Raw genomic sequence first — 55,273 nt, 5'->3', positions numbered from 1 at the left:
AAAAAAAAGAAGAGAAAAATAGAAGAAAAGAGAAAAAATAAGAATAATGATTTCCATGGCCCCAAAGTGCGTTTCACAATAGAAAATTTTCCTTGTTTTTTTGTTAGTGTTTAAGTCTAAAGTTTCAGCCACCTGCAGTCCAAGAAAGCGCTTTCAACGATGGATTTACCAAGGCTGGGGTGAGTGTGAACTGAACTTACGTAATACCAGATTTAGTTCCAACAAGAAAGTAAATGAGACCGAAAGAACAAAAATATAATAAAACAAGGAATATTTCCCAAACATGGACGACTTAAATTTTTAAATAAAAAAAGGTAATTTTGAAGTAAATAGTAAATCCGCTAGTCCAAATCGTTCGAACCATTTCGCTGGCGAGTTTTCACTCAAGTTCGAGCGCATGTTCGTTTATATGTTCGAAGGGATCGCCATGAAGTTTTATTTTTATATGAAAGTCTTGCTCATGTCTAATTTGTTTTTATTGTTTTGAAAAGCCAATTTCTTTAATCTTTTATTTTTAATTCTTTTAATTTTGTTTAGCCACATTTGAATATTTCTGTTATTATTAGGTTTACTTTAGTATTTACTCCATATAATTCGATATAGTGGGCATGTACGTTTTAGGTCTAAAGCTAATTTTTATTATATTTCTTTTAGTGCTTAAATAAATTTTTATAATGTTCTAAGAACCACTTTTTGGACCCGACATAACAGGCCCCCTTGAGACCGTCGAAGCTGGGGCTATTATTGACATAAAGGGTTTCGCCCCCAGGAGTTTTGATAGCCACAGGTTGGGTGGGCAAACTAAGCCTGGCAAGATCAGAGGTCTTAGGTGCTCGACGGTAGAGCCCGATGCAAAGGAACCCTTTTTTTCTTTTCTATGTATATTCCCTGAATCAATTCAACAGATGGCCGAGAGGAGCAGTTGATCGCTTACCAAGAGAAGCTTTCAAGCAGTTAGGACCTAATTTTTTCTTTTATTAATTTTTTTCATACTTGTATAATTTAAATTATTGATTTTCATTTATTCACAACTGATACGGTTTGGCTAAACTTCGCCACGGGCGTACAATCGGAAAATCACTTTTTAAGTTCGGATGAAAAATTATAAAAAACAAGAAAGGAAAGCTAGCTTCGGGCGGAGCCGAAGTTGATATACCCTTGCAGTTAAAACCGGATATATATCGCAAATATCGGATATAGTTGTTCCAAAAAGAAGTCCCTAACTTCTATCTTCAAAAATACCAAAGTTCTACCAAAAACCATTTCCGATCGTTCAGTTATATGGCAGCTATAGGATATAGTCGACCGATCGATCGATGAAATTTGGTAGGTCGGATTAATTGACAAAAAATATAATCTGTACCAAGTTCCAGCTTTATATCTTCAACTCAGGAGGTGATCCTGATCAAGAGTATATATACTTTATAGGGTCGGAGATGTCTCCTTCACTGCGTTGCACACTTTTGGACAAAATTATAATACCCTCTGCAAGGGTATAAAAAATAAATAAATAAATAAGTTTTTCTCTTTGATCTTTTTTCTGTAAAACATACAGAAAGACATGGCCTAATCGGCACTGGAGATGATTCTGATCAAGATTAGAGATACTTTATGGAGTCTTATAAACCACTAGAAGATACTAACAATTAATTTCACAGAGACTTGCACAGAGGCTGTTGGCCAAGCCAAGAGCAGAGTGAGACAAATTTTAAAGCAATTTAAAAAAAAATGCTGAAAAATTCAACAAATGCGAAAAAAGCAGATGCATTTGTTCCAAATCCTTGGAACGGTCTTCCTCCCGCAATAGGCCAGTATTGGGAACGAATCTCCGGACCTAGCGCCCAAGGCCGAGAGTATAGGTTCTTCTCATGAAAGTCAGGCACTATAGCCGAAGTGACGGGATGGCCTCTTGGAAGAATATTCGGCCTCTTTCCAAGACGAAGCTACCAGCATCTCATCTTCAAAGGGAGAAAGCGGGCTGGAGGGTAGAACCAATCTGCCTGGTCTCAACAAGCTTATCTCTTCCTTAGACTCAGAACGCTGGGCTAGAGTCTTCCACATTCTTCACTGCGTTGCACACTTTTCACCAAAATTGTAATACCCTCTGCAAGGGTATAAAAAGCTAATACTTGTAGATAAAGGGTAAAAGTTGTTGGTATCAAAAAAGTAACTTGTTTGACCTTTATTCACAGTATTGTTTATTAATTGCTTATATAATTAACAATTGTATATTGCTTATATAATTAATTAACAATTGTTTATAATTAACAATTGCTATTTAAGCTGGCGATGATTCGCTTTCGTAGAATGTGGAGGCTGAACGACGAGTTCTGGAACTGATCTTCTGATAAAAGGGAGCATCATGTCCAAGCCATTTTACGTACTCGGCGCAGCTATCCTTTAGATTCTGGATGTTCGGAATAAATTGGACTCGCCGAAGAGCCATGTCAGACAACAATATCTCTTTTTTCTAAAATAAAGAAAATTATAAGAATTACAGATTTGAAAAGAATGAGTATGCGTTTTTGGGGGGAAAACGTACATTATTGGGGCCTGCGATTACTCTTCGGAGCTTCTGAAGATTGGTTTTGTCCTCCTCCAGGTCACTCTCCATTTCTTTCTCTTTTTCGGTGGCATTCTCAATCTTTTGCGTCAGGTCCGTGAAGAAATAATGAATAAGCTCAACTTTCTTCTGGTAGGGTTTCCTTTGTTTCCAATTAACCAAATCGGTGATACCAAACGAGGCAAAGGCGGCGGGGAAACCCAGTGAAAGACCAATCGGTCCAAAAACCAGGACACCGATCGCATCAAACAAGGCGCCAACGAATAAGACAACTCTTGTCTTCCCTAATAACGCTATGTATTTGATCCCCTCCTCCAGTTCCGAAATATCATGAAACGCATTATCGAGCTGTGCCATTCTGATTTGGAAATGGTTGAGACATTCCAAAGATTTTCCGTTTTCTGTGAGTCCCAATTCCACAGCAGACACAATCAGGTTCCAGGTTATATTCCTCTCCACATCCGACAAGTTGCTTTCGCCAACTTTATCGATGAAGATATCAAAGGCGTCGGTGGAGGAAATGCACCACTCGAAGACTGGGCCCACACAGTTTTCGTAGCTGAGACGGGCTTGGGAGTTCAAAGGGGGAATCTGAGGCAGCTTCATGCCTTTTTCAATCTCATCGATGGCATCCTGCAGCTCCACAAACATCACCTTGCTGTCGAACGAGGCTTGATATTTCATCAGGACTTTCGACAAACTTTCTATGCCTTTTGTGATATCAAGCTCGGTCTCATCGCACCTGGCAAAGAAAGGACAAAAGGCACAAAATGCAAGTGCCATTACCAAAACGACGGCAGAAGGATCCTTTCCCATGATTGATCAAGAAGGATTAATGGCGAGGAGCTGACTGGTGCTTCCCTGACGAGAGAAGATCCGCTATTCTTTTCGAAATGTACGATTTTCGGTCTTATATATACCCAAAAAGTGAATACACCAAAGAACACTTAACACTAATTCGGTTCTTGGGAACTGTTAATAATTCCTAAATCAAGAGATGTATCGTAGTTGCAAATAAAAGACTCGGATTTCGCGGAAGCTAATCGGCATTAATGAAGAAGTTCTTTAATATTCAATTTAGACATTCTCCTTATCTTTTGAGGGAGGCGGAATCGGGGCTCAGTATGATTATGGCATTGAAACTTTTTTGCAAATTTTGACATAAAAAATGAATGCTTTTACTGATAGTAATATTTTGTGGACACATATTTTCCTTTATGTGTCCATAACGAAGTTCGAATAAATGCCCGAAAAGGGTGGGGTTAATTGAAATTTAAGATTTATTAACATTTACAAATTGTATCACAAAAGCCATGATTCCCAGAATCATACATATATGTACATATACATTTTCAGATCTATAAGTATATGGGTAGTTCTCAAGAAAGGTCAACCACAAGTCGCAAGTTCATGAAAAGGTGTTTTTCAAATATTTTTACAGAGACTCTATTCATTTCCCTCCAGCGTGTGAGTTTGATGAACATCAATTGCACGGTAATTTGGAACTTATGAAGAGACTTAATAGGATCTGCCTACTCGGTGCGCGTCGATCTGCCGGACCGCTTGTGTGGATTAGCCTCCGGAGGCTATACAACTACTTATTAACATTCCGAACTTAATGCGGCAATTGATGAGCTGAATCATAATTTTCTGGATCTAGAATCCCTTTTCGAAAGCCTATGCCAAAGTGGATCATGCCCTGGTAAACGGACCCCTTTGGTTGGGGTCCATGCTGTTGCTCCCCTTCTATGCCTACCAGGGAGCACCTACCAAAGCACTATGGGGTTTTTGACCACTTTATGTGACATTTAATCATTTTTTAAAAGTTCTCTGATTTAAAAAAAATTAATGGGAATGTATTAAGAAAACATCAAACTATTAAGCCTCTTACTCAAAATATTAATTATTAGCACCATATGCTAGCATAACATCTGCAAAGTCAGCTGTTGCATCCGAAAGCAAGTGCGCTAAGCTTGCAATTTTCACATAGTGATTTGTGAAATTAGATTATTTGTTTAAAACTCCATTTAAAAAGAAAAATAGTAATGGACACTGATTTCACAGGTTTGTTCTACATGTTAAATGTATTAACTGTTTAAATTGTGCGTGTCTATACTAACATTTTGTCATTTTATCGATGCACCTTAAGCTGAATTTTGGGAAACAAATTTCAACTTTGGGAAGAGTTTCGAAATAGAAGGAATAAAAAGTTTTCAATGCGTCCAAGTGTATGTTGTAGCGTTGTCAATACTGAGCAAAGGCTGTTAGTCTTTTTGTGCACTTTTCTCCACTATTGGTGCAATTTGAATTTTTCTTAGATAACCTCACTTTCTCCAAAAGCCGACTTGGTCGCTGCTTGGAACAGCGAAAGGGGCCGGGCTGAGCATCAAATGGCTGTACAATGTTTTTTTTTAACGCCATGCAAATAACAATGTGGATAATGCCGTTTTGAAAAAAAAAAGCCACCAGTTTTTAATGGAAGTAATGGAAAATACGGTGCTTTCAGTCGGCTATTTTGGAGAAGAAGCGTCTGAGTCCTGAAACAAGCTGTATAAATCAGACAGGCGTCACCATTCAAGAAAAGACTACCGATTACATTCCATCTGATGGATACATCAGATCCAATTATTTCGTCCTTAATTTATCGAGATGCATAAAAAACTAAAGAGTCTTTTACTTCCAATTGAGGTAATTGAGATGCTTTCTTACGAATACGAAATAATGTTTGTCTCGAAGATGACGAATTTAACGATTCCAGCTTTTTATTTTTAGATAATATTGATATATTATAGAAAATGAAAAAAAAGAATAATAAGATTAATACTACTGTATGAAGGAATTTTTCTTTTTCAACTTATATATGCATTTGTATGGAAGAACACTGAAATCCGGTATTTTAAACTGACAGTTCCCAGGGAAAGCGTTGTCCGATTTGGTTCAAAATTGCTATATCCTATTAAAATAGCAACAAATATCAGCTCCTTAAATTTCATTAATTTATCTTTACTTTTACCAAAACGTTCCTATGGGAGCTATAGGATATAGTTTCCTGATCCGAACGATTTTCATACTATATGTGCCTAGGACCAAATAATAACGATTGGTAAAGTTTCATGTCGATATCTCCAAAACTGACCGAGTTATTAATTAATGCCACAAAAATAGGTCAAAAACCCCATAGTGCACTGGGCCAGGCCCCAACGGCATCTAAGGGATCTGTCCCGAGGAAGAAGCGGCTGTCAGCTTCAAGTGCTTCCCACCTTAAAATACCTTCATATTGGTAAATTCGCGAAATCTACCCTGATCGAGGCTGATCAACTAAGATGCTGACATCAACGCCCTCAAGTTCGTCAACTTTAAATTGGGAGTTCCGGAGCAACATTTCGTGAGAGTGGATCTTTGCTGCGTTTGGATGTGCCTGACTATGAACGCTCTATGTTTTTATACCTGGCACTGGATTTGCCTTGCCACTGGACACTCGCAGGTCTACTATTGAGTCCAATGGAAAGATCTATGTATCTGTCCTCGTCGGCCATATTGCAAGCTATGAGTATTGGATATGCCCCCACATGCACCAGCACCAGTTTAGACTGTTTAGACTCGTCCTCGGACCCCAACAAAAGCTTAAAAGTTCTATTTCAAAATATATCGGGAATGAGGACCAAGTCCCAGATGGTATTCCTGAATTCTCCTGCCTGCGATTTTGATGTAATCATCCTTGTGGAAACGTGGCTCAATGACAACTTTGGCTCCTCTGAGTTCTTTGAGCCCAGCTTGTTTTATGAATTTCGAAAAGACCGAGATGCACTCAGTACCCAGTGTGTGCGAGGAGGTGGTGTGATCATCGCTATCCGTCGATCTTTTCAGGCTGCACCGCTACGACTTCCGGTGGCAGACCCTCAACTGGATCAGCTTGCCGTTTCAATCCAGGGCGTCCATGGCCCGTTCGTCATTATTGCATCATACATCCCTCCGAACAGCGCATTTAGTATATATCAGGCGCATATGGAAAACCTCACTACTGTCTCTGCTTTGATGGTAGCTGGCGATTTCAATTTAGGCTCCATTGTCTGGTCGCGGGACCTGGAGTCTTCCTGCATCCTACCTACGTTCGACGTTCATTAAAGTCTTGAAATGATAGTTTTTTGTACGATTTTTTAGTCTGGGCCTCTCCCAACTGAATAGTATATTTTTTTTGATTTCCCGAAACATAGTACCTGCATTCAAATATTTGAGATACAAGGTAAACAAAAAATCCACACCTGTTACATCAAAGTGTTCATTTGTTCAAAATCCTTGGAACGGTCTTCATCCCCAATAGGGCAGTATTGGGAACGGATCTTGGCAGTTAGCGTCCAAGGGCGAGAGTGTAGGTTCTTCTCATGAAAGTCAGGCACTATAGCCGAAGTGACGGGATGGCCTCTTGGAAGAATATTCGGCCTCTTTCCAAGACGAAGCTACCAGCATCTCATCTTCAAAGGGAGAAAGCGGGCTGGAGGGTAGAACCAATCTGCCTGGTCTCAACAAGCTTATCTCTTCCTTAGACTCAGAACGCTGGGCAGACTCTACCACAATCTTCACTGCGTGGGTATATACCACATTCTCCTCTGCAAGGGTATAAACAGCTTATGGATAAAAGGTAATAGTTGTTGGTACTAAGAAAGTAACTTGTTGGACCTTTATTCACAGTATTGTTTATTAATTGCTTATATAATTAACAATTGTATATTGCTTATATAATTAATTAACAATTGTTTATAATTAACAATTGCAATTTAAGCGGGCGATGGTTCGCTTTCGTAGAATGTAGAGGCTGAACGGCGAGTTCTGGAACTGATCTTCTGATAAAAGGGAGCATCATGTCCAAGCCATTTTACGTACTCGGCGCAAATATCCTTTAGATGGTTGATAGCCGGAATAAATGTGACTCGCAGAAGAGCCATGTCAGACAACAATAACAATTTTTCCTAAAATAAAGAAAAATATAAAAATAACAGCATTGAAAAGTATGAGTTTTTGGGGGAAAAACGTACATTGTTGGCATTTTCAATATGTCCTCGGAGTCTGTGAAGATAGAATTTTTCCTCATCCAGGTACCTCTCCATATCTTTCACTATTTCGGTGGCTTTCCCAATCTTTTGCGTCAGGTCCGTGAATAAATGCTCAATAAACTCCATTTGCTCCTTGTAGGTTTGCACCGTTTGGTTCGATTTTAATAATTCGGTAGTACCAAGCGTGGAAATGGTTTTTGATAAGTCCAGAGAAGAACCGTTGATCCTCTTCTGCAGTTCCGCCTTTACTTCGCCATAGAAGCCCCCTGGACCGAAATCGTTGTCGACATAGTTCCAAATATCATGAAACGCAATTTCGAGCTCTGCCATTCTCATTTGGAAATGGTTGTGACATTTCCAAGATTTTACGTTTTCTGTGAATCCCGATTCCAGAGTAGACACGGTCAGGTTCCCGATTATATTCCTCTCCACATCCGACAAGTTGCTGTCGCCAATTTTATCGATGAAGATATCAAAGGTGTCGGTGGAGGAAATGCACCACTCGAAGACTGGGCCCACACAGTTTTGGTAGCTGAGACGGGCTTGGGAGTTCAAAGGGCGAATCTGAAGCAGCTTGTCCTTGGCTTTGCCCAAGTATCCCAGCATGGCTTTATCAATCTCATCGATGGCATCCTGCAGCTCCGCAAACTTCACCTTCTTGTCGAACTCGGCTTGATATTTCACCAGGACGTTCGACAAACTTTCTATGCCTTTTTTGATATCAAGCTCGATCTCATTGCACCTGGCAAAGAAAGGACAAAAGGCACAAAATGCAAGTGCCATTACCAAAACGACGGCAGAAGGATCCTTTCCCATGATTGATCAAGAAGGATTAATGGCGAGGAGCTGACTGGTGCTTCCCTGACGAGAGAAGATCCGCTATTCTTTTCGAAATGTACGATTTTCGGTCTTATATATACCCAAAAAGTGAATACACCAAAGAACACTTAACACTAATTCGGTTCTAGGGAACTGTTTATAATTCCTAAATCAAGAGATGTATCGTAGTTGCAAATAAAAGACTCAGATTTCGCGGAAGCTAATAGGCATTAATGAAGAAGTTCTTTAATATTCAATTTAGACATTCTCCTTATCTTTTGAGGGAGGCGGAATCGGGGCTCAGTATGATTATGGCATTGAAACTTTTTTGCAAATTTTGACATAAAAAATGAATGCTTTTACTGATAGTGATATTTTGTGGACACAGATACATATTTATTAAACATTAATTAATATTACAATCCATGATTCCAGTATCCAGATTCCAGATCTATATACGGGTAGATCTAGAGATAGAGATCTATTCCAAGAACTAACCACAGAGACCACAACCACAACCACAACCAACAATATATATAACAAATATGTTTTTCAAATCCATTTTCCAATTCATTTCAAGACATTTCGAAAAAGCGTGTGTTTTCAGTCTTGAAATTTTCCATAACATGGTAGCTGCCCGATGAACGTCAATTATTGTGTCCAATTTTATACTTTTATACCAAAAAAATTAAAAAAAAAAAACAGGAGTGGACGGCTATATGTAATCGAGTTTCCCGACTATATTATACCCGGTACTCATCTCCTCCAGCCACAATTTAAATCATCTTAAAAGCTTAAACTCCAAAGGAATGGATTCTCAGCAACAAATTTTTGTTGCATACTTTTGCGCTTGGGCAAAACAACAACAAGAAACCTACGGTCATACTACCGATTCAGTAGGGATGTCTATAACTCCTCATTATCCGATTTGGCTGCTTTTGTAGGTGTAGGCTAGCCATTGGAACAGTTTGGCATCAAAACATTCTCCACAAACATTAACGAACTGCCGCTGAAAAAAGATTTATATTTTTGGGGCGGGATCGGATAGTTCTATCTCTTATAGTCTTTGAGATCTGTAGAATAGAATATATATGAATATATATACTTAATGGGGTCGATGGCCTAGGCCTATGGTCTAGCTTGGTCTAGGGTGGAGGCGAATTTGATTTACATATCCTTGCAGTACAGGTCTGATATATGTACATATATCGCAAATATCGGATATAGTTGGTATAAGATGTCTTCTTCACTGCGTTGCGTATTTCAGACTAATATTAACATATAATACCCCCCGATATTTATCTACACACATAAATAGGAAACATTCCTTAAAGCAAAACAAGAATACCCTTTGACAGAGTATTTTGGAATATTCCTTTGTTCATTATTGATACCAGATACTACCTCCTCTTTAACATCCGAACTATAATTATCGATGGAATAAGCAGTGCAGATATCAAAGGTACTGACACTAATATAGCTTTAATGGAAGAAGATTGTGGGAGCACCAAGAAGCACCTCTGGATATATCCTCCTGTAACAGGGCCTGTAAAATGGCCTTATGGCAGACATGTTTGAGTTTCCCTTTTTTTTATTAATTATCCTCGGAAAAGTATTTGTATCAAAAGTCCTCAGGCTTGGCCTAATCCTCATCCTCATCCTCGTCGTCGTCGTCGTCCTCCTCTTCGCTGGACTGGTCCAGCCACTCGACCAGCTTGGCCAGGCTCTGGCGCAGCTGGCCGTGCTCCTCCTCGTCCAGCTGACCGTACCAGGCCTGGATGGCGTCCTCCGAGACAAAGTCCTTGTCGTAGAGGTAGTGAACAACCTGAGAGATCTTCTCTCGCACTAGAGGATTCTCCTCGCATACATCCTGGAAGGGAAAGATACATTACAAAGGGACTATTAAGAATGGTGAGGTTATCACCTCCAGGGCCTTGAGGCAGTCCAGCATGGCGTCCTCGCTCTTGATGTAGTTGGACACCACGGGGCCCAGCTGCTTGAAGGCGGCGTTGATGGCCACCAGGACATTATCGTTGGCCGGCTCCACTATAGTCTGCATGCCGAAGATGGCCTTCACCACGTTGAAGTTGACCTCCTTGAGGGACATGTTGTAGGCATAGCGCGAGGAGTTGATTTCGAGAATCAGGAAGTCCGGATTCGACTTCTCCCGGAAGCCGCGGGTCAACGAATCGATCACTTCGCCCAGGAAAACTGTAAATGGAGTGGGTTTTAACGGGAACCAGAGGGTAATCCTCAGTCACTTACTATTGGTGTCATCGGCCAGGGGCGTCACGGCACGCGAGGCATCATCATCGTCATCGCTCAGGTCGCTGCAGTAGCTGATCTCGTCCAGACCCGCCAGTCGGTCGCCCATTTTGGGAATAGTCAGCATTGTCTGCGGCAGGAAGTCATCACCGTCGGACTCCTCGGGATCTCCAGTCGACAGATCGTTGACGATAAAGGCCTTCGGTCCCAGGGACTCCAGTTCCACTGGAAAGAGGCAAAGCTATAGGATGGGAGTCCATGGACTTAGACCGTGGAATACTCACCCTCGTCACCCTCAAGCTCGTCGACTTTCTGAGTGCTGGGAGTGCTGGTTATCAGGGATGCGGTTATCTTCGTCTTGGCGGGCAGCTCGCTCTTGTCGCCCAGGACACAGCCTCCACTCACCTCGCAGTCTTCGTTCACGATGGCGCCCGCACCCACAACGCAGTGCTCCAGGCGACAGTTCTCCTTGACCGTGACATCGGCCATCAGGAAGACGTTGTTCAGGCGGCAGTTCTTTCCAATCCGGCAGTTGCCTCCGATCACACTGTCGCTGATCACGGTTCCCGCCTCCACGTGGCTTCCGGCCTGGATGACCACGTTCTCCTGTAGCGACACCTTCGAAACGAAGGCCTCGTGGCTTTTGTAGATGTTGTCCTTGTGGAAGACGTACTGCTGCTGCAGCTTGTAGACTCCCATGTCGGGCACCAGGGGATACGCCCAGCGATTGATGATGTCCCGCGACACGAGCTGATAGGCCGGCCAGCTGTTGACCCGGTGGGCGTATTGGGCGTCCGGCAGCAGCGCTACGTATATCCTGCTGTCCAGCAGCTCCTCGTTAATCAGCAGCCCGCGCACAAAGTCGTCGCGCGTCTGGAAGTCAAAGTTGTCGCTAAACAGGGACAGCATGGACGGGGAACCGATGGCGATTTGGGGATCCAGAAGGTTATGGTGCAGGGCCACGCACGAGTTGCCCAGAAAGACGTCCAGGGGGATCTGGTAGCGCGACTCCTTCTGGTGAGTCTTTAGGCGCTGGTGGTAGTGCAGGCGGTCGTTGCGCTTGTCCACGGCGATCAGGACCTCGTTGCCGATGCGGACGTTGTTGGAGCACTCCTTGAAGACCAGAGTGGCGGCCGTGCCCTTGTCGAACTTGGCCTGTCGCTTGTGCTGCTCCAGGACTGGGCGCAGATCGGCATTGGTAACCGTGTCAGCGCCCAGCAGTATGAAGTTGCCCCGAATGAGTGCCTTGGCGTCCAAATCGCGCATGGCATCGCCGAAGCAGCGACACCCCTCCCCGCCGATCACATGGACGGTCATCTTGAAGGACCAGGAGGCGTACGTGGCAATGCCGGCCCTGTAAAATGAAATCATAACATAAGCTTTGAATTGCATCATCCTCTCCAGAGTTCCCAGAGATCCTACTTGATGTGGTCCCGAATGTCTTGCAGGTAGAGGCTGGCATACACGAAGACCTCCTCCACCCCACTACGATTCAGGGCGATCAGAGCATAGTCCAGCATCTTTACGTTGACCAGCGGGAGCAGTGCCTGTCGAGAAACCGGGAAAGTTGAAGCTAACAGAAGAGAGCTACTCTTGAGGTCTACCCACCGTGGAGCCCTCGTCCGAGAGCGGCTTGAAGTTCCACACGTTGTTGTCGGCTATCAGAATTGCCTGCACTATTTCTTTCTCAAATTGGGCCATGTTCTCGGGCTTATATTTGCTGAACAAAATAAAACCCTCGGCTAGTGTCTTTGCCACACGTTAATGTTTTTATCGAAAGTGCCATCACTAATCAAAGTGCCAGCTGATGCAAAGCGCTGCCAACTTTCTTTGTTTCTGTTAAGTGTTGAAAAAAAAAACGAATATCATATATTATTATTATAAACAAAAATTCGTCATAATTTAATATAATCAAAGTTTAAATTATTTATTGATAAATATTAGCACATAAAATTATGGTAGCTTAAATCATGTACATTAATTGATTGTTCTTAAGGCTTGAATAACTATAAATTTATTAAGGAATTCTGAGTGGCAGTTTATCACACTCCAGGCGTCAATTCAGAGATTAAATCCCATTAATGTCCTTGCTAATTTCGATATTCTGCATTACCACTCCGTTCCAACCGTTGCAGTTAAATCAGTGTTGCGAAGCCCTGAAAACCAGTGCTGCTAAACTTTAAAAAATCTCAGTAAGACAAACTGAAAGGTTGTTAAAGCGCCCGGCCACACTGGTCGGGTTTTGGACGGGAATCGGAATCGGGAATTATGCTGAAATGCTAAAACTGAATTTTATGTCGAAAATGCAGTCGAACTGCAATATGTGCTGGTCAAAAAAAAGCAAGGAGTAAACAATCTCAAGTATCTCGGAAACGGAAGGAAAAGATAAAGAGGTAGCAGGCAAGTGCAGTTCGCAAAAAAAAAAAAAATAATAATTGTAATGCACTCGTGTTTGGTGTGTGCGTTCCATTGCGAGTGTATGTGTATGTGAGTGTAGTGTAGTGTGTGTGTCCGCGAGAGTCAGGAGAGCATAATTAAATTAAGCAAAGGTGTTACGTGCCCACGAGTGTGTGAGTGGGTGCGTAGGTGTCGTGGCTCTCTTTCTGCCTGCATCCTCTCCCTAGCTGTGGTGTGTGTGTGTGCTCGAGTTGTGTATATACAGAGGGACAGAATTCTAATAAGAATCCCTGCCACGGACGAGTCACAGAATTCGAATCAGACTTTTCGGCCATGGCTGGGGGACAAGAATCCGAAAAGGAATCTCTGTGTTATCGCTGCTGCACTATAGCGCCATCGCCCCTCTCGCTTGCTCATTCTTTCTTCTGCCGACGTGCCGCCCTACCCCGCCCCCCCCGGTTGTCTGCCCTCTAGTCCCTCTCTCTTCGGCTCAGCCTCTCTCGTTCTGGCACTCTCTTCTTGGCCATGTAAAGTGCGCTATCAGTAAAAAAAAAAAATACTAGCAAACGTCGTACTACGAAAACGACGACGCATGACGTTTGTGGAGGCGGGCGGTGGAGGGTCAGTGGGCGGTGGGTGGTACAGCGTTGCTTTTCCGGCTACTCCTTTCGGTTTGATTCTCCGCCTAGTGGGCGTGTATGTGTGTACTAGCGGTACTATCCAGGCTTTCCAACCAAAAAAAAAAATTAAAACTTAAATATGAATTAGTTTTCTCTTAAAAAAAATATATATTTTTTATGTTTTAAATACTATAATTAGCTTTATAAATAAAAGAAGAAGAAAATCAAAAAGCAAAAGAAAATCTCGTCTGCCTTTTGGCTTCAATTTCTGCGCACAAGCACAAGCGTAGGTGCCACCGGGGGGGCGGGCCAGTGATGGGCGGTGGGTGAGGTGTCGGTACGTGCTGGGGTGTTGCAGGTGGCAGGAGTAGGTGGGCGGCTGTGGGCGGACAGGACGAAAAACGGCGCACGCAACTGTCATTGACCTTCAATTGCATTCGTTGCAAGCTGCAGCCGCCGCACCCAAAGGTCATAGGTTGGGATGTGTGTCATCCAATTAATCAAAATTCAATTCCAATCCAAAATTTTAATTCAAATCTAAAAATGAAGGGATTCTAAATCAGAAAGACGATGAAACTCGAAGGATTAAAGTAAAGTGGAATTAAGTGAAGAGCTTGAAGTTTTCATAAAATGTGTGTACTTTTTTTTTAAAACCTTTTATTATCCTTTTTAGGCGTTGCCTCTCACCTGACACTCTCGCCCCGAAAATGGAATCGTCCATTAAGCTTAAGGACAGCAACTCCAACTGCAATTCGAATTCCAACGGCAATGTCGGTGCCGGATCGGTCGGTGGCGGCGGCGGGAACGGTGGCGGTGGCGGTGGCGGATCTGTATCCGGTGGCGGCGTCTGTGTCTCGAGCATCTGCAGCAGCGACAGCTTCAGCATCATGCCACCGCCGCACCACGAACTGGTCAGCGCCAACAGCATCGAGCTGAATGCCGCCGCCTCGCTGAGCGACGACAGTGGCGTACCGCTGACCACCAACAGCTCCATATCCAGCGGCGACTCCTATCGCCTCGGCATGTGCAAGTTCGAAATCGAGGTAGGACCCCAACTCTGACCCAAATAATCGCCCCTACTATATAACCCCTTTCCTCGCTGCAGATGGTGGAGAGCGACGGCGAGGTGTCGCAGTTCGATTCGCTGGACAACTGCTCGGAGGGCGGGATGAGCGCCGAGAACTTCAACACGCTGAAGAAGGGTCCCCTGGCGCCGATTGATCCGCCGCCCGAGTTCCAGGACTCGCCGCAGACCACCCTGGTGCGCTCCATCTCGAAAAACATTGTGAACAGCCTGCGCCGCTGGACCTCCTCGCAGTCCTCGTTCGAGCACCTCAAGGACGATGCTGCCACGATGGTGAATGGCCTGGCGACCGTGACCGCCCTGCCGGAGGAGCCCCATTCCCATTCCCATACCCATTCGCATCCGCATCCGCCCAACTCCGAGTTGGTTCTGCTGCTGGCCAAAACGGCCGAATCCCAGCTGGACGCCCTGGATGGCCAGGCCCTGGGGCAGCTGAGTCTCAAGGATTCGTATGCGATCAACAAGCATCTCTACTCCAGCGACTCCATACTGAACAGCCACACGGATAACATATACGACGAGCCGAACAACATCGTCAGCAGCTCCCTGGGCAACAGCGTGGACATCCTCGAGGAGGAGCAGTCGGAGGCCAGCAGTTGTTCGCCGCTGCCATCGCCGCCGCCCCCAGTATCCATTGTGAAGATCAAGCAGACCTTGTGTCCCTATTACCAGGATCATACGCGGTATTTCAAGGTGAGTTCCTCGAGGATTACTGTCCTTAAAGTAGCTACGATGTCCGAATCCCTCTTGCAGGCCATCCCCACGGAACAGGACAGCATAGCCAGTGCCAAGGCAGCGGCCGCCCAGCAGAGATTCAACAGCGCCGGCCTGTCGGAGATCCACGACTACGACCTGTACTATGGAGCGCGTCGCCAGCCGGTGGACAACAGCAGCCTGCAACGTCGCCAGGCCTCGCTGTACAGCCCCCTGGGCCACACCAGCCACTGTCACTATCACAACCACAGCCACGGCAGTCACCACCACCACCACCATCACCATCACCACCACCAGCCGGGCTACGGCTACAGTCACGGCCACGGGCAGAGGCCCAACTCGAGGAACTCGCTCAACAGCCGGCTGAGCAGCTCGCACAACTCGCTGAACGTCTCCTCGGCCAACAAGCCGGACGACTCCATATTCATCACCCAGGCCATGTCGCACGACGCGCTCTTCACGCGCGAGATCTCGGACTTCTACAATGTGCCCATCGACTCGGACATCTACGCCTTCCCCGTGGACATGATCGAGCAGCAGCATCAGCAGCAACAGCAGCTGGAGCAGGAGCAGCAGAAGCAGAAGCAACAGCAGAAGAGCTCGGGCTCCACGTACCACAAGGCGAGCCGGAGGAACAAGCGGAACAAACGCAAGCAGCGCTACGGTGGCTCCGGCACTAGCGCCGGCACGGAGACGAGTGACGGGGAGCCGGAGAAGGGTGGTGGCAAGTCGCATGGTGGCGGCGGCAAGTACCGCACTCCAGTGGGCCATGTGGGTGAGCCGTCGGAACCGCTGCACATGACCCTGGACGAGGTGAAGCAGTTCTATCACACCCTGTACTCGGATGCGGGCGGCAAGACCGGCCACAAGCCGATGGTGAAGTCGAGCAACGAGACCATTTGGAGTGTGTCCACCAACACCACCACCACAACGGCCCGGACGCGCAGCAGTGTGGCCATAACCCGGGCATCGAGTGGAGCTGGCGGCGGCGGCGGTGGCGGCGGTGGGCCTGGTGTCGGGGGTGGCGGAGCTGGAGGGGCCAGCAGTGATGGCGGTTCCAGTGGCAACAAGTATCTCAGCAAGCAGAACAAGCACAACCTGGACAACGACAAGCTAAACAACAACAATAACAACAACAACAATCTTCAGCAGTCGCAGCAGCAATCGCAGCAGCAACAGCAGCAGCCACTGCAGGAGAAGCCACCCACGGAGCAGCACCACCATCACCACCACCACCTGACCAACAACAAGCACGTCCTGCACACGGAGAAAAAGTCCCAGTTCACGCTGAACCTCAAGCAGCGTTTCTGCAGCATCTTCCGTTTCCGTCGGAGCAACCACAGTCGCTGCCGCAACTCGGTGGCCAACCGGGCCGGGACGCTGGGCAGTGCCAATGGCGGGGCCAACAGTGGATCGGCCAATGTCCCGCTGATACCCACAGTGGCCTCCACAGCGGTCATTACCACGGCACCCGGTATTGCCGGCGGACAACCTGGACAACTGATCGCGGAACTGAAGGATGCTGGAGGAGCGGGATGTGCAGCCGGGGCTGGCGGAATCGGGGGAGCTGGAGGAGGAGTTCTGATCACGGCGGAGGCCGACGAAACGAATGCCGATCTGCGCAAAAAGTTTCAGTCCCGTGCCCTGCCACCACTACCAAAGAAGGGTAAGGCTTCTGGGAATTAGAGTTGAGAGAAATCCAAAGTTAACTTTAAACCCCTTTTGTAGCTGCAGCCTATGCCATTGAATCTGTTGATCCGGAGCCGGAGGAGCTGAAGAAGAACGTGGCCCAGGAGCCGCGGGCACTGCAATTTACATCCAGTATTGAGAAGGTCAAGGACGTAAGTATCGCAAGCCCGATGGTGATTATTCCTCTTATTAAATCCTATCCTATATCCTTCCATGATGTAGTACGGCTGGTACTGGGGTCCTTTGTCCAGCGAGGCCGCCGAAAAGGTCCTCTCCAGCGAGCCGGATGGATCCTTTATTGTGCGCGACAGCTCCGACGATCACTACATCTTCTCGCTGAGCTTTAAACTCAACAACTGTGTGCGCCACGTTCGCATCGAGCAGGATCAGGGTGAGTTGGACCTTAGCATCCAATGATACTATCCCCCACAGCCCACTGCCCATTGGAAATAAATGCCCATAGTATTATTTGTATAGAAAGCCATTATAATGAGAGATTTCTTGTTTTTCAGGCACATTCTCCTTCGGTTCGTATGCCAAGTTCAAGTCGCAGACCATCACCGAGTTCATCGAAAAGGCAGTGGAGCATTCGCGCAGCGGCAGGTGAGACAGAAAGAAACCCATGCCCTGGAACCTAACCTAACATCGTTATCCGTCCGATTCTATTCCAGGTATCTTTTCTTCCTGCATCGCCGGCCGGAGCACGGACCAATGCGGGTCCAGCTAACCAATCCAGTATCTAGATTTAAGCATGTACAAAGCTTGCAGCACATGTGCAGGTAAGTGCTCGGTCTACTCTTGGGTCTTTTTCTGGGCCTGCTCCTCCTCCAATTGCGTGGCGAGACCCCGTTGCTTCCGGCGCTGTAGTTTCGCCTTCCGTTTCCGGCTGTAGGGCACCCGATCCCGTTTGGGTTCCGGCCGGGGTAGTCGAACGGCAGGGCAGCGCATCCGGACCCAGGCTCGAAGCAGAGCCATTATTAGTTTTGCACTCATTTTTGTTGGTTCAACATTTTAAATATTTTTGTGGCCTACTACTTTCAGATTTGTTATACTAAAGGCGGTTATACGAAAGGATCTAATACAGACATTGCCATTACCGAGAAGACTTCTAGACTATCTTAACTATAAGCACTGCTATTCCGAGCAGGTGGAGAGCGACAGTTCCCATTCGCAGGTATGTTTCTTAATCGGACGAGTGGCGCTGCTGTGTAGTGTACGGCTTACTCGCTGGGAGGAAGTGACGAGTAAAAAGATTGATTGATGGCCGAGAAGAGTTCTAGAGTCTAGACTATCTTAACTATAGGCACTGCTATTCTGAGCAGGTCCTTTATTTAGCTTTATTTCGCTAAAAGAAAGAGCGGATTAAGAATGAATTATGAATATAGCGAGTGGCGCTGCTGGGTAGAGTACGGCGTGACTCGCTGGAAAACAGAGACGAGTAAGACTAATAACTAGTAAGAACTCGCCACTCGTCACTCTCTGAAGCTACTTGCCCCACTTAAACAATTATATTTTCATCATAAATATAATATTTTCATTATTTTCATTATAAAGTGAATAATTTTGAATCCCCAATTTCAGATCTCTGGCGATGGAACGATGTAAGGAAGGAAAGCAAAGGGATAACGAACGAATCGCTTGTGACAACAAAAACGTAAACGAAAGCAACAGAAATTATTACCTTAAATAAGTAGTAGAATTTAACGAAACAAGAACATTAAGAGATAAAACGTAGGGCAAGGCAAGAAAATTCAAAACTCTGTTCATTGATCATTTTTTTGTACTCGGTGCTATACTATAAATAATAACTATTTAACGAAACGAATGCGAAAAACAACAAAACACACACACACACAAAAAAATACACGACGAAGAAAATGAAATACAATTATTATTAAAAAAAAAAGAAAATAATTAATTATGCGTAGTCAAGTAACAAAAACAAAAAAACAAGAAATGAAATAATAGAAATTGTACATAAATATGTTTGAGAGCCAATTATCCCAAACCACCCAATTGAAACCTTGAAACCCTTAACCCCTTTGGGCACGAACCAGAAGGAGAAGGATATATACACAACGAGAGAGATAGAAAGAGATAGACGAAATGTGTGTTTTTGTAAACCAATTAATTAATTTTATGCTTGCCTTTTAGCTGTGATTTATGTAAGGTGTCGACTGTTGATTGATGCTGCAATTTGATATTTGATAGATTAATGTGCACGCACTATATAGTTGGGGTTATTTTATGTACAACCACACCGCCACACGACCATCAGGAACCGCGATCCGATCTCCTTGATCTGGTTTCCGCCAATTTTCTGCTCAAAACGTCGTGCCCCAAAGGGTCCTTAATTTGTTTTGTGATTTAAATCAATTAATTAACTCCAATTCCAATCGCCAAGGACACACAACCAAGCATAATAAAATTTAAAACACACAAATACACAATAAGTAAAATACACTGAGAGAAAAGGAAGCAATAACAGAATAAGAAGAGAACGATGAACGATGAACACAGAAACCAACAATCAATAATTGTAATTTATAGATTTATTTCCAATTGTTAACTAATTTTTGTTTGGCTTTGTTATTATTGTTTTAAGCTCAACATTGAATGATTTATGATTTTTATGATTTATGATTTACGCTTGATTTGACTTTGTTTTTTTATTTGATGTATTTATTTAATTATGTAAAATAACGTATACGATGTAAGCGAAGAACCCCTCCAATCCAAGCCAAATTGGATTCCGCTCCGGATCCGAATCCTAATCCTCCTGAACCTCCTTTAGCCTCCTGGACCTCCTCCTTTCAGGCTGGAGGGCGAGACGAAACGAAACATTAAACAAACAATATTTGTCTATGAAAAATATAATAAACAATTGACGATAGAAAAGAAAAACAATAAAAAGAAAATTAAGAAACAAAAAAGCTAAGTGGAAAGTGGGCAAAGGGACGAACGAGGAGAAGTCACAGCAAACGATAAAGAGGAGAAAAAACGAACAGAAAAAAAAACAAAGGCAATATAAAGAAAATTTTTAATAATAAAAATTAAACATGAAATTTTGGCATGGCTGGTATTTTTATTCAAGGATGGGGGCTTTATTTCAAGGAATACCCTTTACAAGTCTTTTTAGATCATTTGGGGGGATCCCTCAAGAGCAAAGAAATATGGAGCTTGTAACTCACAAAAGTATTGTACCTTCCCTATCTCAGATCCTCTAGTACTGTCATTCTCGATCAATAAGTGATTTTTGATCACTTATTTTATGTGTATACCATTTTATGTAATCTTTACAAGGGAGATAAAATTTTTAAAACTTTGGCATTTTGGAAGATAGAATCTTGGAACTTTTTTTTATTAATTCGTTATATATTGTTATTCTCATAATGATCGGCCATCTATATCCCATTTTTGTGATATATGTATATTCAGTGTTAACTGCAAGAGTATATCAATTTCGGCTCCGCCCGAAGGTAGCTTTCCTTTCTTGGTTTTTTATTATTTTATTTTAATTTATTTTTAAGGACTAAATTTCAAAAGAAGTACACTTTTACCTTATTTTACAAAGTTACATGTTGTAAGGTTACAGTATTTTACATGTCATTATCCTTGTTCTGCATTTATACTTGTCTCCTAGGTGTCGCTTTTGGTAGTCTGCTCTTTCGCTGAAAACTAAAACATAGATGGCGACAGCACACTCAAATGATCCTTAAAAATAATTTTATAAAATAATTATGATATAATTGAATATTTGGTATTATAGGTATTATATTATATTATTATTATTTTTTAAGCATTTTTAATTTTTTTTTATTAATTTAAATTATTTTTATACCTGGTACTCGTAGAGTACAAGGGTAGCGTAGAGAAGGCATCATCTCTGACTCCATAAAGTATATATATTCTTGATCAGCCTTAACAGCCGAGTCGATATATCCAAGACGCATGGCCATAGCCAAGGCAAGGATCTTAGAGACAATAAGAGATAGAGCTATAGGATTTGGCATGGAAACTCCCACAATAACCACGCAGTTAAAGTTTGTTTTAAAATTAACATAATAGCAACGGCGCGCTTGCCCACTGGGCCCCCCGGAATACCTTAAACGATTTGTGGATTGATTCTCCATAAATCTGCATCAAAATCTGGGAACAAAATATTTTTAAGGTTTTTTGTCAAATTTTCTGGGCTGTCCCCTTCAAAATGTGCAAAATGCTTGGGGGGCCCCATATAACCCACTGCGTAGGCCATATCTTAGGAAATATTCATCCGATTCTTGAACGGAATACCTTAAACGATTTGTGGATCGATTCTCCATAAATCTGCATCAAAATCTGGGAACAAAATATTTTTAAGATTATTTGTCAAATTTTTTGGGCTGTGCCCTTCAAAATGTGCAAAATGCATGGGGAGCCCCATATGACCCACTGCGAAGGCCATATCTTAGGAAATATTCATCCGATTCTTGAGCGGAATACTTTAAACGATTTGTGGATCGATTCTCCATAAATCTGCATCAAAATCTGGAAACAAAATACTTTTAAGATTTTTTGTCAAATTTTTTGGGCTGTGCCCTTCAAAATGTGCAAAATGCATGGGGAGCCCCATATGACCCACTGCGAAGGCCATATCTTAGGAAATATTCATCCGATTCTTGAGCGGAATACTTTAAACGATTTGTGGATCGATTCTCCATAAATCTGCATCAAAATCTGGAAACAAAATACTTTTAAGATTTTTTGTCAAATTTTTTGGGCTGTGCCCTTCAAAATGTGCAAAATGCATGGGGAGTCCCATATGACCCACTGCGAAGGCCATATCTTAGGAAATATTCATCCGATTCTTGAACGGAATACCTTAAACGATTTGTGGATCGATTCTTCATAAATCTGCATCAAAATCTGGAAACAAAATACTTTTAAGATTTTTTGTCAAATTTTCTGGGCTGTGCCCTTCAAAATGTGCAAAATGCATGGGGAGCCCCATATGACCCACTGCGAAGGCCATATCTTAGGAAATATTCATCCGATTCTTGAGCGGAATACTTTAAACGATTTGTGGATCAATTCTCCATAAATCTGCATCAAAATCTGGGAACAGAATATTTTTAAGATTTTTTGTCAAATTTTCTGGGCTGTGCCCTTCAAAATGTGCAACATGCATGGAAGCCCCATATGACCCACTGCGTAGGCCATATCTTAGGAAATATTCATCCGATTCTTGAGCGGAATACCTTAAACGATTTGTGGATCGATTCTCCATAAATCTGCATCAAAATCTGGGAACAAAATATTTTTAAGATTTTTTGTCAAATTTTCGGGGCTGTCCCCTGCAAAATGTGCAAAATGCATGGGGAGCCCCATATGACCCACTGCGTAGGCCATATCTTAGGAAATATTCATCCGATTCTTGAGCGGAATACTTTAAACGATTTGTGGATCGATTCTCCATAAATCTGCATAAAAATCTGGGAACAGAATATTTTTAAGATTTTTTGTCAAATTTTCTGGGCTGTGCCCTTCAAAATGTGCAACATGCATGGAAGCCCCATATGACCCACTGCGTAGGCCATTTCTTAGGAAATATTCATCCGATTCTTGAGCGGAATACCTTAAACGATTTGTGGATCGATTCTCCATAAATCTGCATCAAAATATGGGAACAAAATATTTTTAAGATTTTTTGTCAAATTTTCGGGGCTGTCCCCTGCAAAATGTGCAAAATGCATGGGGAGCCCCATATGACCCACTGCGTAGGCCATATCTTAGGAAATATTCATCCGATTCTTGAGCGGAATACTTTAAACGATTTGTGGATCGATTCTCCATAAATCTGCATCAAAATCTGGGAACAGAATATTTTTAAGATTTTTTGTCAAATTTTCTGGGCTGTACCCTTCAAAATACCCTTCAATGTACCCTGAAAAAATTTTGCCCAATGGGCCTTTTTCCTTAAATCCGCCACTGCCCATATCCTTAGCGATATAATAGAAAATTAAAAAAAAAGAACCAAGCCATTATTAGCAGAATCACGATAGTTGTGTCTATAGGTTATAGTCGGACAAGTCGGACCTGTTATCTTATGATATATGCCACGGTCCAGTTATATGGGCTACCTACTAAGGGATCTCAACCGATGTCGGCCGTGATGCTGATCAAGAATATATAAACTCTATGGTGTTTAAATTATAATAGCCACTGCAAGAGAATTAATATATACAACATTATCAAATCGCAGCTGATTAAGCCAATTTATTGAGTGACTCTCCGATGGCTCAATTCAGTTTGGTCGGGTTCCATTATAATGGAAACAATATCATTTTTCTTACCAGAAAGAGGTGCTATAAATTGTAGCGGGTTTCTGGTTAACACTGGAGGGGGGTCCTCCAGCGGTGGGGGCGTAGGGGGGCGCCTCCGTGGGGATAGTAGGAACCGAAGGCGAAAACAAAAAACCCGATGGTCGAGTTTTGACGCCTTCTTTGTTCTGCGGCGGTTGCCTGCTTTGTGGCTGGCTGGCTTTTCATTTTTCTCGACGTCTTTTTCCCAAACCGTCTAGTGATTAATTACATTTTCCTTTTGCCGGTTTTCACTTTGGCCGCTTTTCAATTTTTTTTTTTTGTATATTGGCTTCAGCTTGAACATCAGCGTCAGCGTCACTTTTTGAAATTAAATTTTGATTAATTGCAGTCGGCACCTTTTTTTTGTTTTTTGAGAGCGGCGCTACGGGAAAGTGCAATCGAAATTCGCTGCACTTGCCTTCTTTTTTTTGTAGTTTTATTTTTTACTCTTTCCCCTCCCCCCCGCTGACAAGTCAAGAATCGGGGAAACGAGAATAACTAACCTCCTCGAGACGAAATAATTTTCAGGTGTGAAAAATTTTGAAATGCGCTTTCAATTTGCGCTGCCGACAAGGTGAGCATGTGGAAACGGTTGTGTGGCAGGGTCAGGTGCGGACCAAGGGGGGGTTTGTCGGAGAACAAAGATACCAGGAGAGCCCAGGGCAGGGGCAGGGGAAGCGGCAACGGCAGCAGAAGAAGACCCAGCTACAGAGGCAGGAGCAGGAGCATCCTCCGGCAGACGAGTGCGCCCCATTAACGCAGCAACCAAATAAAGTCATTACCAATGTGCAGGTTTTGAAAATAAAAAGAGAGAGGGGTGTGGCGGAAGGTAATAAAATTGCACCAAAAAAAATTTTTTATTTTTTAATGAATGATATAATAATCAATAAATAAGATAGAAAAATATATATGTAAGTAAAAACAGAACCCATCAACTGAAAAAAAGTTGATGCGATCTTTTTATTTAAAAGTAAAATTCGGATTAAAAGTAAAACTAGTGAGAGGACTTTTCCAAGCAGGATTCGCCATTCTATAAGGTTTAAAAAAAAAAAAATATAGGGTTTTTTTCAAAAAAGATTTGAAAATAAAAGATTAAAATTAAACAGGGCACGGATGCTCTTATCGCTCCAATCAGCAAACGCCTGGCTGGTTAAAAAAATATATAAAATAATTGTCAAAAAATTAATAAAGGACTCGCTCCTGGTAGTGTTCTGGAAGTCGTATCCTGGTAGATGGTAGTCTATAAACCCATTGCTAGTCTATTAAAAAAAAAATAGATTCGAATAAAACAAGAACTAAGAACCCATATTTTTAGCAAGTTTAATACTATTTATATAAAATGTATTTTTAAATCCCATGGCCAGTTAAAAAAAAAAACAAATATTTTGTAAAAAGATAAAAGAAGGACCTGATCTATACCCTAAATTATATGTACACTTAATTCCCAGACTTTCCTTAGCGAACATTTCAAGATTTTTCAAGAGCCCATTACAGGGTAACGAATAATTTGTTGAAATAAAAAATTCAAATAGAAAAATTAAAATAAGATCTGGTGGGCTCCGCATTTAATTGCCAAACATTTAAATTCATAAATTCATAATTGTAAATTCAACCTTGATATTCTAAAAGGATTCTTCGGTAGAAAAAAGGTATCGAATCAAAGCTATCGATTATTTAGGATTTTTGGGAGTTTTTCAAAGTATTAGTTTAGTTTTGAGGGTTTGCTGCTTCATTTTAAGACTTGAAAAATTATTAATTATTATTATAAGACTTATAAAGCGTCAATGGGAATTTAAATATGAATTAAAATATTTCTTCCTTATCCAACACTTTTTTTTTGCAGTGCAGATGCTTTGCCACGTTGCCTTCTAATGTTGCCCCAAACAATTTGCTTCGTAGGCTGTTGCCACACCTACCTGCTGCCAGTACCTGAACCTCTGCCACCCTTGGCCCCCACTCCGCCCCACTGCACCGCCCCCTCCCCCCTGTCCATATGTTTTGGCCTAGGATGTAGCTCGTTTGGAGCATCCAAAGTCACTTTTCGTGTCTTGTGGCTGCACAGTCAGCCGGAGATCTCAGATAACTCAATTATTCGCGGCGTAAACAAATGCTGCCTTTCAGGGTTTTTAGCCAACATCCCGTCCATCTGGACCAGGCCACTGCCTCGCCCCCACCCCCTTCCCCTTGTTTTATGCGAAGGGAAGGATGGCATGGAATGGACTCCGGAGTCCGGACTCCGAATGGGATGGGTTATTATCCCAGGCATAAATGGATTGTAAACGTGATTTTTATAGTCATTTAGCATAATAATGCATTTTATGGTTTTGGCCAGTCCTCAGTACTGCCTCATGCTCTCTCTCTCTCTCTCTCTGTAGCTGTCTCTGTCTTTGGGGCTATTTCCTTCTCTTTCCTTAACTCCATCCTGCCACTTTACAGCCTCCTTTTGGCAGCGTTTGTGCTTTATTCTTCATGATTTTAAGTGTCTAGCGGAAAAGAGTTAAATTATGGCTAAAAGGGTGTCAATTGGCCAAAAGAAATGTATTTCAAAATTAAGAAAGATTAAAAAAAACTCATCTCTCATTCTTAAATGGCTTTTATATCTTTCGGGTTAAACCCAGTTTATGGTTAACTTTTTGTTATAATTTTTATTGTAAATATTAAATCAAGAGTACTATTTAAAAGGTTTCCCTTCCAGTCAAGATACTCAAGATGGCCCCGCATAAACGCAATTCTCTCAATACGGTTGAACAGTCTTTAACTTGGCCATCGAGTCTTTTAACCAATTTGCGCCCCGTTCACGTTTGTTATTCACGCTTTTCAATTGAGAACACGCCGCCAGATGTGCCTCGAAATCGCCGCCGTGCTCCTCCAGCCCCCCTCCTGCCTACGCCCCTGACAGACCCCATCCTTTCAAACAGGGGGGATCACGGCTGGGGCCTCGTTTTATTGTTTGTCTTCTTTATTACAAGTTAAAGCGTAATTACTCAACAAATATGCGGCAATTTGCAAGCGAACAGCCAAGAAACTTGAAACTCGAAATGCCCATGGGCGGAGCGGGGACTGTGGGGGCACCGGCCATGGAGGGGGGTGGGGGACAGAAGAATCCAGAAGATGGTGCCTCCAGAAGAAGAACTCCGCCCGACATTCGTGAGCTGCAGAAATCAATCGACCAAATGTCCGACTGCAAATTTGTTTTTATTTATTTCCCACTAGCCCTTTTCAAAAAGGATGCTTAAGGAAACACACAATACACTGCAATTTTCTAATTTATTTTTAAGATTTCATACTTTATTTTAATATGTATATAGTAGTAAAAAAAATTAAAGAAAATTATGAATTAGCACGAAGGAAACTCTTGACTTGACTGTACTATAGACCATTCTCCCAAGTAGTTCTTGTGGACTGTCCCTACAGATACCCAATACTTTATATCTTTACTATCTTATACCCGATACTTTTTGAAATGGTTTTATATCCTTCTTTTAAGAATTAGTTATATATTGCTGAACTAGTTATATAATAAGAATGTTATAGAAGACAAACTTATATAAGCTTATAGGTATAAAATACAAGAACATATAATACCTGGTACTCCTCATAACATTTCTGTTTAGTTATTAATTACTAAATGCAAAATAGACCCCAAAAACTATTATTTTTTTAACTATTGATACCCGGTACTACACTTTATGGTCTATTGCTTAAATCGTTTTATTTAAATAATGAATACACCTCATACGAAATATAATTAAAAATAGATCCTGTTCATAAAATATATTTAAAATATTATTGCATGACTTTGGGGTACTTGATAGTCCCCTTAAAGTTTATATATTTTCTTTGAGTTACTAAAAGGCCCCTAAACAAAATACTTATATACTTAACGTTTAAATCTTTATATTTTTGTATTCTATTCTATTTATTCTAATACTTTAATTCTTATAAAAAACACCTCATAAGATCCATCTAAAACAATCTTCATAATAAAAGTCTATAGATCGTATGATACCACTTCTTTCCTACTTCTTTCTATTTCTTTAAATTATTAATAATTCTCATGCCACTTATTTTTGTAAGCACCTGCTTCTAAAATAAATATTTCAAGCCTTATAGCCAAAGCTCCCCAATTTCCATTTCTACTCCATTCAGTTTTTTTGCAGTGTGACCAAAGCTGGTTCTGTCGGATGGCCTGGTGCTTGATGTTCGCCGCCACGAGATGTGAAATGAAGTAATCCAATTTGCTCACCGGTTGTCCACCGCCGCCAGTGGCCCCCAGGTGCTTATTAGTGGAGCTCCGGTCCAGGCTTTTGAGTGACTGCTGCTGCTGATTTGGATGCTCACGGACTCTCGGACTCGGACTCGTATTTCGTATTACTTGGGATTAGGGCTTAAAGACAGCCAAGACTGAAGAGTGAGTGGGAGGGGGGGACATAAATCACTCCCCTCCTGCGGGTGTTAAGCGTTCGTCCTTGTGCCAGAATTATTATCGGATGCGCATACTTATCAAACAATAAAGTAAACTTCAGCTCCGATGCAGATTTGCGGAATATGCGATTCATATTTCGGTTCGTCCTTATCGGCAAAGGACAATCGAATAACCGCACGCGACCGCTTCATAAAAATGTCGCAGAGGCGCAGAGTCTCATTTTCAAATTACTTCCCCGCACCAGGACGCACAGGACACACAAAAGGACACTCTCATGCCCAGCCTCTCGACTCCCGGGTGTCGGTTGGCTGTCAGAAATGTCGAATGTTTATCAAAACAAGTAAATCGCATAAAAATAGAGCCATTGTTACAACAGGGGTCGCGTGCCCAAATAAAACACATAGGGGAGGATTCCTCACCCTTCACCCTACGCACCAAGGACGAAGGTCCTTGATTTCTCGCCGCAAATATAAATCGTACATAAGCCATTATAAATTGTTATCCTATCAGCCCATTTGCAACAAACTAACAGTTTATCCTACTAGAGTAATCTAATAAAAATATAAATACGACTTGGATTTTGGGAGATTGTTTTAATTTGGGGGATATTTTCAAAAGGAGTGGGTAGAGTCTTTTGGAAGTCTCTCAGAAATTTTGACTTTCAAAAATGTAGAAATTTCTAATAAAACTAATTTTAAAGAGTTTAAAAGAATGCATTTATGAGGAGTATTAATATTATGTATCCTTTTAGCTTGCCCTCTTGTCCTCAGCTAGATCTTGAAAGTTACCAAAGATATAGCAACCAAAATGGGAATACAGACTCTTAAAATAATAAAACATAATAAAATAATAAGCTTTAATCCTTTGAAAAAAGTTATATTTAATACCATAAGTATCGGGTATACATACATATAACGTTTTCGTTTAAAAACACTTACCCTCACCTTATGTGTAATATTACTAAAATACCAAAAATTGTAACCTTTAGTACCGGGTATCTACCATATAGCTTAAAAAGATCATAGTATCATTTTAAAAACTAATAAATTATACTTAGCTTTAAGACCAAAAAAGACCAGACCTTCTCTTGTTCTCAAGCTTTACCAACACTTTTGGAAGATTTTTGGATAATATCTTTCCCCGTACCGTAATCCCCTTAGTTCGTTCTCACGCTCTAGACAACTATTAGCTGGCCACTTTACAGGCAATACCCGCTAAGCCCGACCGCAGCCGACACTAATCCCCGTCGATTGCTCACTTTAATGCCGCCCGCCACCCTCCGCCTCTGATTTCGATTCTTATTTTGATTCCGCTGCTGATTCCCATTCCCAATTCCGTATCCTGTACTCTGTATTCCGGATTTTGCAAATACCCACAACCCTCCCTCCTCCGGCCAGCTATACGGGTTTTTTGTTTACGTCATGTTGTACATGTTAAGCCGACAAATCGGTTGCGATTGATTAAAGTATTCTTCATCCCTGAAATATTTATTTATTTTTTTTTTTCTCTTTAGATGACTATCTTGACTTTGGAATCGGGTTTTTGGGATTCGGATTCGGATCCTTTGGTACTCCGGTTCGGGGTTCGGGGTTCGTGGTTCGAGGCTTTTGGTCTGCTGGTCTTTTTGGAAATCCGGAAAAGCCGCTCCGCGTTTCGAAAGGTAAGCCGCTGACGGCGTCCACCTTGTTTTGTCTGCCAGCCACCTTCCATATCCTTCAGATATTTCACCCTCAATACACTAAAAAAAATAATTTTTATATAATTTAAATAAATATTTTATATAGGATAAGAAATTTTGTTGGAGACCTTAGAAATATAATAAGGAGCGATGATGTAAACGCATTCCTGACTCTTTCAATCATTTTCTATGAAACCAAATATGGTCACTTTAATTAGTAACATAAAGGAAAAGTAAAATATATAGCCTGGTCTCATTAGTGAAAAAGTTTTCATAGTTAATACAACTGTGTTAAAATGTCATCTAGAAAAAAAAACCAAAAATCTTGTGGCCCACAAGGAAACAAGGACCATCTGAATTATAGAAGTGGAGGACTATCAGGACTGTTGGAAGGTAAGTAAGAATCGCGTCTATTTCTCGCTGTGTTTGCTTGTTGTCCTTTTGGCGTTAAGCGCGTGAAATTTGTCATATCCTTATCGACACTCTCGCCGCCGCGTTATCCTTGCCTTGTCTAACATTCTGGTGGTTAGTTTTCCGTGAAGCACGCAGCACCACGCAAGGAGGCGTGAAATATGCCCCGGAGTTACCACACTCACATACCATTCCCCCCAGGGGAATCCCGAACAAAGTATCCGGAGAACCCGGAGGCGTTGCCCATGGTTCTTTGTGGTTTCCTGTCCGTGAAATCGCTACGTGTGCCCAGGATTTGCGACTTACTTGCCTAGATGCACATCGAATCGTCCTCGTGTCCATTGCCTTTAGATATGTACACAGTTCCAATGGGGTCGAGTCTCTAAGGATGTCAAATGAACTGATATGTACATATGTATTATAGCTTTTATAGCTGTGTTATTTATTCTTATGCAGATTCATAGTCTAATGATCTTAAGACTTTTATAAAGCGATGGTTCTAAAGATCCATTCGTTCCTAAAACAGAATCTTGAGAAAAACATCATCCAATTTCTCAAATATTCTAATAGTCTCTTCAGACTGTTCTAAAGTCGCAAGTTTTTTTTTCTTGATAGCTCTAGCTGCGTATATTTAAGATTTTTATTTATTTATTATTTTCTTCAAACTCTTTTGTCCTTATTCTTAAGCGAGATGCTTTCCATTAAAAGTACTTTAGCTTCTAATTAAAATTATTCGGGGTCATCATCAAACGTTGAACTCCGCTTTCCCAAATAAATGATCAAAAATTTAAAATTGGCCAACCTATGGTTTGGGGAAATTAACCTTAATCATCATGTGAAAAGTCCAAAGAGTTTATTTTATTTTTAAGAAAACTGTGAATACCACTATTGATATTATATTTTTCATTGGACAATGACCCGAATGCAATGATAGACTTATGAGTTGTATTTCTTTCTTTATTTTTTAACCAAAAAACCTGAGAAAAGTCAGAGTTTTTTGCAACTAAAAAGTCAGTCTAATTCGAAGAAAAGTCTTTCTAATTAAGATGATTCGGATCGTAGACTGAACTAGGCTTTTCCCAAATTAATGAGCTAAAATGGCGGTCATCTCAATGAGTTCTCTCCAGTTTTCCTAATTAAACAAAGGGAACAAAAAAAGGTGATGCTCCACGGTGGGAACAGGGCATTGTTGTTCGTTTAATGTTTAATGTTTAATGTTGAATATACAGTTGCAGTTAAAGGTGGCGAGTATCGCAATCGAACACTTTGCACTAATTACTTTCGCAATTACGCGCATAAGCCTCCCCAGTTACCGGGTCTGGTTTTTTTTCTCCTTCTCGGTATGGTATGGCCTGTCTTGAGAGCCAAAATGCGTTCGTATTTCCCATCATTAGGCCCAGGCCCCCCTCTGGAGCCCCTCCTTCCAGTTCCTTAAGAGATTAATCAAATTAGCTCCAATTTTTGTTTGTGTGCCAACGCCTTTGGCTTACTGTTAGGCGTTTAATTTACTTTTTTCCACTGGGGCTTTTTGTTTCGGTTTTTTCTGCATTTCTGATCGCTGAAATCATTTTAATTGATGTCGCTGATGATGAGTGGTAGCTGTTGATTACACTTGAAGAAAAAATATGGGAGATATTGGAAAATAATTGTGAGTTAATGAAAGACATGGAATAAAATAAGGACCAATGGTTTCTAATCGAAAATATGACTTATAATTTATCTTGGTTTTCCAACAATTAACAGAGTATAGTGTGACCATCTAGTAATTCAATTGCGTATTTAATATTCACTGGTCACACTTTAAAATTTTCTTCAATAATTCCAATTTTTAAACAACTACTAGTATCTGGGTCTTTTGTTCGCTGTGTCCAAACAATTGAGTTGTCAACTCAATTTGTGCCCTCCTTGGGATGAGGAGGCGTGTCCCGGAGGGGCGGAACGGAACCGAACACACGGACTGAGGGACGGAGGGACGGACGGCGTCGGACCAAGTCTGGGGCGTTGATGACATTAATAAACGCAAAGGGCATATGCAAAAAAGGCTAAACTAAAGTGGCAAGAGCAAAAACATGGCCAGGAATGCGGCGAAGAGGCAACTTTAAGAAACCACAATGTTAATTACCAAACACAAAGAGGCATGCAACAGAAGAAAAAAAAAAACTGTAACAGTGGCTAAAAAGGGGCGTGGCCCAGCAGCTGGACCCAGAGGACAAGTGATGTAAAAAAATGCAAAAACCGCCAATGGGAGGGTTCAGGCCGAGGTGCCCAAGGCCGATCAGGTGGCGCATTTAATTGCCCCCAGAAGGGCAGGATATGGCCCAGAAAACTGTGGGAGTTCCCAGTGACTCCTCTTTACAGGGGGACGCCCCCCTTTGCCACACCTTCAGCTTTACATCCTTTTTCTGGGGGAGCTTTACAATTTATTATTTTCACACAACAAAGATTCTATAAAAAAGGGAATATTTTGCAGAATAAGCCCTGGAGTTATAATTTCAAAAAATATTATAAAGCTACTAGTTTGTACAAATCACACTTCTTATCAGGAAAGATTAAGACTTTGTTAGTAAAACTTTTGTTTTGTACAAGAATTAAAAATGTAGAATATCTCTTAAGTCTTTATCAAAATATCTTTTATTATAATAAAAGAATATATTTTTCCTGCATAGCTCACAATCTACCAATCTACAATCTACAATCTGGTATACGTATAGATCCTGTTTCAACAACATTCTAATAGTATCTAATAAATCTAATATCTAATCTAAAACTTTACTAATATCTAGATTGTTCTAAATACAATTTTTCTGAACAAATTTCCCGAAAAAAAGACTTGCTCGATACTTCCCAAAATATATTACAAAAATTCAAATAAATATATAATACTATATATTGGAAATATTATATATAAATTTAGTTAGTTTTTAGTTTAGTTAATTTAGTTAAGTTAAAAAAAAGTTGAGAAATAATTAAGAAGAAGCCAAGTCTGCTATTTTTTCCGAAAATTACAGCGATGATTTCACTAAAGATACTGCCTCCTGATCCTGCCAGCATGTGAGCGAGTGTCTGTGTGTGTAATCCAGCTGGGGCCACGCCCACGCCCACGCCCCTGCCCACTCAGCCAAGAGGAAACAGGAGAGGAGGAGGGAAGGTAGAGGGAAGGGGAGGGAAAAAAGGCCGCACCATTTGCGGCTAATTTTGTAAATCATGATATCGTAATTAATTTTTGCAGCCTTCGCACAGCCACAGAATATGGTAAAAAACAAAAAAAAAAAAAATGAAAAGATCTGTGAAAAGGGATCCGCGTCGGCGTTGTTGTGGGCCCCTGCCCCGCCCCACTCCCGGACCTTCTCCGTAGTTAGCCTTGTTACACGTTTTAGCCAGAAACCCCCGGATAGGAGGGCGGAGGGAAGTCGCTGCTGCCTCCACAGAGAGAAAAACCAATTAATATTTGAGCAATGCTCCTGCGGCAACAATTAAAGTCGGAATGGCAACAGCAAGAGGCTACACTGAGAGAAAGTTTTTTACTGAAAAGGGGTTTGCTGAAAGTGATTTTGGTTTTATTTATATTTAATAATATTAGTATATTAAATATTATTGTTCAATTATTCAATTAATATTGCTTAAATAATAACCGCTAACTTTTTCTCTCAGTGCTGCACCGCCAGCAAGGAGAAAAGATTTTTATTGAGATCTCAAAGATGCAAAGTGATTTGAATTTGATTGCGCCGCGCGTGCTCTGTGCTCCACCTTCTCCTCCTCTGCCCCATCTTCTTCTCCATGTCTTCTCCCCGTTTCCCCTCCTCCGCCCCCTCCTCCGCCCCCTCCTCCTCTTTAGGCATCCTTTGTTTTTTTTTTCCACCTTTTGAGGGAATTTCGTTTGTCGGCAGAGTTCGCAGTGGGGCGTCTGAGGTGTGAAAACCCTGCTGGGTCTTAAATGCAAGCTAATAAGAATCAGAGGCTCCTCTGAATCCTCTGAAAGAATATACATATATATACAGACATATATATATATATATATTTAAAATGCAGAAGGGAGAAATCGGAGTCATCGTTGGATTCTTGATCGGTTGCATGCAACTGGAAATGGTGGGGGGAGTGTGTTTGGAGTGAGGACTTGGGTACGGGATCGGGTCTGGGATTGGCATGACCAATGTGATGGACAGTAACCAATGATCGGCATGAAGATCACTTAATCAAAAAGCGACTTAAGCATCATGCGGTTAACTTTTGCCTTTTTTTTCTACGTTTTTGGATTGAATTTTTGTAATATTTTAAAGCACTTCTAGTTTAACCTTATAGGGGATAAAGGGATAATTTCAAATATTCTAATATACTATAATATTTTTCAAATCGTACTATTTATATATTTTTCCAAAAACTTCAAAAAATGTCATTCCATTCTCCAAGAAAAGTTATATCATTAAATATTCAAATATGAAATTTATAAAGATTGATAGCGATAATGGATAGTGGATAAATTTAAGCCATATTTTTTCAAATCATATAGGCAATATCTTAAAAATAAATAGTAAAAAGAGGGCCATATTTCCATACTCCCAAAAATGTTATACTTAAATGATTTTCCAATAACGTAAACTCCTTCCATACACCCAAAGGTTATTAAAATATTACCAATTCTGTAACTTCAAAATGAACCACAAACTAGGGATTTAATAAAGCCAATACGATGACCTAATTATGGATTTAATTTTAGTCCAGACTAAGGGATAAGGGCTAAGGGCCAAGTGTGATTAGCTTTCAACACGAACCCGATTATTGTGGCGACTATGCGACAGATTGCACTAATTACGCCACATAAAATCAATGATGCAGATCCCGATCCATAAAACGCCGTTCGGAAACAACTTAACCTTCTCGTCAACCACAAATCGGTCAATAGAGGCACACCCCGCACCACACCAGCCAGCCAGCCAGCCACTCCACCACCCATGATATGGCAAATAAACTGTCGAGGGAAATGGAAAATGGGAAAGTCAGGGGAGGAAAATGCGAAAAGGAGCCAGGGAAAAATAAGAATCAAATCAAGCGACAAATAAATGTAACAAAATGCGACAACAGTCAAGGGCGTGGGCTGTGGGCGGTGGGTAGTGGGCGGTGGATGGACTGGCAGGACATCCCAAGGAGAGGCGGCCACAAAAGGCGACCTCAAAACGGCTGCCTAAAAACTCAATTACATAACAATCTGTTCACATTTTTTCACACACCATCAACTTTAAATGAGCTAGAGCGGTACGGGAGTGGCTGGAGGGGGGAATGCTGGAGGCTGGTGGGCTGTGGGAGGTGGGCAGTAGTCAGTGGGCGTGGCCAGAGCCAGGGCAGTGCCAAAATGATGGGCGGAGGGCCAAAAAGGCACTCGAAATGAAATTACCAAAACCCACACACGACAAAACAACAAGAAACACTGAGAGAAAAAAATAAGTTTATTTAAAAATTAATCTTAAGTTATTCTTAATATACGTTAAATACGTTATTAATTTAAAGTTAAGAAAGAATTTAAAGTTAAGAAAGAAAAGAGAAAGAAGTAGAAATCTCCATAACTAGAAGCTTGTTGCTGAAAATGAACATTTTTTCATTACACTTAAAATTTAATATAAATATAATTTCATAATTTTGATACTAAACAATAAATTAAGACTTTGAGGAATTTTAACATTATATTATCTATTCAGATTTATTAAAAAATACATTTATTTTAAAATAAAACTCAAATAGACGCTGAAGTCCATGAACTTACTATTCATAGCATAGTCTTTGGTATTTCATTTAAGAAAATATCTAAAATCGCTTAAATTATTAAAAATTATAAAATCGCTTAAATTATAAAATCGTGTAGAAAGTTCTTCATTTTTTTAAAACAATTTATTTTATTTTTAATATTTGTAAAGTTGTAACTTCAATGAATCTGAAAGACAAGTTCCACAATTTGAAATGAATTTTTGGATTAAAGAGTTAAGATACTCGTATGTCACTGTTACATTATGTTTTGTGCTGTTAATTATGTTTCTTAAAACTTAAATAATAAAGAAAAGCTAAAAAATAAACTATTTTAATAAAATAAAAATATTTTAAGTAATTTTCTCAATGTGTCAGCAAAAACAGGAAACAGAAACCAAAAGCCACATGTCACGAGCGGGGGGTTAAGGAATTCCGTCTGTTCAAAGGACAAAAGGATCAGGATTGTGGAATCAGGATCAGGGCTGCTGAGGGGCGAGTGGGCGGAGCGGGAGGGGAGTGGGCAATAACAACGGAGGACACAAATTACAATGTAATTTATTTGCCACCAAGCCGAGCCAAGGACCTTCCTGGCTGGCTGGAGAGAAAATCAATCGCGACAGCCAAAAGAGCAAGGACCAAGGAGCAAGCATCAAGGAAACAGGAACAGACAGACGGCAAGGACATGCCATTGCCGGATGTGCTGGGGGGGTTGACAGGCAGGACCCTTGGTGGCGGAATCAGGACCCCAAACTTGGAATCGCCCATCAAACTGGCCAATGAATGTCAATTGTTGTTGTGGCCGATGGCGTTGATGTCCTGATGTCCTTATTCCTCTTCTTCCGTTGTCTGTGCCAAATAACAGTATTCCCCTTCTCCTTACACCGCCTATTCCTTCTCTCTTTCTTCGAATATCCTTTGTATTCTTGGAAAGTACAGGGTATTGATACTATTTGGTTTGGGTTTGACTATAATTGCTCTTTTTCTGCTTGGGTTTCTTTCATTTAAAACAAAGAATAAGATTTAGATTAAATTTTTATTGTTGCAATGTTGTAATAGTATTTTTGAAGTAAAATTTGTATTTATTAATTTAATATTTTTTTCATTTTAAAGGTGAAAAAGTTGCACTTTACTTGAGAACTTAAAATATTTCCATCTTTCAAAAATTTCAAACTAGTTTTTGATTTTAAAATAAAGCTGTCTTAAGAAATAACAGATTTGTTTTAGTTTTATGGAAGAAAAGCTTTAATATATTTTTCAATGTAGCTTATAAAATAAACTCCAAAATCTGGTTTAAATAATTTTAAAAACTCTTTTTCTCTTGTTTTAAAACCCATATTTTTGAAATAGTTTTCTTTAAAAAGCTTTCCTTTAGATCCTTTTTGAAAAATGAAAAACGTACTATATTGAGCGTATTATTAGCTTTATTTATTAACCTGATTTTTCTATAAATAATTTCTTGTTTTAAAATTTTTTTTTTTTTAAACAGGGCATCTCAAATTCCATTCAAAGTCTCAAAACCAAAACCTCAGCCGTCTCGTATTTTCGTTATTTGTCAAGCTCTGACTGGCTGTGTGTCTCTGGCTCAGTGTGTCTGTGTGTGTTGGCCAAGTTATTGCAATTTTATGAGCCTAATGACGAATCTACGCACCCACACAATGATTTTTTTTATTATTTCTTTTCGAGGCTGGGGTGGTGCGTGGGTGTTTTGTGGAAATTGACTTCGATCTGAAGGGGAAATTCATGGCATGCGAATGCGGTTTTTCATTATGTCAGCGTTGAATGTCAAAATGGATTTTCAAACATGGCCTGAGCCCCCACACCCCCCTCTCAAAGACGTCTACCTCCCAACCCCCACCATTCTGCCAAACTGCTATTTTTGGCCATACTCTCTCACGTTTAGTTTCTGTGGAATTGCAATTATTCATAATTCGTGGGCTCATAAAAATAAATGGCCTGCTTAGCGTAATTGCCATAATTTTGTGTGACTTGACTTTGCCGGCAAATAAAGATTTAGTTGCGGGGTGCCACGGGGAGAAGTTACGAGCTGCCAGGAGAATCAGGATAGGCAGGAGGGTTGTATTTTTTTTTCGGCCTCAATTCTTTCTAGAGGGTTGCCTTTTTTGTTTGATTTTTCATTCAAAGAGCGTCTCATTGTTTTTCCATCTTTTTATTGACATCAAGTGGGCGTGTCCTGGTGAGGTCCTGGAAAATTAGCAACACATGTGTGCACCTTTTTGGTTCTGGTTATGGCTCTGATTCTGGTCGTGATCCTGCGAGTCCTTCGCCGCCTCGTTTCGCTGCATCTGTTGACCTGTGAAGTGGGCGTGGCCGGCGTGATTTTTGATGGCCACAATATGATGGTCATGCTCTATCTGTCTCCTGATGAGTACCCCTTCCCTCACCCCTGATGGCCAATTAACACGCTCATTAATCGCTCCAGCTTCCGAATCGAACTCGCAACTGTCGCATTTTCATTCAAATCAGAAAAATCATACAATCAAAACTAAGGAACATATATTTTTATAGTTATATGGTAGATGGAAGATATTATTGGAGGATTATAATTATTTGAGGCTTAAAATATAAAACTAGTCAAAGAAGACATTATAAGAACATTAAGTTGTTGGAAAATACTTGGTAGTGGTATACAAATGTATAGTTATTACATAGTTATAGTTTTACTTCCTCGGTAGTATTCACTCTAATATATACTTATAGTCCATTATTATACGTAAAGGTTTAAAAAAAGCTTCTAAAGAATATTAGTTGGAATAAAGTTGGTATACTTACTCCCAACTACCATCCTAACCAAAGATATTATAAACCTATTTTCATATTTAAAGGTTTATAAAAGGATAAAATAAATCTTGCAAAATAATCCTACTACTTTTTTATATCTTTCTATTGTACTAGAATAAAAATATATACGAATAAGTATAGAAATTTAGTTATCTCTAAAAGTAAAAAATACAATTATATCCATGTCTTATTTAAAGGATTTGTTTTGACTAAGCTTTAGAAAATGCTTAGTTAGGTCTTAGAAGTACTTTGTCACTAAAATTCGTAGATTTATTTATTTAATAATCCTTATTTAAAATAATCTATATTCAATATACTCAAAAATAAACAATATTATTCTTTTTATTGAACCCAAGATTAAAAACAACATTTTCAAAAAAATCAACTCCATAACCATTGAATCATAAAATTCAATCAAAATATAAAAGATTACTATTAAATTTTATTTTATGAATGATAATACTCGAATGATTTTTAATCAATTTAGCCTTGCTTAGGAGAAAGGATTCAACAGCATACTTCTTATCCTGTCCACTTATCATTACCTTATTACCAAATATAACCAAAGAGTTCTTCAATTTCCTGCCTGTCATTCCGTTGGCTCTCATATCCGTCCATCGCCATGTTGCCCCATTAACCCATCCCCACCCACCTGCCCTGCCACGCCCTCCGGCCCTGTCGGATTTCCACAATTTCCCTGCTTCCCTTACCGAATTTCCCGCTATTCCACTTTGATTTGTTTTCAATTTCCCAGCTTTTGTGTTGTGTTCAGGTTTTACTCTTTCACAAGATTGTTAGAATCAATTTGTTTTTAATTAACAGAGCTATTATTTATTAATTAAAGTTATCGGTTTAAATATTGGTTAAAAGTTTGCATTTAAAAGATTTCTGTGCTTTTTTGAAATAGGGTTTTTTTTTTTACAAATGAATGAAGAATTGGTTAGTTAAGATTGGTTTTCATTAAATTTATTTTTCAAAGTGAAAATATAACTACTATTTTTTTTATTGTTTAGGAAAATTTAATTCAAGTTTTATTTTTATTCTGGTTTACTCAAGTCATCCGCATCAAGTTATAATCAAGTCATATTAGTATATATTAAAATATTGATATATATTTAATTTAAAATTGAAGAAACTGTTTTAAGAACTTTCTTTAGAATATGTAGTCATTTGCCCTTAAATATTTGTAATATTTTCCTCTCACTTTGCTTTTTATTTCCGTTTCCGGTTTAAGACAACAACTAAAATGAAAGTTTTTCCACCTGAAACAGTAAAAAAACGAAAATAATAATAATAATAATAGAAGAAAAAAAAAAGACAAGAAAAAGACAACTTTTTTCGATGCTAGGACCAAAAATAATTAAAATTCATTCCTTTGATTTGAAGGGTGGGGTATTTCCGGGGGAATTGGGGCGGCGGCCATTTTGTCGGAGTGAAAAGGGATAGGGGGTGGAAGAGCCAGGGGAGGGGCGGGCAAGAAACTTTTCCAACAAACTGTAGCTGAATTAATTAAGTTTCGGTACGCATGGAAATTTTATTAACAAAGTGTGGAGATAGCACAGCGTTTCTGGGCCTCTTCCTTTTTCTTTTTTTTTCCTTTTTTTTGGGGGGAGTGGTGGGAGAAGAGGGGGGGAGTGTGTGGAAAATGGTTACTTTGCAGGACGCATTGTAGGGATTTTCTGCGCTGTCCTTTTTCGGCCACTGCCACTGCCACAGTAAGTCATTAATAAAGCGAACACCAACCGACAGCGTCAACGTTGCACATGTGACAGGTGGCCAGAGAGGGAGGGGTGGTTGGGAGGGAGGAGGGTGTTAAAAGTGGAAAACTGTGGCACGGGCTGGGGCATGAAGGGGGGCATGTGGCATCAACTCTGACACTCTGAGAGAAAATATAATCAGTTTTGGTGGAATGTTAATAAATCATTTGGAAATTACTCGTATCTAGTCCGAAAAATCATGTTTAAGAATAATATCTACAATATATTTTAATTTACGGAACAAATTATAATATTTTAAGTCGAAAAGAAAATAAAGCTTTCTTTTCTTTATAATTTTCTTTGCAAATCTATCCAAAAATGTGTTAAATATATGATTGTTGGTGAGGATAAAGCCTAAATTGGGGTCGTTATTGAGTTTTTTAATAAACTCTTACATTTTATTTGTAAAATATTATATTATTATTTTTGGTATGTCATTAGGAAAAATGTTGTTCTAGTTGACATATTTCCCTATTTTCGAACAGAACTGCAACCAAATTAAATATTATAGTATGTTATATAGTCATACAATAAAAAATTGTATATTTTCTTGGATTTTTTAATATTCATGGAGTTAACGTTTATGTAATTCTATTAGCTATTAATAATAATGATTTAATGAAATAATGAATGAAATCACAAGAAAGAAAGTTTTTAAAAACATATCATAATATTTATATCGTGATTTTTTATGAATATGGTTATATAAAGGTTAAAATATTTGCAGTATTATAGCTAGAAAAGCTTACAAAACTAGACTAACTTAATGATATAGCGCTGGTTTGTTTCCAAATATAGGGATAAAGATTTTCACAGACCCCAAAAATTTTCCAAATTTGGAAAAACTATTTCTATTTGGGGAGTATTCTTTTTTTTACAGTTTAGAAGCAAAAAGCGAGGGGCTAGCAATTAAGTAACCTGCCAACAAAACATCTGACAGATGAGGGGGCGCCCCAAAAGTGGGCGGGGGGCGGTTGGTGAAGGGGGAGAGGTCATCGAAGGATACTTTTCCATCAGAGGAGAGAAAGAGGGGGGGTCAGAGGAGGAGAGAAGGAGAGGGATTGATTGCCAGGGCCGGGATTTTCATTCCGTCTGGAGGAAAATGCTCCGGTTGGGAGCAAATGGGTTAAGTGTCGCTGCGCTGCTGCGGTCAGCGTCGCTGCCGACTGCGCTGCGGTGGGAGGAACAGGATGTGCACGGAGGTGGGAAAATAAAATGAAAATGAATGATTCATGCGCAGCAGCAGGAGCAGCAGGATTCCCAAAACCAGAACAGAACAAAAAAAATGGAAGATGGATACCCAAAAGAAACGGTGGAAAATGGATGGAGTCCTGCCGCCAGGACGAGGCGTTTATGTCAACAAATTAGAGGGAAATTGTCTGCAGTTGATTGGTATTTTTTAGTTGGATTTTTAGGGATATAAGAAAAAAAATACTAAAATATAGAAAATGCTCTTTATAGTACAAGCTCGTTTGGTTAATTAATTGTTTAACGAATTTCTATTTTCTATTTCTGTGGCAGGAGCAGCAGGAAAATTGCCATTTATGGCCATGCAGAGCTGGGGCAGCAACAGCGGCAGCTCGGCTGGCAGAGACGCCGGCAGAGCTGGCATAATAATTTGATGTGCGGCAAATTGAAAAAATGCCGCATAACTCCGCCCTGGAAAACTCCACTCACACACACACACGCACATCCGAAAAGCCAAAGAAAATTGAAAACTCTTCAAGTCGTTTTTGGCAATGGCGCTGGCAGTGGCAGAGCGAAATATCCCAGTATTTCGGCTGGATCTTCTTGACGTTCTTCTTCTTCTTGAAGTTCTTGACGCTCATCCAGTTGTCTCGCTCTAACCATAACGCAAGCCATAACGAAAATGGCCACCCACACACACACACGCGTACACTGGCAGACAGGTTTTCCTTGCAAAAAGCAGCAGCACACATAAAAATTAAGTGGTTGTTGCTTTTTGATGAATTTCCCACTCGCTCGCACTCACTAAGCGGCTCTCTCGCAACCGGTGTGGAAGATTGTTGCCATGTTTTTGGCCAGAGAGGGATGCCGTTTGGGCCAGCGAGCCAATAAACTTTGGCGGCTCTCTCGCGCCGCGCTCTCTCTCTCTCTCTCTCTCTCTCGGCCGCTTAGTGCCGTCTCGTTTTTGGTTGGGTTTTCGGAAGAGGGTTTCCTCGACGGACTTTTCAAAACTGGCGCTCAGTTCAAATTGAATTTTCATTGCGAGCGCATAGGGCCACCGCTCCCGCACCCGCTTAACTGCTACCCGCTCGCTCTCACTCTCTCTGTCAGTCGCTGGCTTTGGGGTTGGGTTGTCCTATTCGCTCTCTCGCTGGCCGACACCACCACCCACTTTCGGGCGAGAGTGGCTGGCTCGAAGGAACAGAAGTGAACTGAAACTGAAGTGCAGTTTTATTCAATCAGTGTGTGGCGAGACGCGTTGTTGGGCAAACGCCGGCCGTCGGCAAAAAATAATATATAAATAATAAATAAATTTATTTTCAACACTATTTTTTTTAAACCAGCGGGCATACGCGAGTGCGCGTCAAAGTTTAAAAAAGTACATACGAGTACCACGAAAAGAGAATTCCCAAAGCCTCCTTCCTCGCCTCTCAAACTTGTGCATTTTTTGTGAAATTATTAAAAAATTAAAACAAAAATAATAATTGTATAAAAAATTATTTAAAAAAAGATATATAAACTTAAGTAAAAAAAAACTCATGGCCTAGAGACCAGAATGGTTCTGGAGCAACAAGCCACGGAATCTTTGGCGCCGGACAACAAAAAGCTAACGCTGACTAACAACAACAACAACAACAATAATAATAATAACAATAATAATAATATAAACAATAACAACAACAATAACAATAGTCAGAACAAAAACAACAACAGCAGAAGCTGTTTGAAGGAGGAGGACGACAAGGACAGGACCTCCCATCGGAATCCGCACAGCCAGCTAAGCGGCAGTCCGGGCCGCCAGCCAGTTTCCGGTGCGGCGCCATCCATTTCCGTTTCCGGCATGCCCTCCGAGGGGCTGCATCCCACGGCCGCCCTCCAACTGTACGCCGCCGCCGCCCAACTGGCGCCCGGCGGTGTCCGGGTCCCGCCCTGGGGTCCCTTCCTCCAGTTCGGCGTTCCCGGAGTCTTCGGTCCCAACGGTCCCTTCCTTGGCCGGCCCCGTTTTGATGCCGCCTCCGCTGCCGCGGCTGCCGCTGCCGCCGGCGGTCATCCCAACTCCGCGGCGGCGGCTGCCGCTGCCACCCAAATGGCCGCCGTCAATGCGAGTAACGCCTTCGCCAATCTAACGGGACTGAGTGCGGCGGCCCTGCGGAACGTGAGCGCCGTGCAGACCACGGCCGTGGCGGCGGTCGCCAGCACGGTGGCCACCATCCAGCACCGTCTGATGATCGGCAACCGGCAGAGCCTGCCGCCGGCGGGTCCGCCCAGCGAGGGCTCCAACGAGGATGGCGGTAAGTGTCCTTGTCGGGAGATTCTTGGGGATTGCTAGAGAGGTGCTAGCGAACTTCAATTCGGGTTTAAATTTGAGTTTAAAACTAAAATATTTTCTTAAAAAGAAAATTAAATAGGTTGGGGACGTTTAGGACGTCCAGGAATACTTCTCCGATTCTCTCCAAAATTCCAATTCTCAAATATGTAGAATGCTCCAAAGGCCAAATGAAACTTGAGAATTTTAATTTAGTTTTATCATTTAATAAGATAACTAAAAGGGTATTTGAGTACAGTACCTGACTGTAACTATCCCTTAGACTAGTAAATGATAACTATCTTATCTTTTTTTCTTAAATACGAGAATTAAAAGGATAAGGTAAAGGATAAGTTCACCTACGTGAACTGATAGTAAAGAAAATAAGTTATTTCTTAAAAATACCATATTTTCAAAATAATATAGAATTCATAAACATATATTTAATTTCATGAATGAATCTTCAATAGATATCTTCAATAGATATCTTCAATAAGATATCTAAAATATCTTCAAAAGATACTTTTATTCAATTTCTAAACAATTCTTTCTGTCTTACTTGAAAACTTGTTGAATTAAACCATAAAGATGCTTTTTGAAATAAAAACATCCAATTATGAAACTAGACTAATAGCTTTGAAAGTCAAATGAAACTGGAAGAATACGTTTATTTCAATTAATTTTGAATAATTCTTGAAATAATTTGTTTAACTTGAAGTACAATTAATTGAAATTAAACAAAGATAGTTTTTCCCAGAAAATAGCACAGTTCTTATAGAGAGAAATGATATATGATCTTAAATATAGCTCTTATAGAAGATCTTAATTTAAAGAAAATACCTATGTAAAACTGCTTAAATAAACCTTAGAAAAATATATATGCTTCCAAGGCTTTTTAATTTTTCAATTATTTTAATAAATCTTGAATAAAATAAGTCAATAATTCAAACTTAATAAATAAAAAAATCCAACAGACACTTGAAAGCGTAAACAGGAATTACCAGAAAAAAGGCCACTCGGCTGGTACTGGTTTTCTCATTTTTTAAGATTATAAGCCATTATTAAGAGCTTAATTGATAATGGTTATTAAACTAATGTAATGGTGTTTTGATTTGAATAAAAAGTAGATTGAATTTTGTTTGTAATAATATTTAAAGTATCAATAAACATCAGTATCAATTAGTTAACAATTGCTAAGAAAAGGTTGAAAGCCAGAGACTTTTTCGTCTCGAGAGGCGCCTTTCAATTGCCTTCAATTTGTAACTTTGTGACGTAAACGCAATAGCGCCTCAATGATTTAAAATTTAAAATTTTTTTGAAATATTAATCGCCGACACGTGTCTACGTCAGCCTGGAATTCGCGTCACAAAAATGCGAATTCCACCAATCTTTCCCATGAAATCAATTTCCAACGGCTTTCGACTTTCGCCAATCTGATGAGGTCTTGGCTAATTTTTTTATAGATTTTTTTTTTGTTTAGCTTTTCAATGGCCAGATCATAGATCGGCTAATGAATTATCAAAGTCTCAAAGTAAAAAATCACTCACAACACGCGTCTCCCATCGGTTTTTGAGGTCAGCGCCGTCAGATCGAACAAAAAATCATCTCGGGTTTCCATTGCCCCATTACCACATCCATTTGTATTTATATATTTCCACTTTTCTATTCTCGAATATAATCGAATGGACTCCGATTCCTGCTCGTTATCAATAGGCCCCCGGACAAAATGCTAATTCATTCAATTAGCCATCTAAAGTGCCTTCGGTTTTGTCATTTCTGCTCTAGGTTTAGGTTTTATTTTTCACTTTTTTTTTTTGTGTTTTGCACCCCAGTCTGATCTCTGCTACCTGCAAAAAATACATTTATTGATTTAGCTAATCAGCGATCGATTATTATGTAAAAATGCGACCGAGTCGCTGATTTGTATTTAGCATACAAAGTATGCGGAGTCGCCTGCTGTGCCGAGGGTGCCGGAAAAGGTCGCTCCAGCTCCAAATTAAGGTCCACCGTGCTATGGCTATATCCACACCATATCCCATAAACAATAAACTATACAAAGTAGGAATAATATAGACACAAAAAATCAAACACGCTTTTAAAAACTAAACCACCAACAAGAAATGTTTTCTCAACAAAAGCTAAAGTTTTGTGAAATAGCTTGGCAGGTGACGAGTTCTTTTATGGTTTTTTAAATCAATAATGATTTTTTAGCCTAATAAGCTTAAGTTTAAAATCATTTAATAAAAGAAAATATTATAAACATAAATATTTAATATATTTAATGAAATATATCCTTTTTTTTCAAAAAAGGCACCTTACAGTAAAGGTTCTTTTTAAATCTATTAGTACTTAATTTTTTAGTATTTTTCAATCAGAAAAAACTATTTAGATTTTATTTAAAAAATTATCCAGAATCACATCAGTAAACAAGATTTCATTTGGACATAGTATATATGTTATCTTCATAACATAAGATGTTAACATCTTATTTTAATTCTGCCATATAGTATTTCTAAGAACCCTACATTTTGTATCATACAGCTCAGATATCATAGTGGGTTTAATATGAGTTAATTATAAGACTAACTATAAAGTAACTTCATTTAAGACTCAAATTATAAGTTCTTAAATCTTTTCTGCAATGATTCTCAATTGGTTCTGTCAGGCAAAGTTTCAAATTCGAAAACTGTATCGGGTATCATATATTCCCATGCTATAATTCTTGTATTTAACACAAATATCAAGTTTATTATTGAAACCCCCAAATCATCCAATTCCTGGAAAGTAACAAATGAACTCTTTAGCTTGTTTGTGGTAACAATGACTTACTTTCTTCATTTCTTTACTTTTTTCGGCAATTTGTGCCTCTTTTGAGGCCTCGCAACAATTGCCGGGCAGCAATCACTAGACCCAAAATTGATGGGACGCCATTTGCTGTGATCGCCCAGTTTTGGCCATTAAGAGCAGTGGTAACACAAAATAATAAAAAAAAGGAAAAAAACCGGACTGTAAACTCCAGCGATCGGCCCACAAGTCCCGAGTACAAGCTGCGGCTGCTCATTGACCAATTAGCATTAACAAATGATGGCTAGTTGGTGTAATTATGGCCATAATGCCAGCCACAGACTCTGATTCCGTCGGGTGTCCGGGTGGCGGTGTGAAGGGAGGGGGCGTGGCAGTAATTAACTGCAATCGGGTTGGGTCTCTTCTCGATCGGAATCGGGACGCGAATTAATTGCAGCCAACGCACAAAAAAACGGCGAAAATGTAATTATTAATTTTGATTTGATTCAATTTGATTAGCGAACCCGAGAGCAGTTGGTGGGTAAGTGGGTGAGTGGGTGGGTGGACGATGACGATGATGAGAGTGGTTGTCATTAATCATTTTTGTGGCACAGAGGTTGACATGCAACCTGGATGGGGGAGGGTGTGGGTGGTGTGGCACAAACAACACAACATCATCATCATCGTCGTTGTCGTCGTGACGTTTTTCTTGCCATTCCTCATTTCACGCCGGAAATGAAGAAACTGTCATAAGGCGATCGGAATCATTTATCATGCGATTTTCCCAAAAAAAAAAAAACATAAAAAGGAGAAAATAATTCAAAACTACTCCGCCATTTTGTTTTTCTCCCCTTGTCTTGTTTTCCATTCCTAATGAATTCCGAAAAACACCAAAAAGGGTAGAGAGCGAGAGCCCAAAAGCCCGGGGTAGAGGGAGCCACCAGTAGTATGTTAGAGCACTTCCGTTCCGCCCAAAAACACAAAAAACAAGAAAGGAAAGCTAACTTCGGGCGGAGCCGAAGTTTATATACCCTTGCAGTTAAAACCGGATATATATCGCAAACATCGGATATAGTTGGCCGATCCTTATGGGAATAGGAATATATAATCCAATTTATTACAATACAAAATCTAAAAAAAGTCCCAAACTTCTATCTTCAAAAATACGAAAGTTGATATTTCTACCAAATACCATTTCCGATCGTTCAGTTATATGGCAGCTATGGGATATAGTCGGCCGATCCTAATGAAATTTGGTAGGTTGGATCAACTGACCAAGAATTAAATCTGTACTAAGTTCCAGCATTCTATCTTCAAAAACACGAAAGTTGGGTCATTTCCGATCGTTCAGTTATATGGCAGCTATAGGATATAGTCGGCCGATCCTTATGAAATTTGGCATGACGTAATGTTTTGCCAAAAATAGCTCACATGTCAAATTTGAACTCTCTAACTCTAAAAACACCAAAGTTATACCATTTCCGATCAATCAGTTATATGGCAGCTATAGGATATAGTCGGCCGATCCGGGCCGTTCCGACTTATATACTGCGTGCAAAGGAAAGAAGGGTGTGTGCAAAGTTTCAAGACGATAGCTTTAAAACTGAGAGACTAGTTCGCGTAGAAACAGACAGACGGACAGACAGACGGACAGACGGACAGACGGACAGACGGACAGACGGACAGACGGACAGACGGACAGACGGACAGACGGACATGCTCATATCAACTCAGGAGGTGATCCTGATCAAGAATATATATACTTTATAGGGTCGGAGATGTCTCCTTCACTGCGTTGCACACTTTTGACCAAAATTATAATACCCTCTGCAAGGGTATAATAAAACGGAAGTCGCAACATTGGAATGATGGAATCTTCTACACGAATGATAAATCGTTTCTTACTCTTCGTTTTTCGGTTCTTCCATCAAGAAAAGGAAAATTATGTTGTACCGTTGCTAGTTCCTAAATATTTCCGCCTTTTAATAGGTTTTTTTTTAGTCTGATTTGGAATTGGAATGGAAATTAGAAAATTAAATTATGAGGAACGGGGATTGGTTTTCGGAAGTTGTGAATTATCAATTGGTTATACTTTTGGCTTACTTTTCAAATTAAAGTTGAGGATTAAATTAATTATTTGTTTGAAATAAAGTGTCTTATTTTAATATTTATAAAAGGAGTTCTTCCAAAAATTTTATTAAAATTAAATAATTGTTTACTTATTTTTCACATTTAAACGTTGTGTTGTTTAATGTCTCGATAATAATAAATTTATTTATATTTTGCCAAACAAAATAGTTGCCTTTAAGTATTCATTAAATATAATATTTCTAAAAATATATTTTTGGGATTTCTATGTATGCGGTTCGTCACCTACTTGGACTGCCGTCCACAGTAATAATATATCCTTTCTTCTTAAGATCCTAGAGGATATAGATTCTAGAACTGTATTTTAGAGAACTTCTTACTTTAAAAACAGGATTATAAAGGTGGATAACATTTTAACTAGACTTTTATTAAACTCTTATTTTATAAATCATAACTATTTGAATTTAAAAAATTAAAAAATAAAAATTTTCAGAGAAAACCTGAAAAAATGAGGAAACTGACCAAAATAATAATTAATAACAGCCAGAACCTAAAAGAAATTCTTCCCAATTAAAAACTAAATTTTCTTTAATTCTAAAATTAACTCAATAAAATAGTAATCATAGCTCTAATTTACAAGAAAATAAAGTCCTTACACATCCTTGAAGCCATCATTAAAAGCCCTGCCTCAGTTCTATCCTGGTTGCTGCATAAGCCTTTTAGTAATACACTCCTTTCCTTGGCAGTCCTTTTTTTTCTTTTGTTGTTTTATATTTTCGCTTTAATTTTTATGACTTAAGTGGTTCACCCTTGGAGGGGGCGGGGGGGAGCGGGCCGGGAGGCAGCTTGTGGGTGTGGCGGCGTAGGGAGTGTGTGGTAACTGTTATATTGCCCGGCTGACGCGCGCTGTAAACGAAAATAACATGCCACGGAATGTGACTGAGGCATGCAACAATGCACGACCACAGTCTCAGACTCGTTTCTTCTGATTTAGCCGACTTTTCTTTGCTTCTTCTTTGCCTTTTTAATTTTTTTTAGGTTTTATACTCTTTAAGGGGGTAATGTGATTAATTTTAACTCGGTTTTAAATGATTCAAATCAGGGTACTTGTGGGCTTGTTTTCAATGTAATGAAATTTTATTTAATAATCTTAAAAAAATATTATTTTCTTGTTAATATTGCTTTAAAAAAAAGAAACAATGTCTAGTTTAAAAGCACCTCCGTTTTATTAAGTTCCTAACTTTTGTAACTCGAAGCTCCTTAAACCAAAAATAATGAAACTTTCTGAAAAGCTATATAATATCTCTAAAAATCATCATAGAAAGCTCATAGCTCCAGGCTTTTGGCTTCTAAATGAGAATGCAGGGGTTCTATTTTTATTTTAGAGCTCCCAACGTTTATAACTCCAAACTCCCTAAGCCAAAACTAATGAAACTTTCTGAAAAGCTATATAATACCCCTAAAAATCATCATACACAGTCCCCAGCTCATAGCCCCAGTGTCTTTATTTCTACAAGAGCATTTGTAGGTTCAGTGCTGGTCTCTATCCTTTTGCTGCTTGATTGTTTTGGGGTAACCCTTTTTTTTTTAGCTTCCGCCGAAATTGTATTTTGTTTGAGGTTATGGGAAATCAATGCAGCGTTGCCAAATTGCAGTCTGGCCGGATGGCCGTCTCGGACGTTGCAAGTTGCAAGTTGCACGTTGCACCCAGCGTGTGCAATAATCATAATAAATTTCAATTATCGTTTGCATTTGGGAAGGCGAAACACCCACCAAACATGAATTATATTTCCAACCTACCTGACAGCCAGCACCCCCCTCATAGCCCCAGCGCCTCAGCTGGCACGAACCCCCCTTCTGTTGGGTAGAACCGCCCCTGTTTCCAGTGGCGGTCCCTGTTATTATTAAGTCATTTGAATGCACTTTGGGTCGTTCGGTTGCCTGTTTTGTCGCTTTTGCATTTAATGTCTCTATTATTGTTGTGTGTTTGGCGTTGTTACCGAGCCCTGGCTCCGGAGGAAACCAAAGGAACTGACCACTTGGCCGCACGGAAAACGGGTTTCAGGTGCGAAAGAGATGCCAACCAGGGTGCCACAGTGCGGCACGCATAATTAGGTACACTTAACAGCCGAATGCCGAAACCCTTCATTAGGGGCGGCCTCTTGTTATTGCCCTTTAATGTACGGCATGTGTGTGTGTGCCTATCCGACCACATTTTTTTTCTCAGTGTGCGTATGTAGAGGCCTCGGGAAATTAATGTGATTACAAAGTCAGCTGAGTGGCGGCGCTTTGAATGGTGGCCTGCTCATCACTCACTGATACAAAGTAGAGCTACTAAATTACCAAACTGATTGCTGTTTGATTCTCAATAGCTATCCTATATTTAACAGCCATTTCGATGATTCCCTGGGTGTTTTTATGAGTCTCTGCCCATGAGTGGCTAACATCAATCAAAACACTTGTTGGTAATTATTTACAAAGAAATGTGGTTTTTAAACATCCAGGTTTAGGTTTCGACTAGGTTTCAGGTTAGAAAGTTTTCTTTTTAAGTAGAAGATTAAATTTTAAATAAGGTTTATAGGCAGGAAAACATGGGTTATTAGAGAGTTCATATAACCGGGTTCTAATTAAATATTTTTAATATTTTATTTCTTAAAACCAACCTCTTTAGCTGCCCTGCATTGTGTTTCCGATTTATTTGGCCATCGTCTCATCGTTTAATAACCAAACACCTACCATTGGCATATCTGGGGATACTGGAGGTACTGGGGAATACAACTGGGGACTCTACCTCTCTCATTCCCCGCCTTTTTGGCCACATCTGAGCTAATTTGATAAATTGCGGGCCCTTTTGCATGCATTCTTTGCCGCTTCTCGGATGTTTTGGGCCACGCCCCCTTTGGGGGATATATGTAATCTAAATATAGAAAACTATGCATCCTGGGACGGCTGTGGAACCCAAGGGTCTGGACGGGGCGGAGGCGGGTCTGCAAAATAGAAACGTAATTAAATTGTTTCGTTTTTATTGCGGGACCGTCGGCTGGGAATTCAAAAATCCAAAGGGGGGGGGAGAGAGGGACATGGATGTGTGGCCAGCGTCCCCCTTGGTTTAGGCCAGCCACATCCACATTTTGGCCCCGTTGGCGATGTAATTGAAATATATGATTATGAATATTTATGCATTCGGCGGTGCTGGCATTTGCCTCGTCTCGGCTAATTTAAATAATTTTCCAACACTTAATTATAGGGTTTTTAGTGTCGAGAACAAAGTGTTTTTTGGGGGTTAGTTTTTTTTCGTGTTTTCTGTTTTGTTTTCGGCACCACCCTAATTAGTTATAATAAGCCAACACCCTCGGCCATTCACTATATTAATGACTTAATTTAGTGTGTTTGTACAATTTCATTTACATTTTCCCATTTTTCCCGTCCATTGATAGGCTTTCCCGGGGATGGTGACGACGACAGTAGTGCCGCCAAACGACGCCGGTCCCGCACCAACTTCAACTCCTGGCAACTGGAGGAGCTGGAGAGGGCCTTCTCCGCCAGCCACTATCCGGACATCTTCATGCGGGAGGCCCTCGCCATGCGGCTGGATCTCAAGGAGTCGCGAGTTGCGGTGAGTTTAGTTCCAATTGGATCTTAAAATATTTAATAGATAGGATATATAGTATATAGTCTGGAAAATTGTATTTGTGATCACCTTTGCTGAGATTATACGCTTTGTTCCAGATAGGTATGGTTCCAGAATCGACGTGCCAAGGTGCGTAAGCGCGAACACACCAAGAAGGGACCCGGCCGCCCCGCCCACAACGCCCAGCCCCAGACCTGCAGCGGGGAGCCGATACCGCCCAACGAGCTCAAGGCCAAAGAGCGGTAAGTTATTGAATAAATCTTAAAAAATGGTTCACAAATGTTTGTTATTTATGCTTAAAATTTAAGCTGTCACCCGCTACATCATAAATTTATATTAAAAACAATTAAAGCCTTCGGAAAGCTCAATAAACCGGTTTTAAATAAAAATTAAAAAATATTAAAAACCTCTCAAATGTTAAACTGTCATTGGAATGCCTTTGCAAAAATTTAAAAATCAATTCAACAGTCTTTAAAGTTTGCCAACTGCCATTGGGAATTGTCATCTCGATAATTACGAATGTATTAAAATTGAAATTTATGCTTCGAATGTCTCAATAATCTTTAGAAACAGGATTTGTTTGTTTTTTTGAATATTTTCGTTATAGGTGTGACTAAATGATCTTGTTAACTTGTGTTCAGAATGGTTATTTTTTAGAATTTGGTTTTGTTTTTTATTTAATTGGTATTATCTTATTAAGAGGTTTCTGGTTTATTTTAGTTAATGGCATTAAGTTCCTTGTCATACTTATTTTGAGTTTTATCCACAAAACGGGAAATTTTAAAAATGTGTACCATAACCATCTAAAAAAAGATCTAAGCTTCTTGTAATTCAAAATATGAAGTCCAAAAAATTCTTCCATACCAAATATTATATTTTTTTGTTTTTTAAGAATCTTTTGGTGTTTCTTCTTATGAAGCTGGCCCGTAAAATAGATCATTTAACCTTTAAATAAAATCTTGTATCTTAAAATATAGTCTTCAAAGATCTAAAAAAAATAACTGAACTAATTCTAGTCCAAAAATTTGGTAATGAAGTAATTAAGTACAAGTTATAAAGTTCTCTGAAGTGGAAAATTAATATTTGCATCTAAAAGAAATCAAACTAAATTTTAGTTGAGAATATGAAGGCTACAATATTATTCCATAAACAATCTTTATTTTATAATTAGAATAATTATAAATTACTTTTCATCTTAAAATGCCTTCTTATTTACAAAAGTTCTCCTCAAAATTGCAACAATTATCCTTAAAACTTTTCTTAAATCCTCTGAAAAAAATAACTAAACAAATTAATGTAAGAAATACAAACCCTTAAAAATCCTCCCAAACAAATTCATAATTTTTCCTTATTTTTTTTCGTGTAATTACAGAGCCCGTCGCCGGAAGAAGCTGGCGAAGGCCATAGACCGGCAGGCGAGGAAGCTGCAGGCAAAGGGCATCACAGTGGACCTGGAGGCTCTGAAAGCCGAGTACATATCACAGCACAAGGCCAACGGCACCTTCTCCGACTCCGACCTGGAGGACGACGGCATCCAGATTGACGTGGTCGGCGGCACCGACAGCGACGATGAGCTGGACGGCGATCCCGTGAGTCCAGTCCGAGGTGGAGGAGGAGCTGGCTGCTCCTCGTCGCAGCAGAACTCGTCCTTGCACTGCGGTCTGGACGGCGACGGGGACAGCTCGCGGGCGGGCAGCTTCATCGGTGGGGGCGGCAGTCTGGGCAGTCCCAGCTCGGTTGCGCCGCCCAACGGGGGTCATCCGTCGGGCGTCATCTTCGGCAAGCTGGAGCCCATGGACGGCAGCGAGTCGGAGGAGCGGGAGCGGGACAACTCCCCCAAGCCGCTGCTCTTCCCCGCCAAGGCGTTCCACCAACTGAACCTGCAGAACAGCCAGCAGCAGCAGCAGTCGTCCCTGGGCGGTCATGGCCCGGGCCAGGGTCAGGGTCAGCTGGGGCATCACCAGCACGGACACCTGGGCGTGGTCGGGGGCGGCGGCAACGCCTCCTCGGCGGCAGCAGCGGCGGCGGTGGCCAACCTGGTGCACCAGACGTCTCCGATCAGCATGCGGCGCAGTAATCCCTTCAGCATCGAGTCCTTGCTGTTCAACAACACGTGAGGCAACCGCCAATGCGGCAGGATCCTCATCCTTTAACCCTCGAACCCTAAGCTTAAGACACCCCGTCCGGCTGTGTCCGGATATCCTATTGATTTCTCGCGTTCCTAGAATATTGTGCTCATTTTCAAACAAAAAAACAAAATCATAAAAAAAAAATTACAAAAAAATACCTAAACTTTATCTTTATTTTGTAGTTTTCGGTTCAGAGCTTAAAATATTCTCCCAAGTGATTTTATTTATTCAATTAATTACGTAATTTTTTTTTTTCGTATGTCTACATATATTTTGTAATCCAGAGAGAGACTAAATTAGTGTTGTAAATGAATTTTTTATTTAAAATATGCATTATGTAACGAATTTTTTTTTTTTTTTGGCCAAAGCAATGCTTGAAATATATAAATAATATAATTATGTAATAAAAACAATACACGAACAAAAAAAACGAAAATGGTAATTAAAGTAAGAACAATTTTTTTTTTGTCTGTAAGAATGCCTGTGTGTGTGTGATATGCATGTGTATGGGAGTGTGTGTGTGTGTGAAATGCCTGTGTAAAAATGTAATTTAATTTAGCGGAAAAAAATACAAAAAATACGGAAACCCAAAAAACATCAACCTAATTAAGTGAAATGAATTTTTTTTGTGTCCAAGCAGCAGGCTAGAATATATTAAAAATATGACAACAAAAAAATAATTAAAAGAAAAAACAATATTACATATAGAAATGCAATGAAACGGCTAAAAATTATATTGTATCTAAAAAAACAAAGAAGAAAAAACGAAAACCGATTGTCAAACAAGAATAAAAATGC

The 55,273-nt window shown here is 40.4% G+C and overlaps 3 protein-coding genes across 6 annotated transcripts; 2 read left to right on the top strand and 1 right to left on the bottom strand.

The window, feature by feature from the left end:
• Window positions 1-9,889: 9,889 nt before the first annotated feature.
• Window positions 9,890-12,476, bottom strand: eIF2Bepsilon (eukaryotic translation initiation factor 2B subunit epsilon). Its single transcript, XM_017239689.3, has 6 exons — window positions 12,307-12,476; window positions 12,121-12,245; window positions 10,983-12,052; window positions 10,699-10,923; window positions 10,358-10,644; window positions 9,890-10,303 (listed from the first exon to the last, which is right to left on the bottom strand). The coding sequence occupies exons 1-6, from the start codon at window positions 12,397-12,399 to the stop codon at window positions 10,076-10,078; spliced, it is 2,028 nt and encodes a 675-aa protein (XP_017095178.2). The 5' UTR covers window positions 12,400-12,476; the 3' UTR covers window positions 9,890-10,075.
• A 424-nt stretch (window positions 12,477-12,900) lies between these two features.
• Socs16D (Suppressor of Cytokine Signaling at 16D) lies at window positions 12,901-20,267 on the top strand. Of its 2 annotated transcripts, none has more exons than XM_017239686.3 (10): window positions 12,901-13,091; window positions 14,389-14,758; window positions 14,821-15,492; window positions 15,553-17,179; window positions 17,242-17,354; window positions 17,425-17,593; window positions 17,715-17,805; window positions 17,874-17,981; window positions 18,244-18,376; window positions 18,784-20,267. In XM_017239686.3, the coding sequence occupies exons 2-10, from the start codon at window positions 14,423-14,425 to the stop codon at window positions 18,805-18,807; spliced, it is 3,273 nt and encodes a 1,090-aa protein (XP_017095175.2). In that variant the 5' UTR covers window positions 12,901-13,091; window positions 14,389-14,422; the 3' UTR covers window positions 18,808-20,267. The 2 variants fall into 2 exon arrangements, with proteins under 2 accessions (XP_017095175.2, XP_017095174.2); XM_017239685.3 differs by having other exon boundaries at window positions 12,901-13,098.
• Window positions 20,268-29,884: 9,617 nt separating this feature from the next.
• On the top strand, window positions 29,885-54,632 carry unc-4. 3 transcript variants are annotated; one of them, XM_070280011.1, is made up of 4 exons: window positions 29,885-30,040; window positions 52,153-52,331; window positions 52,449-52,588; window positions 53,719-54,632. In XM_070280011.1, exons 1-4 carry the CDS (start codon window positions 29,944-29,946, stop codon window positions 54,461-54,463), a joined length of 1,161 nt encoding a protein of 386 aa, XP_070136112.1. In that variant the 5' UTR covers window positions 29,885-29,943; the 3' UTR covers window positions 54,464-54,632. The 3 variants fall into 3 exon arrangements, 2 of the variants coding, with proteins under 2 accessions (XP_070136112.1, XP_017095176.2); XR_011442786.1 differs by lacking the exon at window positions 29,885-30,040 and adding an exon at window positions 42,992-43,829 and having other exon boundaries at window positions 52,445-52,588; window positions 53,719-53,857; XM_017239687.3 differs by lacking the exon at window positions 29,885-30,040 and adding an exon at window positions 42,997-43,829.
• The last annotated feature ends 641 nt before the right edge of the window (window positions 54,633-55,273 follow it).

The sequence above is a fragment of the Drosophila bipectinata genome, chromosome XL (genome assembly GCF_030179905.1).
Source record: "Drosophila bipectinata strain 14024-0381.07 chromosome XL, DbipHiC1v2, whole genome shotgun sequence".
NCBI classification, from domain to species: Eukaryota; Metazoa; Arthropoda; class Insecta; order Diptera; family Drosophilidae; genus Drosophila; species Drosophila bipectinata.
This window is presented reverse-complemented; position numbering and strand designations above follow the sequence as displayed.

Coding starts and splice junctions, on each gene's coding strand:
- eIF2Bepsilon (XM_017239689.3), bottom strand. CDS start 12,399: ATGGCCCAATTTGAGAAAGAAATAGTGCAGGCAATTCTGATAGCCGAC. Junction 12,246..12,306: donor TCTCGGACGAGGGCTCCACG/GTGGGTAGACCT, acceptor GTTTCTCGACAG/GCACTGCTCCCGCTGGTCAA. Junction 10,924..10,982: donor CGAGCTTGAGGGTGACGAGG/GTGAGTATTCCA, acceptor GCCTCTTTCCAG/TGGAACTGGAGTCCCTGGGA.
- unc-4 (XM_017239687.3), top strand. CDS start 43,094: ATGGTTCTGGAGCAACAAGCCACGGAATCTTTGGCGCCGGACAACAAA. Junction 43,830..52,152: donor GGGCTCCAACGAGGATGGCG/GTAAGTGTCCTT, acceptor GTCCATTGATAG/GCTTTCCCGGGGATGGTGAC. Junction 52,332..52,448: donor TCAAGGAGTCGCGAGTTGCG/GTGAGTTTAGTT, acceptor TGTTCCAGATAG/GTATGGTTCCAGAATCGACG.
- Socs16D (XM_017239686.3), top strand. CDS start 14,423: ATGGAATCGTCCATTAAGCTTAAGGACAGCAACTCCAACTGCAATTCG. Junction 17,806..17,873: donor GAGCATTCGCGCAGCGGCAG/GTGAGACAGAAA, acceptor ATTCTATTCCAG/GTATCTTTTCTTCCTGCATC. Junction 17,982..18,243: donor AGCTTGCAGCACATGTGCAG/GTAAGTGCTCGG, acceptor TACTACTTTCAG/ATTTGTTATACTAAAGGCGG.